Source organism: Triticum urartu, chromosome 3, assembly GCF_003073215.2.
Source record: "Triticum urartu cultivar G1812 chromosome 3, Tu2.1, whole genome shotgun sequence".
NCBI lineage: Eukaryota > Viridiplantae > Streptophyta > Magnoliopsida > Poales > Poaceae > Triticum > Triticum urartu.
In genome coordinates, this window is record NC_053024.1 from 630,694,646 (window position 1) to 630,766,734 (window position 72,089).

Sequence of the window (72,089 nt, forward strand, 5' to 3'; positions counted from 1 at the left end):
AAACTAAACCAGAGATTGTCGTAGAGATTGGCAGGATTGGGTATTATTCTGGGCGATGAAATGGATGGAATTTCTTGAAACATAACTCACTTCACTTATAATCGAATTTGGAAAAGGGAGACTAGCTGCTGCAATAAATCAAGAAGAAAGCAGGCGCAAAAGAGAAGCTCAATGAGAGAGATTCTAGACCGGTCATGGTCGGGGCTGATCGATCGCTCCTTAAAAGGGAGTTAACTGCTTCGAACCATACATGAAACTTATCTCATAGAGTGAGCTAGCCCCAGATAGCGAAGGATAGCTATTGACTTATTGGGAAACCCGCCTCCAATACATGCTTATCCCAGACCCCCTATTCCTTCATTTTAGGTTTTCATGGCCGATTCAATAAAATAGTTCACACACCTCTTTTCAATTCTCTAGAGATAGTTGTCATTTATCTCTTCTTCCGGGTCCCTCCTATTTGGTTGGAAGTTTCCTGCTCCAGTTGGGAAAGCAAGGGCCCTAGTTTCGTTATTGAGTCTCGTTATGGTCGAATATGAATGAATCCTGGAATGGAATAAAAACATGAGTAAAATGCATCGTAGTCCCTCAATCGAACAGTCAACTAGTTCATATCTAACCTTATGTATTCTTTTCCTGCACCTTAGCTTCAAATAATTGAATGAATGAGTGCTATTTCAGAGTTCAAGTTTAGGTATTAACTCGCTACAGTTTAGTCAGTAGTTCTGTCCCTTTGTTCGGTGAACTAGTTCTGGATATAAGCATTAGAATGAGAGTGGCTACGTATTCAGATTACTTGACTCGTTTTCCTGTTTCTGAATCCCTTCTTGCATACAATCCTAATTCACAATCCGATTCTTGCTCGATTCTATAATGAAAAACAGACCTTGTGCCATGGATTTGATGAAGCTTGAAAGGACTCCCCTTGTTCGAAGCCAAAGATAAGAAGCATAAGGGTGACAACCCCAATCCTTATATATCAATCCAATTACCGGAGGAACGAAGAACTAAGTTTGCCTGACGCCCGAAAACAACTTTGTTTGTTTTGGTGGAAGAGGAAGAAATAGAGAAAGATCGCCGCTTTTCATACGCTAATTCGTGATTCAAAGTAGAACGAGTGAGGGAGCTACACCCGGGACTCAATCAACATATGCCAAGTGTTCCGTAATCTATGGGCAGCACTCCGTAGGAATGTTATAGTCTAGGCATGTCGTAGTAGTCATTAGACAGAAAGAGGAGAAACTTAACATGTCTTATTCCGAATTCCTGTGGTTGTCATTATGTTCCAGCAAGGAAATAGTCATTCTTTCATTCCGAGCATTCGACTAACGGCACAGATTTCTAGTGCTATAACAGAAACTGCCCTTAACACGCAAATGAAAGCCCTCACAACACTCTTTACCTGCAACTGCTCCCGCTTATGGTAGTAGATAAACAGGTGGTGGACATGTATCTGTAGCCTCTGCTGCTGGTAGATTGACTGTTTTATATGGACTGAAAAAAACGGAGGGTAGTGCTTGAGAATGCTACTCTATTCCTGGAATTAGCCATCCCCTTCTTTGACTATTCGACCTACTCCTCGAAGCAAGGAAGGGAATGAAGATGGCATTGAATGCCCTTTCCGCAAGAAGGATAGGAGTTAGCTTACCGCATCTACCTTCTCATCGCGGGATAAGGGCTGGGGCGTTAACTTAAGTACTAAAGCTGCTGGAGCGGCTTCCTTCGTTGATTCCCCACGAAGGAATCGGAATATCGCTACTTCCCCTTACTGCCCTAAGCGGGGGAGATGGATTAAAAACCTTGTGTGAAGGAAAGGCTGTCAAAGTCGTTGACCATTAATCCGGTTGAAGGACAAATGGACAGTGAATCAACGGAATCGAGTTGTTCTAAGGATTCAGATTCGGCAGTCGAGACATCTATATCTATGGAATTTCAAAAGAGAGAAAAGGATCCGAATCCGACCCGAGGACGAGCTCAAACCTTAGGCTTTGAAAATAAGAAGTAAAGCTCTTGTTTACTTCAATCAAAAAAGGTAGGTCATAACATAGATTGAATTAGACCTTACTCAATCACTCATCGCTGGAAAAAGTAGAGCGATTTCCTCGCAAAAAAAGCACGAGCGAGATATTCTTCCTTAACAGGGATCTCAATTGCGGGAAGAAGTACGAAGGGAAAAGGCAGAAGTGGAAGGGTCAAACTCCTCTATCAGGGAAAGACAGGAAGGATCAAAGTGTAAAATCACTTGTTTGAAACATCTAAAAAATAGAAATGGCTATTAGAAGTTGTATTTTCGGTGGTCAAAGGGAAGGAATCATAAAAGAGGGAAGCGCTCTCAAGGTAGAATCAGTTCCAGGCAAGTATGTCCATTGAAAGGAAAGAGTCCCTAAACAGACAGGTTTTCAGCAAATAAGACGGGTCCTGGTCTTTGGCAACAAAAGAAGCCAAAGCGAGAGCTTGATCAAAGAACCTTTATAGATCCTCATCATCCTCAGGTTCTGGATACACAGCGAGAAGGGAATCTTCCTGTTCGAATGGAAGATTTTCGAAAGAGAGGGGAGCTAAAGAAAAGATAATCACTATTTAAGGTGACTACTGTACGACTCCTACTTACTACTAGTAGTACTACGGTATTGTTAACTTGTGCTCCCCGCCCCTCCATTCATTGAACAACCCCACGGGTAAATAAACATACAGTAAGTATTGTATTTATATAGAACGAACAAGCTCGAACTATTTTCGCGTACTTGAAGGTTGAGGGCGGGGCTTTTCCAGGGCAGTACGCGCGGCAGTTTTCGGGTAGGCGGTTTGACAGAGAGGCGAGGAGGGTGAGCGAGTGTGGCTGTGTGATTTGACGGCGCGTTACTGCTGGAAAGACTTGTGATATGACCACTCACTATAGTCATGAATTACTGGTGCTCCGACCGGGGTGATGCCCCCCTTCCGTTCCGCGCTCTAATCTGGTGCAGGACATGTCGACACGGATGCTGGTTGTCCCACATGTCAGAGTAGTAAGAAGGAGCAAAGAATGATGCAATATATACTAGTACTATACTACTCCCTCCATTCCTAAATATATGTCTTTGGAGAGATTTCACTATGGACCACATACGAAGAAAAATGAGTGAATCTACACATAAAATGCATCTATATACATCCGTATATGGTCCACAGTGAAATATCTACGAAGACTTATATTTAGGACCGAAGGGAGTACTACTCAGGTCGGAGGAGTGCGAACCACGGCAGCCCAGTGAACTAGCAGTGCGAACCACGGTAGCCCAGTGAACCAGCAGTAGAAAACAATGTGGTGATATGGCCATAAAAAACAATGTGCTACGGTCCACACTGTAGCATGTACAGTAACACTCCTCTTTGTTTGGATCCCTGAGTTAGAGCTAGTTTGGGTTGAAATAGCCTCAAATTATCGAAACAAGAGGGGTTAGTTTGAGCTAGTTTGCTCTAACCCAGCTAAAAAAATAGCCCGATGGAGAGGTTCTAATTGGGTTAGTTATCCTCGGGCCCACTAAAAGAGAACTAAAAAAATCTCCCCTGCCTGCACCAGATCGCTGCCCCCTCTCTCATGACTCCTCTCTGTTCCCCATAGGGCCGATTGCCCTCTCTCTCCTCCGGCCGGCCTCTCCTTTCGGCCTCCGCCGCCCTACTCCGGCCGCCCTCTCCCTCCGGCCTTCGAAGGTCGCCCCGCTCCCCCTTCACCAGTCATTTTTCTCCCTCTGTCCTGCGCGGCGGCGGTGCATCTACCAGGGAGGTCGCGAGAGGGGTGAGTTTGTTCGCTACTTCTCTGTCTCACGGCCATATCATTGATCTTGCTTTCTCTAGCGCTAATTCTGATTTGGAAAAGTAGATCCTGATCAAACTTGGTATAGATTTGTGGTGCACGCATGGAATTGTTTCATGCTGCTTGAGGAGGTAATAAATCTTTCTAGAGGCCCAAAGATTTAGGTCACCTTTCTAGGTATTTCAATTTCAGGCTTGCATTATTTCTAGAGGCCCAAAGATTTAGTTCACCTTTCTAGGTATTTCAATTTCAGGCTTGCATTATTTCTAGAGGCCCAAAGATTCAGTTCACCTTTCTAGGTATTCAGTTTTAGGCTTGCATTATTTCTAGAGGCCCAAAGATTCAGTTCACCTTTCTAGGTATTTCACTTTCAGGCTTGCATTATTTCTAGAGGCCCAAAGATTCAGTTCACCTTTCTAGATATTTTAGTTTCAGGCTTGCATTATTTCTAGAGGCCCAAAGATTCAGTTCACCTTTCTAGGTATTTTAGTTACAGGCTTGCATTATTTCTAGAGGCCCAAAGATTAAGTTCCTAGTCGGCAGCAAGTGGCCCTGCTACCCATGCCGGTGTCGACCTCAACTCGAAAGGGCCAACGTCGGAGGGGTTCCCGCGGCTTGGGCTCTACAGAGCCTTCCTCCAGAGCAACGATGGCGAGCTCCTCCCTCGGTGCATGAGGGGCTCCGGGATCCCTCCCTATCATGAATGACTTCCGTGATGAGTTAGCTCATTCTTTGTTTCATGAAGTGTTTTTTTATTTTGTGAAGCTTGATTGATGACTTGTATGTTTAAGTGGGATATATCATTTGTATGGACAAAGTAAAAATTATCATGTTTTGCATGCTTGATTTGTATAGATGGTCCGTTTATGTCAATTGTGAGCGGGAGGAGGCCATAGAAGAGCCGGCCACACCAAGAGGGTGCTTGGATCCAAGGGACTTATTTTAGTCTGACTAAAAATAGTCTCTTTAAGAGGATAAAGTTCCAAGCACCCCTGACTAAAGAGGGTCTAAAACTAGTCTTGAGACTAAAAATTTTTAGTGAGGGGTACCCCTACTAAAATGTGGATTGGATTGGAGGGTTTGGAGGATAATAAATGCTCATTAACTTAATTTTAGTCTCTTTAGTATTTGGATCCAAGCATGGGTGAGGCTACCAAGTTTTAGTCCCACTACTTTTAGTCATGGAACTAAAAGGTATCCAAGCACCCTCCAAATCCGACAGGAAATAGGGTCCAAAGTAGTCAAATGATTGAGATAGGGCATTTATTGTCAATCTAACCCTGCCATCCATACACCTCTTTGGTTTAGAGTTAGTTTAGGGTTAGAATCTAACTCTGACCTCTAACTGAGTTAGAGTTCTTTTCGTCTTGGTTCATCGCCATCATACTTTCCCCATTCCTGTGTTTTTAGTATCCTGCGAATCAAAGAGGCCCTTTTTTGCGGGAAAAATCAAAGAGGCCCTTAGACTGGTTTCGGTCCGGTCATTTTTTTATAAACGTGTTATGTCCAAAATTTAATGAACGTGCTCCGGTTTGCATGAAAATAATCCGGTTTCATGTAGTAATTCATTCATTTATTTATTCTTCTGCGGGGGGTTTGCATGTAATTCGTGAGGTCTGGAATGTAAAGTACCCCAGCATATGCTCCGAGTCGTGCTTGCACTACAACCCAGATGCTCTGTGTCCCGCATGTCAGCGAATGGGAGCACGTGGAAATAGCCTAGGAGTACATATAGGAGGATAAATGCATGAAATAATATGTACTGTGAAGCGTAGCCACGGTTTGAAAAGGAGACCTAAAGTGATGACAGCTATAGTTCGCACGCACCCAACTAGTGGTACTAGACATACGACTAATTTTTCCCTCAAAAAAAAGAGGCACGAGTGCTCAGTACTCCTATTCTATAAACACGAGTGCCATCTGACAATAGCGTCCGTGCTACAGCTAGCTCTCCTCCCTCGTTTCTCTCTTCTAATTCTAAACTCGGCCGACGCCCGGTGGGCGGGGTGGGTTTGCTCAACTTCGGCCCCACCTCACAGTGAAAACGTTACGACTGGAATAAAAATGCCATATACTCCCTCTGTTCATAAATATAAGACTTTTTAGATACTATTTCAAATGGAATACAACATACACATGTATGTAGACATAGTTTAGAGTGCAGATTCACTCATTTTGCTCCGTATGTAGTAGTCACTTGCTGGAATCTTTAGAAAGACTTATATTTGGGAACGGAGGGAGTACTATACTAATAGAACATTAAGGCCACGAGGCGATGCAGTGCTGGTTACAGGAGGCAAGAAGAAGAGATGCATCCATCGACGACGTCCACCTCCTCGACTTAGGGCACCGGCCCACCGAACGGCCCCTAAGTAGCAGCGGCTTTCGTGGCCAGGTCGACGTGCTTCTGAACAATGGCGTCCAAAGGTTCCAGCCGCCGGAAGAAGGCCAACATCTTTCTGTCCTCGCTTGCCTTGTAGTGGCCTGTGTACACGATTTCCTCGTAGACGTGGATGTGCAGGTCGACGGTTTCTTGCATGGCGAGGCGCTGCGCGGCGAGCGCGGCCCCGAGGTGCACATTCTTAGTCGCGACCTCCAGCACCTGCAGGGCCACCAGGGCTTGAAATAGTTCGTCACCATGGAGGCCGATGAGGGTGGCAGGCAATGAGGAGCCTGGGCGCGCGGGCTGGAGCAGTACGGCAAGGTCATCCGCGCGCTTCTTGATGGCGGTGAACTTGCGGATGGAGTTGACCATCATGTCGTCCATGCGAGAGGCGAAGCCTGCGTCAGTGAGGGCTACGATGCCTGCGATCGCCAGCACTGTCTGGAAACGCTGCGCGGTGCGGGGCCGCAGGCCGGCGCCTTGGATGATTTGGCACAGCCGACTGCCGCTCGCGTCCATCGCCTCCATAGGTGCTTGTGGCTTCTGGTCACTTGGTCTTGGATTGGAGTGAGCAGTGTTGTGCAGAGACTTGGGAGTATATGGATTGGAGTGGTGGGGCGCCTTTATTATATGAGAGTCCAAACTCTGTTGCCTTCACATCGTGCTGGCTCTATTCTGCTTCTCCAATTAATTCCCTCTGCATGTAACTGAGGATGCATCATTGACCGTTCAACGTCTCGGGAACCGCTACCCTCTCCCTCCTTGGCATTCAAGCCCCTATGGACCCGTCGACGACGAGGTGCTTATGGTGACTTCGTAAATTTCAAGATGAAAGTGTCGTGCGTGTGTGCATTCATAGGGGTGAGTGTATGCGCGTGTATATGAGCGCTTGCGTCTGTACTGTGTAAAAGAAAACGTAAATGCGTGTCAAAAAGAGACTAGTTAGTATACTCAATATTGTGCACCTTGGAGAGGAAAATGATAGAACTAGTATGTATTTATTTACGGCACAGATTCACTCATTTTGCTCCAGATGTACTCCGTCTCGGTGTATTCTAGTCACTTGTTGAAATCTCTAGAAGGGCAAATACTCCTTTCTGGTTTACAGGGCTATACTAGCAAGTAGTTGTACATACTAGTACAATAGTGGGCTCACATAGCAATTTTGTCTCATGCAAGAGCCTGGCTATATGCGTGCTCCAATGTTCGCAACTGCAACGTTCGGTTTGCGCTTGGCTCTTCGCCTCTTCGAGAAGACGAACAATGATGTTACTCCTACTGCTTCTACAGTGTCGAATCCACTGCTGCATGTCCGTCCACCGCGAGCGGGACGGATAGCTTGTTGTAGAAGTACTACTAAGCAAAACCATGTCCTCGTTTGCGAGCAACCGTGCGCATGGGTGAGGGAGAAGGCGTGTAGTAAAATCAAGCTTCTCCTCGTTGTACGAGTTGACGCGACACATCATAGCACTGGCCCCACATGCTTGCCTCTAAACATGGCTGAAAGACCCGCAGGGTACAATATATTTGCTGCAACCTCTAACATTTACCCACCACAAATTAAAATATATGTGGCCGTATATGCATCGTTCTGATGCAGAGGCTGGGGAGTCCCCCCTTTTCAAAAAAAAACAAATTAAAATATATATTCCTATCTTGACCAGATGAGCGTGCAAACTACAATCACCAGGGTGTCAGGTAGGGCCAGAAGACTATTTTAATTTTTTTAAACTTCAAGACGGCCACATAGCATGGAGCCGACCCCAACGATTTTAAGCTTACAGGCACGATACACGCTATCCTAGACTACTCTACACATGAAACTGCCACACGAGCGTCCGGGCTGCGCTTGGCTCTTTGCCTCTTCGGGAAGTCGAACAATGATGGAGTACTACTGCACTGGAGGAGTACTACAGTACGCTTCTGGCCATCTGACACCGATTGAACTGCTGCATGTCCACTGCGTGCGGGAGGGAGAGCGTGTAGCGAAAGCTTCTCCTAGTCTTGCCAGCCACCTCGCTCATAGGCGAGGGAGGGACGCTCCTGCCTTTGCGTGTATGACAGGTGGGCCCGACAGGTGTGTGGACAACCTGTCATATAGCCAAAGGCAGGTGTAGTTAAGTCCGCGAGGGAGAGGATAATCAAACTTCTTGTTGATGTACGAGTTGACGCGACACATCAAAGCACTACACTCGATATATTTCAATAATTTGCGTTTACCGATGCATTAATTACAACACATGCATGCATGCCGTGACTCTCCTTTTGATACTTGCATGTGTTGATTTAATGCACCTTGAAGTAGTATAAAATATGTGACAGTAAAGCTTTGTAATACCCCGGCCCAAGTCGAGAGATGGTTGTGCACGAGGAGGGCGAGATCATGCAGACCGAACAGGACCCGACGATGGAGCTCTCTAAGGTCTCGATGGACCTCACCGTGCTCCACTGCCCCTTGTTGTAAGTGCATCTAGTGCCACCCCTAGTTGGTTTTGGAGTATTGACGACAAACCTAGTTGAGGGACTAATGTGTTTGTGAGAATTGCAGGATAACACAGGTAGAAGTCCCTCATTGATTCGGTTTTCCTACCAGAGATGGCCCCTAAAAATGTATGAAGACATCGATGGCAAAGGTGGTATATGAAGATATTCACATTGAAGACTATGACAAGAGAAGACGTGACATGAAGCATATGGAGCTCGAAGACTTAGATCTTTTGTAGTTCTGTTTCTTCTTTATTGAGTCATAGGAACCATCGTACTGTTAAGTGGGGTCCAAGAGAACTAGTCAGAATGACTGAAGTGATGCTTAAACAAAACCTATGTCTTCGAGTGAAGACTATGAGAGCGAATCTTGTCCAGAGTCGGACAAGTCAGCTTTGCTTGTAGCCCAAGTAAAGTTGTCGTGTGAGTTTGAAATCTGACCGTTGGAACACGTGTCAGTTCCTTAGTGACCCAAGGTCATTTCGGACAAATCAGGTCGGGTTGCCTAGTGGCTATAAATAGCCCACCCCCTACAACCATAAACGGTTGGCTGCTCAGAGTTAGAGTACGGCTTTTGTCGTTTGAGAGCAACCAACCTCAAAGCCTTTGAGAGAGAATTCCTTGCGAGGATAATGCCCTAACCACCCAAAGCCAAAGAGAATTAGGCATCACTTAAGTCTTCTTATCTGTGTGATCTGAAGACTTATTACACTTGTGGACTGTGAATCCTCCAGCCGGTTAGGCGTCGCGTTCTGAGGGTCCAAGAGACATTTTGGATCGCCGGTGAACGAAGTCTGTGAAGGTTTGGGAGTCTACCTTGAAGACTTACCAGAGTGATTGGGCGAGGTCTGTGTGACCTTAGCTCAAGGGGAATACGGTGAGGATTGGGTGTCCTGAGCTGCGTGTTCAGGACTGGGTGTCCGGGACTGTGTGTCCTCAGGTTTAAATACCTAGCCGCCCTAACCAGACGTACAGTTGTCACAGCAACTGGAACTGGTCCAACAAATCATTGTCTTCAACGAGTCACTGGTTTCATCCCTCCCTTCCCTTTACTTAATGTTGTTCCTTGTGAAGTCATTGTATGATTGCACTATCTTTTGTCTTCACTGAGTGACTGTGTGTTCTGTTTGGCTTCTTAATATCTTCCTACCTGATCCTTACTACCTAGCTGCTATTAGTCATTGTGCTTTCACTTCATTGAATACATGACTGTGGTTTACCTAATGTAGTCTACCTTCCGCTGCATGGTTATAGGTTTATTTCTATCGTTTGTCTTCGAAACTTCCACGTTTTGAAGACTTCCATAAAAATTGCCTATTCACCCCCCCTCTAGTAGATATAACGCACTTTCAATTGGTATCAGAGCAAGGTACTCCCTTGTTCTGTGTGATTCGGTTTAACCACCTGGAGTTTTAGCTATGTCGACTGCAGGGATAATTAAAGTCTCCGCTGCGTGCCCCGTCTTCGATGGAACTGAATATCCCTACTAGAAGAATAAGATGCGCATGCATCTTGAAGCCATTGACGTTGACCTATGGTATGTCGTCAAGAACGGCATTCCCAAGGCTGGAGAAGGTGTCACTGCTGCTGATGTCAAGAAGTTCGTTCAACTGGACTCTACAGCCAAGAATATCACCTGTGGTCATCTGACCAAAGGACAGTATGGCCGTGTAAGTGCTTTGGAAACATCAAAGCTAGTCTGGGACTGGCTCTCCAAGGTCAACGAAGGCGTCTCAACCCAGAGAGATCAGAGAATCAGTGTCCTTCGCAACCTCTTCAACCGCTTCAAGCGAAATGACAATGAGAATGTCTAGCTCACGATTGATCGACTCACTGACATCACAAATGAGCTTCAAGCCCTCGGCGCTACTGAGATCACCAAGCATGAAGTCGTCAAGACACTACTGAGATCACTTGACAGCTTGTTTGACACCCTAGCCCTGATGATTCAAGAACATCCTGATTTCAAGACACTCGATCCATCTGACATACTTGAGAGGCTCAACACACATGAGTTTCAGCTTTCTGAGAAAAGAGATATCTACGGTCCAAACTATGGGCGAACTCGTGCCTTGAAGGCAAAAGCTGTCTCCTCAACTGAAGAAGAATCTGACAGCAGTTCTGATGACCCTGAAGACATTGGAAAGGAACTTGCTATGCTTGTGAAGAAGTTCCAAAAATTCACCAAGAAGAAAGGCTTCAGGAAGTCTTCACGATCAAGCTCAAGGAATGATGAAGCTTCTGCTCATGACTACAAGAAGAAAACATGCCATAAGTGCAAGAAAACTGGCCACTTCATCTCTGAGTGTCCGCAGTGGGACAATGAGAACAAAAAGAAGAAGAAGAGCAAGGAATATGACTCTGACGACAAGAAGAAGAAGAAATACTCAAAGTCTTCTTCCAAGTCTTCCTCAAAGTCTTCATCACACAAGAAGAGCTCATCTGGCAAGGCACGTGCGTTTGTTGGCAAGGAAATGGATTCAGAGGAGGAGTCTGCTTCTGAGGAGGCGGAGGTGGAGTCTGAGGAGGAGTCCGATTCTGGCGTTGCAAGTCTGGCTACAGCATACGTTTCCAAGTCCATCTTCAACACTGAAGACAATGACTTCATCACCGACACCAATGCAAATGACAAGGACTACTCCACTCCTACCTACTGCTTCATGGCACGCGGTGCCAAGGTAAACACACGCACTACTCACTATCAAACATCTAGTGAAGATGACTCTGATTGTGGTTCAAGACCCAGCTACAAAACACTTGCTAAAATTGCAACTGAACAACAGAAAGCTATGGAACATATTCAAAAACTGTTAGACAAAAGCGATGATCTGTTAAGCGCTGAAATGACTCGATCTGAGTCCTTAATTGAAGACATAAAAAATCTTCATGTTAAGTATGAGGAACTTGAAAGTTGCCATGAAACGCTCTCAACAACTCATGAAAAGCTTTCCTATGATTATCTTCAAAGGAAGCAAGATCTTGAGAAATTGAGAGCGGCTCATGAAGATCTTCAAAAGGAAAACGAGTCACTTCGCGCCGAACAGATCAGTTCCGCTCAGGAAGGATTTGAACTACCATGTCTTAAATGCATTGAGCACGATAATGCTACTTCTGTTGCTGGATGTTCTACTGCTGCTACTGTTGCAATATCTTCAACTATTGATGTGGTAACTAACCCCTCTGCTGAGGATACCACTTCTATTGCTGATGAGAATGCTAGGTTGAAGACATTGCTTGAAACAGGGATGTACAAAAGTCTTAAAGGGCATCAGACACTATGTGATGTCCTCAAAAGGCAGATTCTGAACCGAAACCCGAGGAAAGAGGGTGTTGGGTTCGTAAGGAAAATGAATGCTCATGGCTCTTACTGGAAACCTGAGCAGTACCCCAAAACCACCTAGGTTGCTGCAAAGGAACCTTCAACAGATCCATCCAATCTATCTGGCTTCACTTGTGCTAACCCCATTGTCATTGATGAATCCTTTGATGCAAACTATAAACTGTTTAAGAATCAGAATGGTGAAGTGTTTGCCAGGTATATTGGTACTATCTGCAGGAATGGGCCGCCTATGAAGAAGATATGGGTGCCGAAAAAGTGTTTGGAAAATCTTCCTGTGAATGTCATCATGACACCACAGGTGAAGAAGACAAACCCCAGACCACAGGCTTCATACGGTCCAAAGGCTTCATACAGACAAAGGACTCACCTGAGTCGCACTAACGCAAATGTTTTCCAGGGAAATCATACTCAGGCCTATGAATATGAGCGCGGTTCATCGAACCGCCATGTTCATAAGACCAAGAACTATTCTGCTTATTCTTATGAGTACTATTGTCCGCCTGCAAGACTTTTTGCCAGGGCTCCAAAGCCAAAGTTCTCAGACGCTGCACTTAGACTTATCGCTTCTAAGCCACCCTTGAAGATGTGGGTGGCTAAGAAAGCTTAACTCTCTTTTGCAGGGAAAGGTCTCCAGCAGAAAACCAAAATCGTCTGACGCTATTGCTGGGGACCTTAAACATCTTGTAGGGCGCAAGATCAAATGCCCGAATGGTCTTACTATGTACTTCGTTCCTGAATCGCTTGCTACTCTCCCTATCAGTCCTAATATGGATCTAAGCTTTCATAACCCGCTGGTTCGTCAAATGTTTTTGCTTCACAATTCTCTTCGTGAAGCCTATCCCCCTAACTACACTGTAGGGTACGACACCAGCGTCTTCAGAATGGATTATTGATAGTGGGTGTACCAACCACATGACTGGCAAAAGAAGCCTTCTTATGGACTCAACCTTACGTCCATCCGACAAGAGTCACATCACATTTGCTGACACTGGTAAAAGTAAGGTATTGGGTCTAGGTAGAGTTGCAATCTCAAAGGATCAACACATGGATAAAGTCATGCTTGTTGAATCCCTTGGCTTCAACTTAATGTCTGTCTCAATGCTTTGTGATTTGAACATGATCGTAATATTTGGAAAATATCGTTGCCTTGTTCTAATGGAATCTGACAAGTCTCTAGTGTTTGAAGGGTATCGGAAGGATGATTTGTACGTGGTAGATTTCTCAGCAGGACCACAGCTTGCCGTATGTCTTTTAGCAAAAGCTTCAGAATGCTGGCTCTGGCATCGGAGGCTTGGGCATGCTGGCATGAGGAACCTCCACACCCTTGCAAAGAAGAAGCATGCCATAGGCATCGAGGGTGTCAAGTTCAAGAAAGATCACTTATGCGGTGCCTATGAAGCTGGAAAGATGACGAGGGCCAAACATCCCTCGAAGACAATCATGACTACTACTCGACCCTTCGAACTGCTCCACATGGATCTTTTCGGTCCCACTCATTACTCAACTCTTACTACTACTGCTTGTCTCTATGGCTTTGTCATTGTTGATGATTATTCTAGATATACTTGGGTGCACATAATCCTCTACAAGACTGAAGTGCAGGATGTCTTCAGACGCTTCGCCAATCGAGCAATGAACAACTATGGCACCAGGATAAAGCACATCAGAAGTGGCAATGGCACTGAATTCAAGAACACTGTCCTTGATACATATCTTGATACCTTGGGCATCACACATGAATTCTCAGCCCCGCACATGCCATAGTAGAATGGCGTCGTCGAACGCAATAACAGAACACTCATTGAGATGGCCCGAACGATGCTTGATGAATACAAGACTCCAAGAAAATTCTGGCCTGAAGCCATTGATACTGCATGCCATACAATCAATCGTGTTTATCTTCACAAGCTTCTGAACAAGACATCTTATGAGCTCCTTACTGGCAAGAAGCCAAATGTCAGTTACTTCAAAGTATTTGGCGCCAGGTGCTGGATCAAGGATCCACATCACACTTCAAAATTTGCACCAAAAGCACATGAGGGTTTTATGCTTGGATATGGAAAGGATTCGCACTCCTACAGAGTCTTCAATCTCTTTCATTATAAAGTGGTTGAAACAGTGGATGTGCGGTTTGATGAGACTAACGGTTCACAAAGAGAGCACCTCCCAAATGTGCTAGATGAAGTTCCATCCAGCGAATCAATCAAGCTTATGGGAACCAGAGAAATCATACCCTCTGAAGCTCAACCTGAAGAGGAACTTATCATCTCCGCACCTGATCAACCTGAAGACAATGCTCAGCCTGAAGACAATCCCACTAACAATGACAATGATCAGCAAGAGCAAAATCTTCGCCCTGTACATCCTCGTGTTGCCAATGAAGTGCAGATTGAGAGAATAATTGATAGCATCAATGCACCCGGTCCGCTCACTCGATCAAGGGCAACTCAGCTAGCAAATTTCTGTGGGCAGTTCGCATTCGTGTCAATAACAGAACCCAAGAAAGTTGAAGAAGCCTTCATGGAACCTGAATGGATTCAAGATATGCAAGAAGAGCTTCAACAGTTTGAGCTGAATAATGTATGGGAACTGGTTAAGCGTCCTGATCCTCGGAAGCACAACATAATAGGCACCAAATGGATATACCGCAACAAGCAAGATGAGCACGGTCAAGTTGTCAGAAACAAAGCTCGTCTCGTTGCTCAAGGATATACTCAAGTGGAAGGCATTGACTTCGATGAAACATTTGCTCCTGTGGCTAGACTTGAAGCCATACGCATACTGCTGGCCTATGCAAATCATCATAACATACTTCTATATCAAATGGATGTGAAGAGCGCCTTTCTCAATGGCAAGATTGAATAAGAAGTGTATGTTGCACAACCGCCTGGCTTTGAAGATCCAAAACATCCTGACATGGTATACAAGCTCAACAAGGCACTGTATGGCCTCAAACAAGCCCCTCGGGCCTGGTATGACACACTCAAATACTTCCTGAAGAGCAAAGGCTTCATACCTGGTTCCCTCGACCCCACTCTCTTCACGAAGACATATGATGGTGAACTGTTTGGGTGCCAAATATATGTGGATGACATTATCTTCGGCTGTACCAATCAAAAGTACAGTGAAGAGTTTGGATATATGATGCAAGAGCAATATCAGATGTCCATGATGGGAGAGTTGAAGTTCTTCCTCGGTCTTCAAATACAACAGCAACGCAACGGCATCTTCATATCTTAAGAGAAGTATCTCAAAGATTGCCTGAAGAACTTCGGTATGCAGGACTGCAAAGGCTTCATGACGCCAATGCCAGCCAAGCATCTTCTGGGTCCTGACAACAATGGTAAAGAGTTCGATCAAAAGGTATCCCGCTCCATGATTGGTTCTTTGCTTTATCTATGTGCATCTAGGCCAGATATTATGCTTAGTGTTTGCATGTGTGCTCGATTTCAAGCGGCACCAAAGGAGTCGCATCACTTAGCTGTGAAGCGAATTCTTCGATATTTGGCTCACACCCCAACTTTAGGATTATGGTATCCAAAGGGCTCAGAGTTTGATCTGGCTGGATTCTCGGATGCTGATTATGCTGGTGACAAAGTGGATCGCAAGTCTACATCAGGAACATGTCATTTTCTGGGACGATCACTTGTATGTTGGTCTTCAAAGAAGTAGAACTATGTATCTCTCTCCACTGCTGAATCTGAATACATTGCTGCTGGATCTTGCTGCGCTCAGCTTCTGTGGATGAAGAAAACACTCAAGGACTATGGCATTCATCTGAAGCAAGTGCCACTCTACTACGACAACGAAAGCGTCATCAAGATTGCCAACAACCCAGTTCAGCACTCGAAGACAAAGCACATTGAAATTCGTCATCACTTTCTCAGAGACCATGTTGTGAAGGAAGATATTGATATCATACACGTCAACACTGAAGAGCAATTGGCAGATATCTTCACCAAGCCCTTGGATGAGAAGAGATTTTGCAAGTTATGGTGTGAGCTAAATATCTTGGAATCCTCAAATGTCCTGTGATCAGGCACACATCCTAACACTTATGCATAATGATGACTTAGATGTGCAACGCACGAAGTAAAGTATATCTTCAATCAATGAAGACATACATTCTAAGTGTGAATACATTAATGTGGAATTTGACTTCGGAGCGCCACGATAATTGTGCGCCATGTCTGGGTCTAATACTTCCTATACAGTGGGTAACGCCACCACCAAATTTTCTGTTTGAGGTGTTTCACTCATGGCGTTACATTTGCTATGTCTTCACATTTGGTTTGGCTTCAATCTCAACATGTCTTCATGATTATCTTCACTATGTTGATTATATTTATATATATACTAGTGTTCTGTCCTCTACAGCATTCACTTATAGCTATGTCTTCTTGTTGAATCTTTTGAACTAAGTGAATGTGATCGGACCCTAATCTCTCTATGCTTTCTATCTCAAACTCTATCTCTCCAAATCATATGCATTCTATTGAAACTGTCGAATGTCTTCTCTGCGTCCTTGTCAGCAGAAGATACAGAGACAAACATTAAGTCCGTTTTGAATGCTCATTCCTTCACCTGAAACCCGGAGAAGTGGGAACGACCACCCGACAATCCAGGCGTGCGTGGGACGTGGAACAACCCCCGATATGCTGCATGATGGCCACGTGTTCCTCAAATATGAATCGCCAGGGGCACCTGTGTAATAACACTGAGCCGCCCCTGTCCCTATAAATACTCGCCTCACCATAGTCATTATCTCTTCTTCCACTCTCGCATGAACCCTAGCGCCACCGCTAGCCCTCGACGACGCCGGTGATGAAGCGCTTCACTGCCGCAACCTCTCCGACGCCGTCTTCACGCCGACCGTGGACATCGTCCTCTCCGCCGTCACCGTAGGTGTCCTCCGTCGCCAAGTTAGGGCATGGACGATCGAACTACTCGGCCTCCTCTTCCACTCCGTCTAGCAGTTCTTCGTGTGGTAAATAAAACTTCCTTTTTACGGCCCCTTTGATCCTATAGCTTTATCACTTTCTACCACAAGCAGTTTCTATTCACACAAGTTGGATCTCTTTCATACTGCATCTCATAACATGCCTAGTATATTCACTTATGCTTCACAAATTAGTTAGATTCCTCACTGTACTGATCCATGGATTCGTACAAATCTAGAACCAACTCCTTATCTATGAGTGAATGTCTTCTCACGATGAGGTCAATGTCTTCTAAACTGATTTATCTTCAAAATCTTCTGAGAATGCACATGACCTCTTCCCCTTCCCTCGCACCTTAATGTTGTCAAAGGTACATGTCCGTGGGAGAATCCCTTGGTTCTCATAGTCTGCATTCATTTGCAGAATTCTTACAGTATCACATAAATTCTCCCGAAGCCAGGTCCTGTCTGTCCAGCAAGCGAAAGCCTTTGAAGCCTTTGAACATATTGAAGCCTTTCAGTTTAAAGTTCATGGCTTCAGAGAAATCAGCAAGGAAGCGTGGCAGAAAGTGTCGTGGAGAAACATCAAGAGATCTGCCCAATGACCTCTCAGAGCTGTACAAGACAGATCCTGAAGAGGATTACAATCAGCGCAAGACACGAATCCAATGGATTCGACGCTATTGGGCAGAACAGTGGTTCAAGCAAGGATTTGTGACAAAGGAATATGCTAAAAAGAATGCCATCAAGCGACCATGGGGAGACATCCTCTACAAAAATCTTCAACCCAGGACCAGAGATGAAGCCATTGAACAAGGCTTCTATCCCTGCATGGTCCGTGGGCCACAGCCTACAGATGCACACTCATCGTCACTACTATGGTGTCATGATGACATTCTGTTCAAGCGCAACTTCCAGTTTGCCCAGAACTCAGCAAAGTAGAACAAGAAGACATTGGGACTAGACTTCAACCCTGGTCCTTCTGCTCCAAGGGCTGAGGGCACATGAGATGCAGAACCCAATGTCGTCGGTCCTTTCTACAACCTTGAAGGTCTCATCACCCCTATCTTGGTTCAAGGGACAGCCGTGAATGAGCCTGCAGATGACGCTGAATCAGATGAAGCGCCTGCAGCGCTGAAGCCAAAGAAGCAGCCTAAAGCTTCAAAGCCTGCCTCTGCTCCAAAAATCTCACGGGCGAAGCCACTGGCAACTGCACCTCCTGAAGACAGTGTGCAGTCTGAAGATTTGTCACGCATCTCCAAGCCCCAGAAGGTCAAGATGCCTCTGCCACACACCTGCCAAGAACTGACAGCTGCTGCTATTCTGCGTAATGATGCCATTGATCTATCCAGTGATGAAGATCTTGCAGATGACGCTCTTGAGCAACTGATCAAGAGCACAGAAGAAGCAGAAATCTTCAATAATATGCCTCTCTTTGACATGGCAATCATCCACAACTTCATTGATGAATGGTTTGACACGCCCAACATCAGCTTCGACGATCTGCAACATCCCATTGGCCTCAGTGTCGCCTTCCATGGCGCCATTGCTTCAGAGTTAGCTATCGCCCAGCGCATTGTTGAACCGAAGCAGAAGATTCACTTTGAGAAATCTCAGTTCAAGAAGCATATGGCCAAGCTCAGCGTGCAAGAGGTGAAGAACTTCAAGATTATGCTGCACGAGCTCAAGGAAGCCTTTCTCAAGAAACGTGCAGAAGCTCAGGGTTCTTGTGAGCGCATGAAGGTCCTGGCTGACAGGTGTGTGCAGTTCCCATTGTCTTCCCAACTAGCATGACTGGCTCGAAGCCAAAAGCCAGGTCTACTGCTTTAGAACTGAAGAAGACAAGGACTGCTGAGGCTGAAGCAAGGAAGAGGAAACACCCTGAAGCCTCTGCTACTGCCCCCTCCAAGAAGAAGCGAAAGACCAAGAAGGAATGAGCTGCTCCCACAGAGACCTTGATTGTTGAACCCATCTCCATGGTTCACCCTGACACTGAACCTCAAGAGCGCCAACTAACTTTCCATGAGCCTGCTTTCACAGGGCTCATGAAGCTGAAGACATTCCAGCAGCTGATCCCATCGCTGCTGAAGACATTGGTCACCATGACCATGTTGAAGATGATGCAGTCCTTCCTCAGCTCGAGCACCAATAGGTATCATCGCCTGTGCTAACACACAGCGAACTCATCAGCATTGGTCGTCCTCTGATGCCAATTGCTCAGCATGCTTCATGGGCTGATCGCCCACAAGAGGAAGAAGACTTTGAGGCCCAGCCAACACCAACTCCACAGGCGTCGCCAGCGTTGTGCAGGCTTCGCAAAGGACCAAGGCCTCCAGTCTCTGCGTCTGAAGCTAAAGCTGCTAAAGACATTCCGGCTGCATCAGCCGATGAAGAAGAAGCCCCACAAGCTGCTACTCCCCTGTCCCACCAAGAAGCGGTTCTCGAGGAGAACATGACTGTGACCGACCCTCCAGCTCATCAAGTGGAGGTTGAAAATCTTGAGGCTGCCACCACCAACACCAATGAAGCCACTGACGTTGTCATGGCTGAAGCTAATGTGGATCCCTCACCAACCCAAGCACCAGAAGTCAGCGAAGCCACTGATCCCACTGCTTCTGTTCCTGCGCCTGCTGCCGGTCCTCAGTTCGACTATCATGTTGAGCACAGGCCTCAAGTCCAGAAGCCAATCCCAAGATTGCCCAGGTTTCCAGGTCCTGCATCAGCACCTGGATCCTTCAATATCAATGGCTTCAAAGCAGACAACACTTTCTTTAATAGCTCCAGGAACCCCTACTCAAGGGAAAGAATATCATCTGATCGGTTCTGGAGCTATCCACAGCGAAGCTATTATTCCTGCATTCTATACAATCAAGGTCGCATCTTCCCACATAAACGTCTTGACATTGAAGCAATAGCTGGTCTGCCCTGTCTGGAAGAAGCTCTGGATTGCTTCAAAGAGGTTGGATTGCTACCGTTCGTTACCGACCAAGAGCATTGGAATGAAGAGTTACTGCTCCAATTCTATGCCACACTTCACATCCGTGGGTACAACAGAGATCCGAAGACTTGGGTCCTGGAGTGGATGACAGGAAATGTTCAACACGAAGCCAAAGCCTTTGACATCATTGAGCTCACTGGTCTACCCACTCCTGGCGATCTCTACGAACATGGCTGTCAGCTTCACAGTGAAGCTGTGGAGAGCATCTTTCAGATGCCTGAACCTAACATGAGTCAGATGCTCAGTATGATGAAGCCATTGCCCCAAGATGCTGCATATCCCACGGAGTTCTTTGTTGAAGACCTTGAGTATCTGCCAAGGACTACCTATCACATCATAAGGCAAACTCTCTGGCCCATCAAAGGACATATTCCACATGCCAAGCTGGAAGGTACAATGAAGACTTTGGTCTTCTATATTCTTCATGGCAAATGCTTCAATGCACATGACTTCTTCATCCGCCAACTTGCTGCATCAGGCTCTGATCTTTTTGGCTTGAAGTTCTACACTCCATGGATAATGCGGCTGATCAAACTCCACTCCGCCATCTCATATCAGCCATGTGCTCGCAATCATCGGATCTTTCTGCCTGATGTGGATATGTCAGTTGAAGAAATTTATCCTGAGCCTGCCAAGGAACCTCTAAGTCTTCAGAATGCGGAGCATCAAAGTTTTTCTCAGAACATTGAAGGAGTTGAAGCAGTCACTCGTGTGTATCCTTTGGCTGGCACTACATGTGCACCGCATCCTGCTCTCACTGAAGCCACTGATAGCACAATTGCCCAACGACCCAAGAAGCGCACTCGTGTTCTCAACGACCGAGAGCTTCTTGTGGCTCTTCATCAGAAACAGGATAGGCATCATGACTGGTTGAAGCGTCAAATGCAAAGCCTCTTGGTGGATGTTAATCGCATTCGCAATCTTGCCACCAAGAATTCCTTTGTTGCACACGAAACCTCTCGATGCACCTGGAAGATATTCACATTGAAGACTATGACAAGAGAAGACGTGACATGAAACATATGGAGCTCGAAGACATAGATCTTTCGTAGTTCTGTTTCTTCTTTATTGAGTCATAGGAACCACCGTACTGTTAAGTGGGGTCCAAGAGAACCAGTCAGAATGATTGAAGTGATGCTTAAACAAAACCTATGTCTTCGAGTGAAGACTATGAGAGCGAATCTTGTCCAGAGTCGGACAAGTCAGATTTGCTTGTAGCCCAAGTAAAGTTGCCGTGTGATTTTGAAATATGACCGTTGGAACACGTGTCAGTTCCTTAGTTACCCAGGGTCATTTCGGACAAATCAGGTCAGGTTGCCTAGTGGCTATAAATAGCCCACCCCCTACAACCATAAACGGTTGGCTGCTCAGAGTTAGAGTACGGCTTTTGTCGTTTGAGAGCAACCCACCTCGAAGCCTTTGAGAGAGAATTCCTTGCGAGGATAAAGCCCTAACCACCCAGAGCCAAAGAGAATTAGGCATCACTTAAGTCTTCTTGTCTGTGTGATCTGAAGACTTATTACACTTGAGGACTGTGAATCCTCCAGCCGGTTAGGCATCGCGTTCTGAGCGTCCAAGAGACATTGTGGATCGCCGGTGAACGAAGTCTGTGAAGGTTTGGGAGTCTACCTTGAGGACTTACCAGAGTGATTGGGCGAGGTTTGTGTGACCTTAGCTCAAGGGGAATACGGTGAGGACTGGGTGTCCTGAGCTGCGTGTTCAGTACTGGGTGTCCAGGACTGTGTCGGGTGGTAGGTACAACATATGCCAACGGGTGGCTTATCATTGTGGGAGCCAGTAAGACATCGCCGGTGCCTGGAAACGGGATAAGGCGAAGACATGCATGCCGGCGGATCTTACCCAGCTTCGGGGCTCTCCGTGGAGATAACACCCCTACTGCTGCTCTGCGGGGTCTTCGCATGTTCACTAGATGAATCTAGTAGCTACACAACGCTCCTTGAGCTGTTTAGTGGGAGGAGGAAGAAGGGCATGGCTAGCCTGCTTCTTCTCCTTGGGTGGTATCTAGAACTAGTAGGGGGTCCAACCCTTTGCATGGGTGCTCCGGGGGGTTTATATAGGCCTACCCCCAGGGGTACAATGGTAATCCGACTGGGCACGGGGCCCAGCCGTCTGTGACTACGCTCGCCGGCTTCTGCGCCGGCTACTGGGGCCCGCCGACTGGTGGGTCCCGCCGGCTGCCGGCCCCTTGGTCGTCAGGCAGGTCCCACTGTCTAGGGCCTGGTCGGCGGCTGGTTACTGTGGCTTCATCTTGGTGACGTAGGCTTCGTCGTGGTAGGCGTGGCTACAGTGCCGTCGCTCACCTGGCGATCGCTGTAGCCTCACCGTGTCTTGTCTCCTTAATAGGGCGTCTCCTTCGAGGGAGGCGGCTAGCCGACTGCGGGGAGCCGGCTCCGTCTTGGGCCGACTGTTTGGAGGCGTGGCCGCCTTCGGGCGTCTCTCTGCTCAAAGGGGCCCACCGTCTGTGGGCCACGGTGGCGGCCCGTCGTGGGTGATGCCAGGGTCAACGTGGCAACAGTGCCACGCCGGACGGGTCATGCCTACCCCGTACGGCGCACTGTGCCAGGCGTGCTCCGGGATTCGAGGGGGGCAGGATTTACTGTAGCCACGCACCGTCGCACCGCCGTTAGGTGGGTGCAAACTTTGAGGGTATGGTCTCGACCGCTTTATGGGCGCCGGCTTCTTGGAGTCGGCCTTCTCATGGCCGGCTTCTTGGAGTCGGCCTTCTCATGAGGGCTAAAGTCGGACCGCCTTCCGAAAGCCGGCCTGGGTGGCAGCCAGCAAGGCGAAGGCTGTTGGGGAACGTAGCAATAATTCAAAATTTTCCTACGTGTCACCAAGATCAATCTATGGAGTCATCTAGCAACGAGGGAGGAGTGGATCTACATACCCTTGTAGATCGCGCGCGGAAGCGTTCAAGAGAACGGGGTTGATGGAGTTGTACTCGTCGTGATCCAAATCACCGATGATCCTAGCGCCGAACGGACGGCACCTCCGCATTCAACACACGTACGGAGCAGCGATGTCTCCTCCTTCTTGATCCAGCAAGGGGGGAGGAGAGGTTGATGGAGATCCAACAACACGACGGCGTGGTGGTGGAAGTAGCGGGATTCCAACAGGGCTTCGCCAAGCGCTGCGGGAGGAGGGAGATGTGTCATGGGAGGGAGAGGGAGGCGCCAGGGCTTAGGTATGTTTGCCCTCCCTTCCCCCCACTATATATAGGGCAGGGAGAGGGGGAGGGCGCAGCCTTGCCCCTTCCTCCAAGGAAGGGTGCGGCCAAGGGGGGGGGGAGGAGTCCATCCTCCCCCAGGCACCTCTAAGGTGCCTTCCCCCTTTAGGACTCTCCCCTCCTCTTGTCCCTTTGGCGCATGGGCCTCTAGGGGCTGGTGCCCTTGGCCCATGTAGGCCAAGGCACACCCCCTACAGCCCATGTGGCCCCAGGGGCAGGTGGCCCCACCCGGTGGACCCCCGGGACCCTTCCGGTGGTCCCGGTACAATACCGGTGACCCCGAAACTTGTCCCGATGGCCGAAATAGCACTTCCTATATATAATTCTTTACCTCCGGACCATTCCGGAACTCCTCGTGACGTCCGGGATCTCATCCGGGACTCCGAACAACTTTCGGGTTACCGCATGCTAATATCTCTATAACCCTAGCGTCACCGAACCTCAAGTGTGTAGACCCTACGGGTTCGGGAAGCATGCAGACATGACCGAGACGTTCTCCGGTCAATAACCAACAGCGAGATCTAGATACCCATGTTGGCTCCGACATGCTCCACGATGATCTCATCGGATGAACCACGATGTCAAGGACTTAATCAATCCCGTATACAATTCCCTTTGTCTAGCGGTACGATACTTGCCCGAGATTCGATCGTCGGTATCCCGATACCTTGTTCAATCTCGATCTCGTTACCGGCAAGTCTCTTTACTCGTTCCGTAACACATCATCCCGTGATCAACTCCTTGATCACATTGTGCACATTATGATGATGTCCTACCGAGTGGGCCCAGAGATACCTCTCCGTTTACACGGAGTGACAAATCCCAGTCTCGATTCGTGCCAACCCAACAGACACTTTCGGAGATACCCGTAGTGCACCTTTATAGTCACCCAGTTACGTTGTGACGTTTGGTACACGCAAAGCACTCCTACGGTATCCGGGAGTTGCACAATCTCATGGTCTAAGGAAATGATACTTGACATTAGAAAAGCTTTAGCATACGAACTACATGATCTTGTGCTAGGCTTAGGATTGGGTCTTGTCCATCACATCATTCTCCTAATGATGTGATATCCTGTTATCAATGACATCCAATGTCCATGGTCAGGAAACTGTAACCATCTATTGATCAACGAGCTAGCCAACTAGAGGCTTACTAGGGACATGGTGTTGTCTATGTATCCACACATGTATCTGAGTTTCCTATCAATACAATTATAGCATGGATAATAAACGATTATCATGAACAAGGAAATATAATAATAATCAATTTATTATTGCCTCTATGGCATATTTCCAACAGTCTCCCACTTGCACTAGAGTCAATAATCTAGTTCACATCGTCGTGTGATTAACACTCACAGGTCACATCGCCATGTGACCAACATCCAAAGAGTTTACTAGTGTCACTAAACTAGTTCACATCATCATGTGATTAAGACTCAATGAGTTATGGGTTTGAACATGTTATGCTTGTGAGAGATGTTATAGTCAACGGGTCTGAATCTTTGAGATCCGTATGTACTTCACAAATCTCTATGTCATCTTGTAGATGCAGCTACTACGCTATATTTGGAGTCATTTCAAATAACTGTTCTACTTGGAGCTATTCTAAATTGTTGCTCCATTATACGTATCCGGTATCTCTACTCAGAGCTATCTGGATAGGTGTTAAGCTTGCATCGACGTAACTCTTTACGTCGAACTCTTTATCACCTCCATAATCGAGAAAATTCCTTAGTCCACTAGTTACTAAGGATAACTTTGACCGCTGTCCTGTGATCCATTCTTGGATCACTCTTGTACCCCTTGACTGACTCAAGGCAAGGCACACTTCAGGTGCGGTACACAGCATAGCATACTGTAGAGCCTACGTCTAAAGCATAGGGGACGACCTTCATCCTTTCTCTCTATTCTGCCGTGGTCGAGCTCTAAGTCTTAACTGCATACCTTACAACTCAGGCAAGAACTCCTTCTTTGACTGATCCATCTTGAACACCTTCAAGATCATGTCAAGGTATGTGCTCATTTGAAAGTACCATTAAGCGTTTTGATCTATCCTTATAGATCTTGATGCTCAATGTTCAAGTAGCTTAATCCAGGCTTTCCATTGAAAAACACTTTTCAAATAGCTCTGCATGCTTTCTAGAAATTCTACATCATTTCCGATCAACAACATGTTAACAACACATACTCATCGGAAATTTTATAGTGCTCCCACTCACTTCTTTGGAAATACAAGTTTCTCATAAACTTTGTATACACCCAAAATCTTTGATCATCTCATCAAAGCATACATTCCAACTCCGAGATGCTTACTCCAGTCCTTAGAAGGATTGCTGGAGCTTTGCATACTTATTAGCATCTTTCAGGACTGACAAAATCCTTCCGGTTGTATCACATAAAACCTTTCCTCAAGAAAATCGTCGAGGAAACAATGTTTGACATCCTATCTGCAAGATTTCATAAATAATGCAGTAATCGATAATATAATTCCAACAGACTCTTAGCATCGCTACGAGTGAGAAAGTCTCATCGTAGTCAACTCCTTGAACTTGTCGGAAAACATCTTAACGACAAGTCGAGCTTTCTTAATGGTGACATTTACCATCATTGTCCGTCTTCCTTTTAAAATCCATCTGCACTCAACAGCCTTACGACCATCGAGTTGTTCTGCCAAAGTCTACACTTTGTTTTGATACATGGATCCTTTCTCGGATTTTATGGCCTCGAGCCATTTATCGGAATCCGGGCCCACCATCGCTTCTCCATAGCTTGTAGGTTCATTGTTGTCTAGCAACATGACTTCCAAGACAGGATTACGTCCCACTCTGAAGTAGTACGCATCCTTGTCATCCCATGAGGTTTGGTAGTGACTTGATCTGAAGTTTCATGATCACTATCATAAGCTTCCACTTCAATTGGTGTAGGTGCCACAGGAACAACTTCCTGTGCCCTGCCACACACTAGTTGAAGAGACGGTTTAATAACCTCATCAAGTCTCCACCATCCTCCCACTCAATTCTTTCGAGAGAAACTTTTCCTCGAGAAAGGACCGATTCTAGAAACAATCCCTTATTGCTTTTGGATCTGAGATAGGAGGTATACCCAACTGTTTTGGGTGTCCTATGAAGATGCATTTCTCCGCTTTGGGTTCGAGCTTATCAGTCTGAAACTTTTTCACATAAGCGTCGCAGCCCCAAACTTTTAAGAAATGGCATCTTAGGTTTCTCTAAACCATAGTTCATACGGTGTCATCTCATCGGAATTACGTGGTGCCCCTTTTAAAGTGAATGTGGTTGTCTCTAATGCCTAACCCATAAACTATTGTGGTAATTCGATAAGAGACATCATGGTATGCATCATATCCAATAGGGTGCAGTTATGATGTTCGGACACACCATCACACTATGGTGTTCCAGGCTGTATTAGTTGTGAAACAATTTCCACAATGTCTAAATTCTGTGCCAAACTCGTAATTCAGATATTCATCTCTATGATCATATCATAGATATTTTATCCTCTTGTCACGACGATCTTTCAACTTCACCCTGAAATTACTTGAACCTTTCAATAATTCAGACTCGTGATTCATCAAGTAAATATACTCAACATCTACTCAAATCATCTGTGAAGTAAGAACATAACGATATCCACTACATGCCTCAGCACTCATTGGATTGCACACATCAAAATGTATTACTTCCAACAAGTTGCTTTCTAGTTCCATTTTACTGAAAACGAGGCTTTCAGTCATCTTGCCCATGTGGTATGATTTTCATGTCTCAAGTGATTCAAAATCAAGTGAGTCCAAAACGATCCATTTGTATAGAGTTTCTTCATGCATATCTACCAACAAACATGGTTCGCATGTCTCAATCCTTTCAAAAATGAGTGAGTCCAAAGATCCATCAACATGGAGCTTCTTCATGCGTTTTACACCGATATGACTTACGTGGCAGTGCCACAAGTAGGTGGTACTATCATTACTATCCTATATCTTTTGGCATGAACATGTGTATCACTACGATCGAGCTTCAATAAACCATTCATTTCAGGTGTAAGACCGTTGAAGGTATTATTCAAATAAACAGATTAACCATTATTCTCCTTAAATAAATAACCATATCACGATAGACATAATCCAATCATGTCTATGCTCAACGCAAACACCAAATAACAATTATTTAGGTTTTAATACCAATCTCGATGGTAGAGGGAGCATGCGATGCTTGATCATATCAACCTTGGAAACACTTCCAACACATATCGTCAGCTCACCTTTAGCTAGTCTCCGTTTATTCCGTAGCTTTTATTTCGAGTTACTAACACTTAGCAACCGAACCGGTATCTAATACCCTGGTGCTACTAGGAGTACTAGTAAAGTACACATCAACACAATGTATATCCATTATACTTCTATCGACCTTGCCAGCCTTCTCATCTACCAAGTATCTAGGGTAATTCTGCTCCAGTGGCTGTTCCCCTTATTACAGAAGCACTTAGTCTCGGGTTTGGGTTCAACTTTGGGTTTCTTCACTAGAGCAGCAGCTGATTTGCCGTTTCATGAAGTATCCCTTCTTGCCCTTGCCCTTCTTGAAACTAGTGGTTTCACCAACCATCAACAATTGATGCTCCTTCTTGATTTCTACTTTTGTGGTGTCAAACATCGCGAATATCTCAAGGATCATCATATATGTCCCCGATACATTATAGTTCATCACGAAGCTCTAGCAGCTTGGTGGTAATGACTTCGGAGAAACATCACTTTCTCATCTGGAAGATCAACTCCCACTCGATTCAAATGATTGTTGTACTCAGACAATCTGAGCACAATCTCAACAATTGAGCTTTTCTCCCTTAGTTTGCAGGCTAAGAAAATCATCGGAGGTCTTATACCTCTTGACGTGGGCACGAGCCTGAAATCCCAATTTCAGCCCTCGAAACATCTTATATGTTTCGCGACGTTTCAAAAACCGTCTTCGGTGCCTCAATTCTAAACCGTTTAACTGAACTATCACGTAGTTATCAAAATGTGTATGTCAGATGTTCGCAACATCCACAGACGACGTTCGAGGTTCAACACACCGAGCGGTGCATTAAGGACATAAGCCTTCTATGAAGCAATGAGGACAATCCTCAGTTTACGGACCTAGTCCGCATAATTGCTACTATCAACTTTCAACTAAATTTTCTCTAGGAACATAACTAAATAGTAGAACTGAAGCGCGAGCTACGACATAATTTGCGAAGACCTTTTGACTATGTTCAGGATAATTAAGTTCATCTTATGAACTCCCACTCAGATAGACATCCCTCTAGTCATCTAAGTGATTACATGATCCAAGTCAACTAGGCCGTGTCCGATCATCACGTGAGACGGACTAGTCAACATCGATGAACATCTTCATGTTGATCGTATCTTCTATACGACTCATGCTCGACCTTTCGGTCTCTTGTGTTCCGAGGCCATGTCTGTACACATGCTAGGCTCATCAACTCAACCTAAGTGTTTCACGTGTGTAAATCTGTCTTACACCCGTTGTATGTGAACGTTAGAATCTATCACACCTGATCATCACGTGGTGCTTCGAAACAACGAACTGTCGCAACGGTGCACAGTTAGGGGGAACACTTTCTTGAAATTTTAATGAGGGATCATCTTATTTACTACCGTCGTTCTAAGCAAATAAGATGTATAAACATGATAAACATCACATGCAATCAAATAGTGACATGATATGGCCAATATAATATTGCTCCTTTTGATCTCCATCTTCGGGGCTCCATGATCATCATCGTCACCGGCATGACACCATGATCTCCATCATCGTGTCTTCATGAAGTTGTCTCGCCAACTATTACTTCTACTACTACAGCTAACGGTTAGCAATGAAGTAAAGTAATTACATGGCGTTGTTTAATGACACGCAGGTCATATAATAAATAAAGACAACTCCTATGGCTCCTGCCGGTTGTCATACTCATCGACATGCAAGTCGTGATTCCTATTACAAGAACATGATCATCTCATACATCACATATATCATTTATCACATCCTTTGGCCATATCACATCACATAGCATACCCTACAAAAACAAGTTAGACGTCCTTTAATTGTTGTTTGCATGTTTTACGTGGCTGCTATGGGTTTCTAGCAAGAACGTTTCTTACCTACGCAAAACCCACAACATGATATGCCAATTGCTATTTAACCTTCATAAGGACCCTTTTCATCGAATCCGATCCGACTAAAGTGGGAGAGACAGACACCCGCCAGCCACCTAATGCAACTAGTGCATGTCAGTCGGTGGAACCGGTCTCACGTAAGCGTACGTGTAAGGTTGGTCCGGGCCGCTTCATCCCACGATGCCGCCGAATCAAGATAAGACTAGTAACGGCAAGCATATTGAACAAAATCAATGCCCACAACTACTTTGTGTTCTACTCATGCATAGAAACTACGCATAGACCTAGCTCATGATGCCACTGTTGGGGAACGTAGCAATAATTCAAAATTTTCCTACGTGTCACCAAGATCAATCTATGGAGTCATCTAGCAATGAGGGAGGATTGGATCTACATACCCTTGTAGATCGCGCGCGGAAGCGTTCAAGAGAACGGGGTTGATGGAGTCGTACTCGTCGTGATCCAAATCACCGATGATCCTAGCGCCGAACGGACGGCACCTCCGCGTTCAACACACGTACGGAGCAGCGACGTCTCCTCCTTCTTGATCCAGCAAGGGGGGAGGAGAGGTTGATGGATATCCAACAACACGACGGCGTGGTGGTGGAAGTAGCGGGATTCCAACAGGGCTTCGCCAAGCGCTGCGGGAGGAGGGAGATGTGTCATGGGAGGGAGAGGGAGGCGCCAGGGCTTAGGTATGTTTGCCCTCCCTTCCCCCCACTATATATAGGGCCAAGGGAGAGGGGGAGGGCGCAGCCTTGCCCCTTCCTCCAAGGAAGGGTGCGGCCAAGGGGGGAGGAGTCCATCCTCCCCAAGGCACCTCGGAGGTGCCTTCCCCCTTTAGGACTCTCCCCTCCTCTTGTCCCTTTGGCGCATGGGCCTCTAGGGGCTGGTTCCCTTGGCCCATGTAGGCCAAGGCGCACCCCCTACAGCCCATGTGACCCCCGGGGCAGGTGGCCCCACCCGGTGGACCCCCGGGACCCTTCCGGTGGTCCCGGTACAATACCGGTGACCCTGAAACTTGTCCCGATGGCCGAAATAGCACTTCCTATATATAATTCTTTACCTCCGGACCATTCCAGAACTCCTCGTGACGTCCGGGATCTCGTCCGGGACTCCAAACAACTTTCAGGATACCACATACTAATATCTCTATAACCCTAGCGTCACCGAACCTCAAGTGTGTAGACCCTACGGGTTCGGGAAGCATGCAGACATGACCGAGACGTCCTCCGGTCAATAACCAACAGCGGGATCTGGATACCCATGTTGGCTCCCACATGCTCCACGATGATCTCATCGGATGAACCACGATGTCAAGGACTTAATCAATCCCGTATACAATTCCCTTTGTCTAGCGGTACGATACTTGCCCGAGATTCGATCGTCGGTATCCCGATACCTTGTTCAATCTCGTTACCGGCAAGTCTCTTTTACTCGTTCCGTAACACATCATCCCATGATCAACTCCTTGATCACATTGTGCACATTATGATGATATCCTACCGAGTGGGCCCAGAGATACCTCTCCGTTTACACGGAGTGAGAAATCCCAGTCTCGATTCGTGCCAACCCAACAGACACTTTCGGAGATACCCGTAGTGCACCTTTATAGTCACCCAGTTACGTTGTGACGTTTGGTACACCCAAAGCACTCCTACGGTATCCGGGAGTTGCACAATCTCATGGTCTAAGGAAATGATACTTGACATTAGAAAAGCTTTAGCATACGAACTACATGATCTTGTGCTAGGCTTAGGATTGGGTCTTGTCCATCACATCATTCTCCTAATGATGTGATCCCGTTATCAATGACATCCAATGTCCATGGTCAGGAAACCGTAACCATCTATTGATCAACGAGCTAGCCAACTAGAGGCTTACTAGGGACATGGTGTTGTCTATGTATCCACACATGTATCTGAGTTTCCTATCAATACAATTATATCATGGATAATAAACGATTATCATGAACAAGGAAATATAATAATAATCAATTTATTATTGCCTCTAGGGCATATTTCCAACAAAGGCGGCCCCATGTCTTGGATTCTTGAGAGCCGGGCGGGCTCGTGATTTTTTCAGAAGGGCCAGGGGAAGCCGGCTAGGCTATCCATGGCTATTTACTCCGACAGTAGTCCCCGAAGCTGATCGAGCCTCGAGGCGGACAGAGGGACGAGAAGCTTGGTCAGCTTCCTATCCTGAAGAGCCGACCTTGCTTGCGCACGCCGACTTTAGAGAGTTTCGGTTCTCGCAGGCGGGGACGCGGACCACGTGGCAAGGAAATCCTGCCAACACACGCGCGCGACAGGACGTCGCCGCAAGCCCGGGCCCGCCACTCGCGAGCCTTGGTCCGGGCGCGGATCTTCCGTGGCCCACAAAGGCCACTCGCCTTCCCGAGGTAGTTTTGTTCCGCCGTTAAGGCTCAATGATCGCGGGACGTGGGGAGTGGGCACGATCGATCCCCACGCTTCCCCAAGCCGCGCCTCCTCGGCTCCGCCACGCAAGCCTATAAGTAGGGGGAGGAGGGAGAGCGACAGAGGTTCGCACGCTCTCTCTCGCTCCGCCCCCCCAATCCTCGTTTCTTCCTCTTGTTGCCGCCGCAGCCTCCCGCCTCAGCGCCGCCGCGTCTCCACACCGCCTCGCTCCCATGGCATTGTAAAGCTCGTGGGATGGCTCCAATGTCCATGAAGACCATGTGGAGTTCCTCTGCCATACTCGGCGCCTGCCCGGCGCCAACCTCATGCAGGTCCGCCTGGTGCCGGAGACGGAGATCTCGCCGGCGCCGGAGGAGGGCGAGCGGGTCGTCTTCCGCTCGCACTGCCTGCACGGCTTCGGCCTTCCGGCGAGCGGATTTCTGCGCTCCTTCTTGGAGTTCTACAACCTCCAGCCGCATCACCTTACGCCCAATGCGGTGATGCTGCTGTCGGCCTTCGTCTCCCTCTGCGAAGGCTTCTTGGGGCTGCTCACCACGCTGGAGCTCTGGGGCAAGTTCTTCCAGAGCAAACTCGGCACCGTCGTCGCCGGCGTGCCCGTACCCTACGGGGCCTTCATCGCCATGAGGAGGGCGAGCGAGAACAATCCGTTCCCGTCCATCCCCCTAATCCAGTCGGTGAAGGTCTGGCAGAGATCATATTTCTACGTGAAGAACGTCGCCGAGCAAGGAGACTACATCAACCTGCCGGCTTATGTAGCCGGCTCGCAGGCTGGGAGGCAGCCCTCTTGGAGTTTCCGGTCCCGGTCACTGTCTTCGGCCGGGAACGCCGCCATCTCTCGACTTCGGGTGATGATCCAGTCGGAAGGCCTGCGCGGGGCCGACTTGGTGGCCGCCTTCGTGGAGCGCCGGATTCTTCCTCTCCAAAGCCGGCCCCATATGATGTGTCAGATGAGCGGCCGCTTCGACCCAAGCCGGCTGAGCACATGGGAAATGCCCCACGCAGAGGTGGCGCTCATGGTTAATTACATCGCCAACTGCAAGCTCGCCGGGGACTGGCAATACGGCAAGGCACCGTATTCTCGCGCCAATCCTCCGCCCGTGGTAAGCTTCTCTCTCAATCTTCTTTTTGTCGTCAGCCGGCTTCATGACGGCCGGCCTCTGACCAGTCGGTTCTTTTGAGCAGAACCCTCTTCTTGCGCCACCGGCCGGGGCGGCAGGGATTGAACGTCAGTATGCCCCCGACCGCACGGTGGACGACGTTGACGACCCGGACTTGGGGGCGGCCGCCATGGAAGACGCCGTCGTGGGGGACAACGCCGAGCCCGGAGGCTCGAGGTTCACCGCGAGCTTCGAGGACTGGCCGGACGATTTCGAAGCCGAAGTCGCCCCGCGTCGCCAGCCGGCGGCCGATCATCAGGGCGCGGGCTCGTCCATCGCACCGGCTGCCGGCGGCGCGCAAAAGCGTCGGGCCGCTTCAGGCCTCTTCGGCAGCCGGCCGAAGAAGTCCAAGCCCTCCACCGCGGCGACAAAACGAGACGAGGCGGCCGCGAAGGCGGCCCGCTTCCGCAAGGCGGTGAAGCAGCCTCAGGCGGTTTCAGCGTAAGTCGCCGGTTGCCTGGTCGCATGTCCTTCATCATTCTCTTTCTCTTCGAGTATTCTTCTTAAATTTTTCTCGCTTGCTGGACAGGGTGCCGCTTTCCCTTGAGCGGGGTCCGGGCGGCTCCGTCGTGGGGCCGGCTGGAGGGTCTTCGAGCTCCCGCCGCGTGGACCCCCGCGCCGATCTCAGGGAGGCCACAGAGCGGAACACCCGCGAAGCGCGGGAGGAGCGCGAGGTGGCGGAGAAAGCGGCCGCCCAGGCGGCGAGGGAGCAGGCCGACGCGGCAGCCAAGGCACAGACGGAGGCGGCTACCGCGGAGACGGAGGCGGAAAGCTCGCGCAACCAGCCTCCGCTGCTCGCCATTCGTCTCCGAGCCGTAGCCCCCGACACCCCATTGCCCTTGGCGGAGGAGATCGTCCAAGACCCGCCGCTGATGGAGAGGGGGGAGGACCCCATGGCCCTCGCGAGGAGAGCGCCGCCAGCAGCGCCAACCGGAGCGGGCCAAGGCAGCCAATCGTCAGCGGCGCCAGAGGGGCCGACCGGAGGTGAGCCGGAGAACAGAGCCGTCCTTGAGGTGCAGCCGGCGACGAGCCGGCGCGCAGGGGGAGGCGCCGCTCCGCCGGAGTTGCGCCGAGTCGCGGGCGCAGGCCAGTCGGCGGAAGATCTGGAGGCGGCCAGCACTGCCACGTCCGAGTGGACTCCCACCGGGGGGACTGGCGAGCTGAATGTGGCGGCTCAAGGGGTCCGGAGCCGACTGCAAGCTCAGGCCGCCCTGCCGCAACAGTTCACCCAGGAGTTCTTTCAACGCGAGCCACCATCCGGGTGAGTCCTTCGTTTTTGGCTGCTTTGCTTTCTTAATTTCTTCCATGGGGGCGCGTCAGCGCACCCACTGGGTGTAGTCCCCGAGATTCGGGCCGACTGCTGCGCAGTCGGGCCGGATCTTTCTCGACGGCTACCTTACTTTGCTTTTTTCTGAACTTTCAGGAATATCACAAACTTCGTGCTGCCGCCTTCAACTCCCAGGCTCGGGAGTTGAGCCGGAGGACCGAGGACCTGTCCGACAGCCGAAGTAAGTACTTGATCTTGTTTGTCTCCTGTGGGGGCGCGTCAGCGCACCCACTGGGTGTAGTCCCCGAGATTCGGGCCGACTGCTGCTCAGTCGGGTCGGATCTTTCTTGACGACTCTTTCCTTATTGATTTTTCTTTTTCTTTGTCTTCAGGGGCCAATGCCGACTTGAGGAAGGAGCTCGGCGAAGCGAAGGCCGCCCTTCATACCAAGGAGGCCGAGTACGCCGCCTTGGTCCAGGAACGGGATCGCCTAGCCAAGAAGCTGGCCGACCAAGAGGAGAGCCACAAGGCGGCCCTGCAGGCGGTGCAGGATAGCGAAGCCGCCTTGAAGGCGGAGTATGAGACCGAGGCGGCGAGCTGGTCTGAGACCCGGCGAGCCCTAGATGAAGGCTTCGGCCGGATTGAGGATTTGATCGACGGTAAGCCGCCTTCTTCGCCCTTCTCCTGCCCCTTGCCGCCTGGGTTTTTTGGCTTATCTTGAGCTGCTGCTTGTTGTTTTTGCAGACTACTTCCCGGGCTACTCTGCCTTCACCGCCCAAAGCATTGAGGCCCATCGCGAGGCGCGTCGTCAGGCGGGGGCCAACATCGCGCCGGATGCGAACCGGACGCTTGAGGAGCAGCTCTTGGCTGTCCAGGCGCGGTTACAGCCAGCTCATCGGATGCTTCGCCGACTCCAACGTGCCGGGGCGCAAGTGTTGGCCGCCCTCTGGCCCGGCGAGACGATCCCCGCACCCCAAGCCGGACTGCCGACTGGTTGGAAGTCGCCGTCGGTCGCTTTGAGGCTTGGAAGGCGTCGGCGGCCCGCCTCGGAGACGGGCGGGCGTTGGAGTTCGTTCGGGCTTGGTACCCCGGGCTGAGCCTGGACCAGCTGCGCACTTGGCGGCTGGAGGCCGACGCGGAGCTAGAGGAGGTGCGGCCAGCTATCGCCTAGCGAGCTTCGACGATCGCCGAGTGCACCGACATCACCGTTTTCGCACCCGAAATCGACGATGACAGTGTTGCTCAGCCGGAGGAGTGGTTCGGGCTGAACCCGGCGGTGGGAGAGGACTCGGCGGAGGAGATTGCCTCCAGCGACGAGGGCGAGGAAGACGAAGAGGAGGACGGCGAAGACGTCGAGCCGGCTGGTGGAATAACCGGCCGTCCTCAGGCCGACCGTGCCTCCAGCAACGAGGCGCGTGGAAGCGCGCCCTCTGCTGAAGCTGAAGTTCGCCAGCCGGCCGCTCCTTCAGCCGGCATGACCGTCTCCGCCAACCAGCCCGGCTCGTCGGTCGCTCCGCCAGCTTGACCTGCCGTCTTTATCTTTCCTGCTTGTTGTCTTTTGAACAATCTTTGTTAAGTTTTCGCAGTTCCACCCACTGGAGGTGTATCCAAACTATGTTAAGTTTTCGCAGTTTTTATGTAAATATTATTATGTGCATGTTTGGTTTCCATTCGCGTATGCTTTTTCATCCTTAGGCCTTTTCCTTTGCCGCCTTCCCTTTTTGGGGAGGCAAGTACTTGAGTTTTCTTGGATTGAAGTGAAGTGAATGGAAACCGGCCGGCCGGCTACTCTGGTAGCCAGTCGGCGGTGTGAGAATAACCGGCTTTTGTTATATTAGTCCGTTAGTCACTAGCCGTTTTTTCGTGTGGGCGCCCGTTCCTGCTTTTAACTCTTGCCAGTCGGACAGCCGGTTCTTCGAACTGCGACTTTTGGCAAGAGAAAGCTTGGGAGCCGGCACACTACTTATCTGACTGCGGGTAGGACTTCTAATATAACTCCAGTCGGCTAGTCCCCGAGCCGACTAGTCGAACCCGGTGCCGGACGGAAAATGAAATGACAAGGTCATAAGCATGATACTTTTCATTCATAGATAAGGGATGGCAGTCCCCGAGCCCTCCTTGGGGAGCCTATTGTCTTGTACTTAATACAAAAGTTAGCGTGGTACATACTGCATTTCAACTGTAAAACCTTCGAAGGAGGTTGGCGTTCCATGGTCGTTCCGACTCCTTGACGGAGTCGTTTCTCTTGCGTGCCTTCGGCTTCTGTGCATCGATCAGGTAGTAGGAGTCGTTGCCTAGAGCTCTACTGATGACAAAGGGGCCTTCCCAAGGGGCTGAGAGCTTGTGCTGGCCGGCTGTTCGCTGGATCAGCCGGAGCACAAGATCACCCTCTTGGAAAGATCTTGGCCTAACCTTCCGGCTGTGGTAGCGGCGCAAACCCTGCTGGTAGATGGCAGACCGGCTGAGGGCTAACAGCCGGCTTTCTTCAAGCAGGTCGACGCCGTCTTCTCGTGCTTCCTTGGCCTCCGCTTCCGTGTACATGGTTACTCGAGGCGAGTCGAACTCGATGTCAGTTGGGATGACCGCCTCGGCACCATACACAAGGAAGAAAGGGGTGAAGCCGGTTGACTTGTTTGGTGTAGTGCACAGACTCCAGAGGACAGCCGGCAGCTCATCGAGCCAGCAGCCGGCTGAGCGCTCCAGAGGTACGACCAGCTAGGGCTTGATGCCGGAGAGGATGAGGCCGTTGGCTCGCTCGACCTGGCCGTTTGACTGCGGGTGGGCGACGAATGCTAAGTCCAGCCGGATACCTTGGGCTGCGCAGAAACGTGCCAAGGCTCCTTTGGCAAAATTCGTGCCATTGTCGGTGATGATGCTGTGTGGCACGCCGTACCGTGCTATTATGTCTGCGATGAATGTCACAGCAGTCGGCCCATTCAGCTTCTTGATCGGCTTTGCCTCAATCCACTTGGTGAATTTGTCCATGGCGATGAGCAAATGCGTCATGCCGCCGTGCGCCGTCTTGAATGGGCCCACCATGTCCAGTCCCCAAACGGCAAAGGGCCAAGTGAGGGGAATGGTCTTGAGTGCCGAGGCCGGCATGTGTTGCTTGGAGCTGAAGAGTTGGCACCCCTTGCAATGTTTAACTAGTTCTTTGGCATCATCCAAAGCAGTCGGCCAGAAGAAACCATGGCGGAAGGCTTTGGCGACAATTGATCTTGAGGCCGCATGGTGGCCGCATTCTCCTTGGTGAAATTCTCTGAGGATTGCAATGCCTTTCTCTTGCTCGACGCACCGTTGGAGGACTCCAGTGACACTGCGCTTGACGAGCTCTCTGTTGACGATTGTGTATGCTCCGGCTCGACGTTGGACTTGTCTTGCTTCTGTTTCATTAGCCGGCAGGTCTTGGTTTACTAGGAAGTTGAGGATGGACTGAGCCCATGATGGAGCCGCGACTTCTTCTACTGCCAATGTGGCTACTGCCACCAGGGTGGGCGGGCTGGGCGGTGAGGTGCTGGAGTCGGCCGCCGGCTGTTGTGCTGGTGCAGTCCCCGGGCCGGCTACCGCAATCCCCGAGCCGGGTGCGGCAGTCCCCGAGCCGGCTGCCGAAGTCCCCGAGCCGGCTGCCGAAGTCGCCGGGCCGGCTACGGGAGTCTTGGGGTCGCCTACTTGGTTCTTCGAGCCGGACCCAGCCGCATCGGGGTCAGGCGCCACGAAGATGGAATCGGACTCTGGAGACGGCTTGATAGATGGCTTGAGGAGGCGTTGTAGAGCGACACCGGTTGGAATTGCTTGCCGAGTGGAGCCTATTCGAGCCAAGGCATCGACTGGCTCGTTGTCGGCTCGCGGTACGTGGAGGAACTCGCATCCTTCAAAGTATTCGCTGAGTTGTTGGACCAAGAAGCGGTAGGTCGCCATATTCGCGTCCTTGGCATCCCAATCGCCGGATGATTGCTGGACCACCAGGTCCGAGTCGCCATAACATAGGATCCGGCGAATGCCAAGCTCTTTGGCAAGCCGGAGCCCGTGTATGAGCGCCTCGTACTCGGCCACGTTGTTGGAGGCGGCAAAGTGGATCTGTAGCGTGTATCTGAGCTTGTCGCCTTTCGGAGAGGTAAGGACGACGCCGGCTCCCAAGCCGGTGCGCATCTTGGACCCGTCGAACTGCATGCGCCAATGGGTGGAGTCGGGAGCCGGCGGCAGGTACTGGGTCTCGGCCCAGTCGACGAGGAAGTCGGCCAGTGCTTGGGACTTGATGGCAGTGCGGGGCTGGTAGAAGATCGTGTACGGGGCCAGTTCAATGGCCCATTTCGCCACCCAGCCGGATGCGTCCCGGCTGCCTATGATCTCGGCTAGCGGGGCGGTGCATACGACCGTGATGGGATGTTCTTGAAAGTAGGGCTTCAGCTTCTTGGCGGTGAAGTACACGCCGTAACACATCTTCTGGTAGTGCGGGTAGTTCTGCTTTGAGGCGGACAGCACCTCGCTCAAATAATACACCGGCCTCTGGACCGGCTGAGCTCGGCCTTCTTTTGGGCGCTGGACTACGATGACGGTGCTGACCACCCGGCTGGTTGCGGCGATGTAGAGGAGCATGGGCTCTTTCTCAGTCGGCGCTGCCAGAATGGGCGGCGTGGCCAGCATCTTCTTCAGCTCGTGAAAAGCTTGGTCGGCCTGGTCGGCCAGGGGGAGAGCTTTCTCTCCGAGCTGGCTGATGAAGCGGTTCAAGGAGGCCAAGCACCCGGTGAACTTCTGAATGTCTCGAAGCTTGGTGGGGATCGCCATTCTCTCGATGGCCTTGATCTTCACCGGGTTGCATTCGATGCCGCGTTCGGAGACCAGGAAGCCTAGGAGCTGGCCGGCTGGCACTCCGAACATGCATTTCTCAGGGTTAAGCTTGATTTGGAACCGGCGTAGGTTCTCAAACGTTTCCTTGAGGTCTCCCAGCAAGGTGCCGCGCTTCTCCGTCTTCACCACGATGTTGTCCACGTAAACGTGAGCGTTCCTGCCGAGCTGCTTGAGGAGGCACTTCTGCATGCAACGCTGAAAAGTGGCACCGGCATTTCTCAAGCCGAATGTCATAGTCAGGTAGCAGAAGGCTCCAAATGGCGTGATGAAGGCGGTCTTCAGGCGGTCGTCCGGATCCATCTTTATCTGGTGATATCCCGAGTAAGCATCCAAGAAACTCAACAGCCCGCATCTGGCTGTGGAGTCTATCACTTGGTCAATCCTTGGCAGAGCAAAGGGATCTTTGGGGCAGGCCTTGTTGAGGCTCGTGTAGTCTATACACATGCGCCACTTGTTATTATTCTTCAGTACGAGGACCGGGTTGGCGAGCCACTCTGGAAAGAAAACTTCCATGATGAAGCCGGCCGCCAAGAGCCGGGCTATCTCCTCCCCTACAATTCTGCGTTTCTCCTCCGACAGTCGGCGAAGCGGTTGTTTGACTGGCTTTGCGTCTTCTCGAACGTGTAGTTTGTGCTCGGCGAATTTCCTCAGAACACCCGGCATGTCCTTGGGGGACCATGTGAAGATGTCCCGATTCTCACGGAGGAAATCGGCGAGCTCGCCTTCCTATTTGCTGTTCAGGTTTGCCCCGATGACGGCAAACCTCTCTGGATGCTCGGGGTCAAGAGGCACTTTCTTCTTCTCCTTGGCCGACTGGAAAGATCCTTGAGCATCATGCTCCTTGGGGTCGGGGGACACGGCCGACTGCTTGCCGGCTATGGCCACGACTCGGTCCAACATCTTCTTTTCCTCGGCAATCACAAGGGACTCGGCCAGCCGGCTGCTGGCCACCGCGCACTCAGAGGACTTCTTGTAATCGCCGGCTACGGTGATGACGCCTTTGGTGCTTGGTATTTTCATCTTGAGGTATGCATAGTGGGGAACTGCCATGAATTTGGCCAAGGCGGGTCGGCCAAGCAACGCATGGTAAGGGCTTTCTAGGTCCACCACTTCAAACCAGATCGCTTCCCGGCGGAAATGCTCCTTGTCCCCAAAAAGTACATCAATCTTGATCTTGCCAATGGGAGCGCAGGACAGGCTGGGTACGATGCCATGGAACACTGTCCGAGTAGGCATGAGCTGCTTCGTCTTGACATTTAGCTTCTCCAGGGTGTCACGGTACAGGATGTTGATGCTGCTCCCAATGTCTATCAACACATGGGAGAAGCGGGCGGCGCCTCTGTCCGTTGCAAGGGTGGCTTCCAGGACCAAAGCATAAGAGCCGGGAGACGGCATCACCTCCGGATGGTCGGCCCGGCTCCAGCTGATGGGCTTTTCTGACCAATGCATGTGTCCGGCGGGGTTGGCAGCGACCATGCTAACTTCCTGGCGCTCTTGGCGTTTGTTGCGCCAGTCTTCAGGCTGGCTTGTAAAGACGATGTAGGTTGCTTGCTCGTCAGGGAACTCGTCATGCATGGCTCCGACTGGGGGCCGAGCGGCCGGAGGCGGCGGAGGCGGAGGCGGCGGGCCGGCAGGCGGAGGCGGCGCGAGCCCTTCGCCTTTAGAGATTCGGGTGAGCCAATGGCACTTCCGGGTCGTGTGGAACTTGCAAGGGGCGTCGAGAGTTTGCTCGTAGGAGAAGGCGGGCTGCCAAGCCGGCCTACCGCCCTTGGGCTTCTTGGGCGCCGGTCGCTCTTCAGGCGGCGCGTCTTCGACTGTGGCCACCTGCCGACTGGCGGGAGGCGGCGCGGGGCCCTTGCGCTTGTGGTCGTTTGAGTGGGGGAGTCGGCCGGAATCCCCTGTCGGCGTCTTGGGCGCCGGGTTGAGTACCTTTCCGGACGCGTCTACCCGAAGCTCGGTCTTCACCGAGGAGTCGGCGGTGGCGTACTTGTCCGCTATGTCCAGAAGCTCGTCGAGGGTAGCCGGCTCGTCGCAGCGGAGCTTGTGCTTGAGGAGGGTGCCTTCTCGGCATCCGGCTGTGATGTATTCTATGGCTTGCACCTCGTCCACCCCTTCACAGGAGTTGTGGAGCTCGGCCCAACGCGTGAGGTAATCGCGAGTGGACTCAGCGGGGCCTTGTACACACAAGGAGAGCTGTCTGGGCTTGGGAGCCCGCTTGTAGGTGCTGGTGAAGTTGCGGATGAAGGCTTCTGTGAAATCTAGCCAGCTGTTGATGCTACGCGGCTTGAGGCTGTTGAGCCAGGTCCGCGCCGTGCCTTGTAGCTTGAGGGGCACGTACTTCACGGCAACGCGCCGGTTGCCGTTGGCTATGCTAACCGCCGTGGAGTAGTCGATCAACCAATCTTCTGGCTTCACGGAGCCGTTGTACTTGGGCGTGTCTCTTGGGAGCGAGAACCCTTTGGGAAAGGGCTCGTCGTGGATGCGGGGGCCGAAACAAGGCGGGCCGACATCATCTTCTTCTTCCAACGCCAGGGATCGCGCCAGGCGGTCGAGCCGATGGCAGGTGTTGTTCTCGTCGATTCCTTCGCGGCGGCCTAGCTGGCCGCTGAGAGTCGGGTGCGCCACTGGCGGCGGGGCGGGATATCTCTCTCCACGGGGCGGAGGCGGAGGCGGGTCGCCCCGCCATTCCATGGCTCGGGGATGACCGTCTGCGTCTCGCTCGATGGAGATCCGGGTCCGGCTGCGGCTGGCAGCCGGCTCCTTCTCGCGTCGCGCGTGGGTGTTGCTCGTAGTCGGCGTCCGGGACGTCACGCCGCATTCTCGGCGCGGGGGAGGGCTTTCCGCGCGGGCGTCGGTTTTGTGTCGCTGCGCGGCTGCGTCAATCAATTGCTGGGTGCGTCGGGTCATGTGGGGGAGGTCTTCGGCCTCCAGGCCGTCCAGCTCGTCTACGGCCGCCTGGGCGGCACGCAAGTTGTCGAGCGGAGTGGCATAGACCGAGCGGTCGACTCCCAGCGTGTCAGCGATGACGGCACCACATTGCTTGACAAGGCCGGCCCGGCTTGGTCCGCCCGGGGCCGGCGTGCCGAAGGCGGCGCGGTCAGCTTCGCGCTGATAGGCCTCAGTGAGGCGTCTTACGGAAGCCAGCCTCCGGCCCTCTGCGAGGAGGGCGAGGCGGCGTGCCTCCAGTGCTTCGTTGTCGGCATTGGCCGGGAGGGGGGTGAACAAGTCGTGGGCCGCCGCGTGCAGGGCGTCGTGGGCGCTCTCGTCGGCCGGGCCGCCGTGGCCGACAACCATCACTTCGGTGGTGGCTGCGTCGCAGCCATCAGCTCGAGGAAGCGGGTCGTTGTAGATCGTGACGTTGGTGGGGAAGGTGTCGTAGGAGGCCGTGTCGGAGCCGATGGGCATCGGGTCGGTGGAGCCAACCGACTCCAGATCCACAGCAGGTTTGCTGGAGACATGGAGCTGGCCGAGAAGGTTGGCGAGGTGGTCGGTGCCCGCATCAGAGGCGAGCTCGTCGGAGATGAGGGTTTCGTCGAGGAGATCGGCGAGGCTGCTCGCCGCGCAGATGCTGGTGACGCCTTGCAGCGCGTCGTGGCAAGCGCCATCGGGCGTGCCGGGCTGGCTACGCTCGCGGGGGAGGAATAAGGTTCCCGTCCAGAACAGGTCTCCGGACGACGGTGCACCTGGCCCCACGGTGGGCGCCAAATGTCGGGTGGTAGGTACGACATATGCCAACGGGTGGCTTATCATTATGGGAGCCAGTAAGACATCGCCGGTGCCTGGAAACGGGATAAGGCGAAGACATGCACGCCGGCGGATCTTACCCAGCTTCGGGGCTCTCCGTGGCGATAACACCCCTACTGCTACTCTGCGGGGTCTCCGCATGTTCACTAGATGAATCTAGTAGCTACACAACGCTCCTTGAGCTGTTTAGTGGGAGGAAGAAGAAGGGCACGGCTAGCCTGCTTCTTCTCCTTGGGTGGTGTCTAGAACTAGCAGGGGGTCCAACCCTTTGCATGTGTGCTCTGGGGGGTTTATATAGGCCTACCCCCCGGTGGTACAATGGTAATCTGACTGGGCGCGGGGCCCAGCCGTCTGTGACTGCGCTCGCCAGCTTCTGCGCCGGCTGCTGGGGCCCGCCGACTGGTGGGTCCCGCCGGCTGCCGGCCCCTTGGTCGTCAGGCAGGTCCCACTGTCCAGGGCCTGGTCGGCGGCTGGTTACTGTGGCTTCATCTTGGTGACGTAGGCTTCGTCGTGGTAGGCGTGGCTACAGTGCCGCCGCTCGCCTGGCGATCGCTGTAGCCTCACCGTGTCTTGTCTCCTTAATAGGGCATCTCCTTCGAGGGAGGCGGCTAGCCGACTGCGAGGAGCCGGCTCCGTCTTGGGCCGACTGGTTGGAGGCGTGGCCGCCTTCGGGCGTCTCTCTGCTCAAATGGGCCCACCGTATGTGGGCCACGCTGGCGGCCCGTCGTGGGTGATGCCAGGGTCAACGTGGCAACAGTGCCACGCCGGACGGGTCATGCCTACCTCGTACGGCGCACTGTGCCAGGCGTGCTCCGGGATTCGAGGGTGGCAGGATTTACTGTAGCCACGCCCCGTCGCACCGCCGTTAGGTGGGTGCAAACTTTGAGGGTACGGTCTCGACCGCTTTATGGGCGCCGGCTTCTTGGAGTCGGCCTTCTCATGGCCGGCTTCTTGGAGTCGGCCTTCTCATGGCCGGCTTCTTGGAGTCGGCCTTCTCATGAGGGCTAAAGTCGGACCGCCCTCCGAAAGCCGGCCTGGGTGGCAGCCAGCAAGGGGAAGGCGGCCCCATGTCTTGGATTCTTGAGAGCCGGGCGGGCTCATGATTTTTTTCGGAAGGGCCAGGGGAAGCCGGCTAGGCTATCCATGGCTATTTACTCTGACAGACTGTGTGTCCTCAGGTTTAAATACCTAGCCGCCCTAACCAGACGTACAGTTGTCACAGCAACTGGAACTGGTCCAACAAATCATTGTCTTCAACGAGTCACTGGTTTCATCCCTCCCTTCCCTTTACTTACTGTTGTTCCTTGTGAAGTCATTGTATGATTGCACTATCTTTTGTCTTCACTGAGTGACTGCGTGTTCTGTTTGGCTTCTTAATATCTTCCTACCTGATCCTTACTACCTAGCTGCTATTAGTCATTGTGCTTTCACTTCATTGAATACATGACTGTGGTTTACCTAGTGTAGTCTACCTTCCGCTGCATGGTTATAGGTTTATTTCTATCGTTTGTCTTCGAAACTTCCACGTTTTGAAGACTTTCATAAAAATCGCCTATTCACCCCCCTTCTAGTCGATATAACGCACTTTCAATTGTGCATCCGCCCCTTGACGCCTCCAGTGTATGAGGTTCGAATACACCTCGTCCGTTCGGCTGATTGAGCAAGGTGCAGGTTTCTTGATTGATGTGTTGTTCGATTGATTTCTGCAGTGCAAGGGAGGGCACCTGGCCTGCGCGGACTGCCGCGTCGAGCGCCCCGGGAACCAGCGGCAGTGCCAGAAGTGCGAGCGCGGCGGTGGCTTCGACGTGCGAAACACGGTGGTGGACTCCGTCCTTTTGTCGGTGAGGGTGGAGTGCCCGCACGAAGGCTGTGGGCTCTACATCACTTACCACAAGCTCGCCGATCACCAGAGCGTGTGTCTGCTCGCACCGTGCAAATGCCCCGTGCCCGTCTGCGGCTACGAAGGCCCGCCGCCGGCGCTCTACCACCACATCAGCACCGCGCATCCCATGCCCGTGCACAGGATCCAGCATGGCAAGGTGCTCTAGCTGCAAGTGCCACTATCATGGGCACAGCTCTTGCTGTTCGCGGAGGAGGACCGCCGCGTGTTTTTCTTGGTCGGCGGCATGCTCGAAATCGGCGCGCCTATCGCCGTGTCGGTCGTCTGCATCAGAGCGGGGGCGTTTCCACTGCCGTACTACGTGGCCAAGTTGTGGGCGAACGGCCCGCCGGGGGAGCCCAAAGACATGACCGACGCCGTCAAGGTGGAAATGGAGGTGATAAGCAGCCAGGATCCCGGCGATGTCTACGTGCAGGAGCTGACCTTCTTAACAATTCCGCCCAAGCTGCTGGCCGGGGCAAAGCTTGTGTCCCTCCACATTCAGATTGACAAGCTCACGTCCTAAATGTTTCTAAAGTGCCTTCTGTTTATCTTAGTAATATGCTAATATAGGGATTACCTTGGTCTACTTTAGCTTAAGAAATGGTGGGTTTTGGTGAAGATGCAGCAATTACTTCGACATCAGATCAGTAGTTTAATGCGTCTGAAAAAAAGACTAGCCTAGAGCTTGCCACGCGGCTATTCCTGTCGAACACCCCATTAACCGTAAGATATGTGTACGATGGTGCCAGTTATTGCACGTACACAGCAGTACTCCCTCCTTTCCGGTTTATAGGGCTTAATTCAAAAATCTCACCAACCAAGATGGTGAGTGGTGGAATATTTTTTGTAGTTTGCAAAAGCACCTAATTAATGCTCTTGTTTTTCTCAAAAAATTATGTTTATCAATGCATTAATTGCAATGCATGCATGCATAAAGTACATGCATTGGTCAATTTTCTCTTAATACATGCATGCAATGATTAAATGCACCTTGGAATCTAAACATGTGTTGGGGAACAACCAAATTGACCCTTATAAAATGGAAAAACTAAAATTTTGAGATAAGCCCTATAAAACCGGAAAGGAGGGAGTAGAAAAAGAAGTACTCCATCCAAAAATAGTGCCGCACTTCGAAACTAGAACCGTCAATAAATTTTGAGCTTGCGTCTCGTCACATTCCAAATTACTCCACACTATATTGAATTGCAAACCTGTTCACACCGATCACAACCTAAACGGTTTCCCACTTAGGAGCGTATTAGTACCACGCTATGTTGAATTGCAAACCTGTTCACACCGATCACAACCTAAACGGTTTCCCACTTAGGAGCGTATTAGTACTCAGTTATAAATACTAGTATGCCAAGATGACTGCACATTCCTCCTCAACTCCTCATGCACAAAAACAAACAAGTCATTCAGCATCCTTCCCTTGCGTCTGCCATGGCCAGCGTGAGTTCTGGGTCGAGAGATTGCCACCAGGGAGAGGCAAGCATGGAAGCGGAAGCACGAGAGATGTCCCGCCTCGCTGCGAGAGCAGCTGACATGTCCCGCCGCGCGGAAGTAGCAGCACAGAGGTCCCGCCGCGCCGTCGATGCAGCAGACTGGTCCGGCCGCACCGCGGAAGCAGTAGAGATGTCCTGCCGCGCCATGAATGCAGCAGAGATGTCCCGCCGTGCCGCGGTGGCCTAGGAAAATTTCTCGCGGGCAGGCGACGACTGTTATAGGCGCATGCATGCGATCGTCCATAGCCAGATGGATCAGATCTCCGGCTGGGCGAGGTTGCAGGACGACATGAAAGCCTCGTTTGAACAGGCTACCGGCGTCATCCGGCAACTAAGGGGGGCAATGAGAGGCTCCGGGCTGAGCGCGACCTGCTGAGGGAGAAGATCGTCCGAAGTGCAGACCAGCAGGAGGAGACCAGTGCCTTGTTGAAGAGGACCGGCATCATCGTGAAGAAACTTATGGACGAGAATGACATGCTCCGCAACGAGTACCAAAGGCTGGTGGAGGAATCCATGGATGTTCTCAAGCAGCGTCTTGAGGACATGAAAGAGCTCATCGCCGCTCGCCGCGGAGACTAGATCCTGCGGCATGCAGCAACGCACCAAGAAAGTAGAGATCAGCAAGCCAGATCCTTGTCATCCTTCTTCTTTTTCCCTTGTGTATTTTGGCCGTAGCCGCATGTGGCTTTTTTAATTATCTTTCTAATTATGTAAGAAAATTAATCGTCCTTATCTTTCTGTGGAAGATCAATGTTGCGAGGCTGGAATGAAGAAAACTCTTGCTGTGGCGACCCTGGCGTTGCTGTTCTTCTAGTTGCTGTTGGGCTTCCTTCGGTTTCCTGGTTTCTTTTGATGTAATAATCGGTTTAGGATGTGGATTGTGTCATCGGTTGTGAAATGTTGGGTTCTAGCACGGATGTTTGGCCTTTTTTGGCCTCTTGGGATGTTGCGATTTCAATCTGGTAGCTTTTACTCCTTCGTGTTAGCTGGAGTTGTGCTGAACTTCTTGTGAATTGTGGTGGTTTTCAGTAATGAAAATCGGAAGGGGCAAGCCCTTCTTTGATAAAAAAATTAATCATCCTTATATATTCATCAGTCTTGCTACAAGTCGCAGTAGATGCTATATAGGTCCGTCGGATCTTACATCAAGATCTGTGCTTTCAGATTTTCTTTTCTCTCTCTTAAATCTCAGCCGAGTGAGACATAGCCACGCCATTAAACCGAGGCTCGGGCGCCATTAATGGAGACCTTGGGATAGAGGTGGACGGCAGATGGAGGTCAAAGGGCTCTCCTCCCGATAAGCACGCGCAGGGGTCTGATCGCACGCCTCTCGTACTCAAATAGCTACCCTGCACGGCGCCTCCTAGCTAATAAAAAATGGGGACGCGTGGCGGCACGTAAATAGTACTAGTAAGTAGAACGCCCACAGTTTCAATAATACTTGTGTTTCCGATTGTAACGTGACAGCACTTGTTCCAAACTGACTTTGTTGATTGTTAATGTTTGCGCCTTCGCAAATCGGACTGCAAATTTACCACAGCATGTTGGTGCCATGTCATGGCACCAAGCCAAGTTTCATTATTTTCATGCGTGTTTTGGATTTACAGGAATTAAAAAACTAAGTTTCTCAATGTTTCCAACCCAGCCACGATGCCCAGAATTTTGAATTTCTTTCCAATTACTTGCATGGAACCTAGAAATTTACCTGAGGACACACATGTGATTTTTCAACCAACTTTGGTGCACTGGAACATGTGCTTGTATTTCAAATTTGAATTATGCACACAAAGGTGACATGTTCCCTCCTAGAACCACGAGCCTTCTTGAGAGAAGCTCCGATGTGCAAGAATCTTATACCAAAATTTGTTCCTATTCGGCCAATTTTTTTTACCATGGCATGGTACTACCATGACATGACACCATGCCAAGTTTCATGATTTTAAAACCAAGTTTCTCAATGTTCTCGACCGAGCCGTGATGCCTAGATGTTTGAATTTTATTCTCATTTTTTGCATGGGACCTACTCCCTCCTTCCATCTATATAGGGCCTAATATGTTTTTCAAGACAGCCTTTGACTATTGACAAGATTAATAGCACATGATATGTATACTATGAAAATTATATTATTGGAAGCTCCTTTGACATACAAATTTGAAGGTATGCTTTGTGTAAGTTGCATGTCATATATCATTGCTCTAACGTTTGGTTAAAGTTAGCCTCGAAAAACGCATTAGGACCTATATAGATGGAAGGAGGGAGTAGAAATTCACCCGAGGACACAAATGTGATTTTTCAACCAACTTTGGTGCACGGGAGCATGTGCTTGTAGTTCAAATTTGAATTATGCACATTAAATGACCAAAAACTCAATCAATGTGTAAATAAGGCCAAACGAAGCCGGAATAATTCCAAAATTTAACAGTGCACTCATGTAGTTCTATGTTGCCTTTGTAAATAAACTCAAGGGGGACAACGTATATCGTTTCGCACTCAAAGGTGGCATGTTCCCTCTCAGAACCACAAGCCTTCTTGAGAGAAGCTTCGGTTTGCAAGAATCTTATACCAAAATCTGTTCCTATTCGGCCAATTTTTTACCACAACATGGTAGTACCATGACATGACATCCATGCCAAGTTTCATGATTTCTAGACGTGTTTTGGATTTACAAGAATTTTAAAACCAAGTTTCTCAATTTTTCGACCGAGCCACGATGCCCAGATGTTTTAATTTTATTCTCATTTCTTGCATGGGACCTAGAAATTCACCCGAGGACACAAATGAGATTTTTCAACCAACTTTGGTGCACGAGAGCATGTGCTTGTAGTTCAAATTTGACTTATGCACATTAAATGACCAGAAACTCAATTAATGTATAAAAACGACAAACGAACCCGGAATAATTCCACAATTTAATAGGGCACTAATGTAGTTCTATGTTGCCTTTGTTAAGAAACTCAAGGGGGGCAGCGTATATCGTTTCACACTCAAAGGTGGCACGTTCCCTCTTAGAACCACGAGCTTCCAAATGGGCCCAATTTTTTACCACAACATGTTAGTGCCATGACAAGACACCATGCCAAGTTTCATGATTTCCAGGCGAGTTTTGGATTTACATGAATTTAAAATCAAAGTTTCTCGATGTTCTCGGCCGAGTCATGATGCCCAGATGTTTGAATTTCATTCTCATTTCTTCCATGGGACCTAGAAATTCAGCCAAGGACACACATGTGATTTTTCAACCCACTTTGGTGCACCGGAGCATGTGCATGCAATTCATATTTAGACTATGCACATTAAAAGTACAAAAACTCAATTAATGTATAAAAAGGCCAAATGAACCCGAAATAATTCCAAAATTTAACAAGGCACTCATATAGTTCTATGTTGCCTCTGTAAATAAAATCAGGGGGAGGCAACGTATATCGTTTCGCACACAAAGGTGACACGTTCCCTCTTGGAACCACGAGGCTTGTTGAGAGAATCTCCGGTTTTGCAAGAGGCTTATACCAAAACTAGTCCCAATTCAGCCAAAAATCATACGTATGAAAATAGGGTTTAGATTATCCCAAACATCTCGCTACCTAGACCAATAATGCACTATGATTTGAATTCAACATAAAATGGATAAAAATATTTGAATTGGAGAGCGTATGGTACATGTAGTTCATAGTGAAATGTGATTACTGCTATATGTATGTTTTTTTATTATCAAGATAATATTTAAATTATTGTATACCTTGACAACAATCGTATTCCAATAAGGAAAATTGATTCAAATTTAGTCCATATGGTAGACGACAATATATATGTTCACATGGTGGAGTAAAATGTTCATATATGATGGAAGATCAAAATGTACGACTGCATCAATTATAAACCGCAAGGTCACCTAACGATATATTCAAATTCAACATAACATGGATTCAAAAATTGAAATTCGAGATCATGGCATTTGTAATCATATAAAAAGGGACATTACTCTTTCTTTAGTGGGAATTGATTTGGTTTTTGTTGTTGTTGAGGGAAGTGCGAATCGATTTGCTACTGTGCAGGGTAATCTTGTTATCCCGATTTTTTTTACATTTTTCTTGTAGTTTTTTCAATGGCATCTATAACAATATAGTAAAAGGGGACATGACTCTCTTGTGTCTTGTATGAATTGTTTTTTACACGTTAAGTTTGTCCTGCCGAACAAGGAATCCGCACCTTGTTATCCCGAAATTTTCAAGCTCGAGTATCTTTTGTCTCACCTGCTGTGAAACTCCCGCTTCTTCAACCCATGCCGCGCCTTGTTATCCCAAAATTTGGACGCGCGCGAGAACTCCCTCCTCATCCGAAATCGCTCCTGCAGCCCAGACACGCGAAATCCCCCTTCTACCCCTCAGCCGGAAATGAAGCTCCACATCGCGGTGTCATAACCGGTGGGGGTACGCTGGTAACTTACCCTACATTTCCGACAAGCACGTCCCTAAGCTTGGCTCCCCCCTCCCCCTTCGCCCCCCCATTCATACACCGAGGCCGCCAAAACCCGCGGAACCCCACGCTCCTCCATCGGCCTCCCGACCGCCGCCCAGCCAGAGACTCTTCCCCGACTACGTCGTCCACCGCAACAGCTCGCCGTCCCTCATCCACCGCACCGGATGAGGATCCGTTGTCGATCTCGTCGTCTCGCCGGATCAGCCGCCCCGTCCAAATGCCCCGACGTTCGCCTCGTCTATCGCGCCACCTCAATCCCCACAGCGCCGTCTTGACCTGCCCCACCGGAACCGCAGCACCCTCACCAATTCCTCCGATGAAGCCGAGGCCAACTCGGCGCCACCAAGGAGGTTCTGCACTCACCGCTGCATTTTATCTTTTATTCGATCTCACGGGGCTGCCGGTGCTCGATACCGAGCAGACATGGTGTCTCTCCGCATGTCGTTGCTTCCTCGGCGGCGACTTCCACAACGGCACTAGCTGGAGCTACTCCAGCTCTCGCTCGCGTTGCGGCTCTGTTCTTGCTATCGGTCGCACTACTGCACTGCTCCTGCTTTCGTTCGTGCTGCTGCTCTGCTCTTGCTCTCGCTTGCGCTGCTGCTGCTGCTGCACGACCTTCGGCAGCTACAGGAGTTGCTGCTTTAGCACTCGCTCGCGGTGGTACTGCACGACTTGCTCTTTGCTAGTGCGTTCCCTGCTCGAGCGTTTGCTGATTTAGATCACTGCTTCTCTGCTACTAGTGCTCGAACGCCCTAAACATCTATTGCAATGCTCTGTTAGTATTTCAATCAGTTTTGATAGTAAAATTCAGTTTCGACTGTGAAGTTCATTTTCTTCAGCTAAGTTCAGAGTGAACAGTACTTACAGCATCTCTCGGAGCGGCCGTGGCGCGGCTGACGCGTTTTACATCTAGCACTTTTTGGTGATGTATTTTACATCATCTATTGCAAATAATATTAGGGTCCCAATTCAGATTAACGTTGCCTATCTTGTCATGCTTCAGCCTCGTCGCCGTACACCTTAGCGGAGCTACTCCAACGACAGAACCGTCCATCACAGCGGAGCAGTACCCTCTATGCATTTCCATAGGCCTCGGATCTTCTTCCCCGCCTCTGACAGTCACACCAGCATCATCACCATCCTCCACGTCCAACCCAGTGATGCTGAGGTCCACAAGGCTATGCCAAAGAGGTTGTACACTCGTTGCATCACTTTGTTTCTCCATTCCTCTGTTCTTCCAATTCATGTGAGCCAAACACCCAGGTTGACTGAAATCCTATGTTTCCAATTGCTCTGTTTTGCACGTGCATTCCTATCCTATTCCTGTGTTTTTCCTGTCCCTGCGTTTATAGAATCCTCCAATTCTAAGGAGCCCTTACAGATTTACTTCATTTTCAGATAGGCGTCAAAGAAAACTCTGTGTGTTATGCCCTGCTCCTATCGTGCCGTCATCCACCCCACCAGAGGTGCACCATCGACAAAAGCATTCACTGCAGCAGAGATCCCCCCTGCAGACTTCCTTTCGCAGCCTTAGATCATCTTCCCCATTGCCGGTAGCCACGCCAACTGCATTACCATCATCGACTGAGCAGATGAACCTGAGGACTACATAGTTCCGGAAGAGGGGTCGCAGTCTTTCGTGTTTGCTTATGTTATACATCGGTTATTATTACCTGCTACTTTATCGTTCAATCTTGAGTTTTGAATTTCCCATGGGTCTCATATCGAGCCAGCAACGAATAGTATCTGTTTACTATCTGGTTCATCTGGGGTCTTCTATGTCGTTCATGTTGGGTGGGCAACAAACAATAGATGATCCATTGTCTATCTTTTTAAACTAAAGCTATAATCTACCTGCTATCATTAGTTTTGGATCCATCCACTCGTTTGCTACCATCAGTCCTGATTTTTGCATCCACCCCTTAGGCCTTACAAAATCTAACTATTTTTTATTATGCATGTCAGATATTGTACACAATCGTACAGAACATGTAGAGAAAAAGAGAAGACAGTTGCGTGCGAATATAATGTCATGTAGACGCCGCTCCATGGTGGGCGAAGTGCCCCCCTCCTACATTTCTAGATTGTATTCCAGAGGAAGATAACTGTTCAGATGGAAATTCAGAAGGAGCCGACCATGCTTGTTTACCACCTGAGGTGTTTTCTCTAACCTGGCATGCTGATGTTGGTCATATCATGCATATGGAGCCTTGCATTGCTTACATTATACATCTTATATGTCATCAGCTTAGTTTAGATTTGCTTTGTGTGAATGCCACCTGTTTGGTTTCTATATCATACTCCCACCATTCCTAAATATTTGTCTTTTTAGAGATTTCAACAAGTGACTACATACGGAACAAAATGAGTGAATCTACACTCTAAAATATGTCTATATACATCCGTATGTGGCAGTCCATTTGAAATCTCTAAAAAGACAAATATTTAGGAACGGAGGGAGTATATGGGAATTATGCAATGCCATCTTCTTTAGCCAGGCATCATATACGTGAATCATGCAATGCCATCCTGTTTAGCCAGTCATCGTATATGTGAATTGTATCGTGCCATATTTTTTTCCAAATGTATACCATTTGTCAACAATGTATATACAGTCATCTACTCTTCATGTGCATCAGCCATTTGAGTCGGTCATGGGAAAATCTGGAGTGAAAACAAGGTCTTTTGAGCAGTCAGTGCTACCTGTCGATGCAGATTTCTTGCTGGTTACAGATAGCTCCTCAGAGGAGGATTCAGAGAGAGATGACCAGTCGTATTCCCCCCCCCCCGAGGTGCATGCTCTAACTTGGCTGGGTTATATTACTTATATCATGCATATGGTGTCTTGCGTTGCCATGCCATCTGCTTAGATTAGACATGCTTTGTGTGAATGCCACCTGTTTGCTTTCTATATCAGATATGTGAATTATGCAATGCCATGTTCTTCAGCCAGTTATCATATATGTGAATTATGCACCGCCATGGAGCCAGGCATCATATATGTGAATTATCTCATGCCATCTTTTTTTCATTACGTATTCCATTTGTCGACAATCTGTGTATATTGAACTACTCTTCATGTGTATCAGCCATTTGAGCCGGTTATGGAAAAATCTGGAGTGAAAACAAGGTCTTCAGAGTAGGCAATGGTACCTATTGAAGCATATATCTCGATGGTTACAGGGAGCTCCTCAGAGGAGGATTCAGAGACAGATGACCAGTCCTATATCCCACCTGAGGTGTATGCTCTAAGTTGCAATGTTTATATTTCTCATATGATGCATATGGTGTCTTGCATTGCTTAGTTTAGACATCATATGCACAATATTGAATTATATCTGCTTAGTTTAGAGATCATACATGCGAGTGCTAGCTGCTTAGTATATGAATCAATTATGTCAATTATATCATGCCATCCTGTATACTTAGACAACATGTATGTGAATTATTTCATCCCAACCTATTTTAGAAAGACATCATATAGTTTTGTCATGTCATCCTGTTTAGGTACTCATCATATGTTGAATTATGCCATTATATCCTATTAAGTTATCCATCATATATCTGAAACAGTGTCATGCTATCCTGTTTAGTTAGGCATCATATATGTGAAATTGTGTCATGCTGTCCTGTTTGGTTAGACAACATATATGTGAATTACCACATCTGTCTATCATACGATGTCTGTACGTTCAATTTCTTTTCTTGTTTATCAGTCATTTGAATTGGAGGGGGTGATGGCAGTATCTAAGGGAGCAAAAACTCGTTCTTCACAAAAGACAGTGCTACCCGTCGATGCAGATAGAACCATGGTTGTACTGGCCCACAAACTAGCCCCACCACACATAATCGAGACTCTTCCAGATTGCACACTTACAATGTTGGGTAGAGAACCAGCTACAACCCATCTAACCGCCACCCCAGCGGATAGTAACCCACTTATAGTTGACAAAGCACCATGTCCACCACAGAGTACCCCCACACGAGCAGTTTGTAAAGCTACTGTAGTGCCCAAAGCACGAAGATCACCACAGCTAACCCAAACTCCACGTTTAAAGCAGAAGAGCAACTGTTCTCAGGTCAGATTTCGTAGCTATGGTCCATACTCCTTTGCTGTTGCATCACTGTATTTACTCATACCAACTACTTTCGAATTTGAAGGATCCAATTGAAACTCCAATGGCGCAACATGTATGTTTTCAACCTATTTCTTTAACTGGATTGCTATTCTAACTTCTTGCTCTATGTTGATTTCAGCTTAAGTTGTATAAACAGTTATGTTCTCATGTGATGCACATTACAAGTGCTACCAATGTTGTGTAGTTTCTCACACTTATATTCTATCTATGCTGCTGTGTCTTAAAAATATATGAGTTGAACCGTGTCTCTATCTTGATTAGGGAACATAAACTAGAATGATATGGACAATACAGTGACCATAGTACATACATATATGTTTGTTTCATGCTGTTATCCTGTCCACCTTACTACTGAATCGGTTTACCAAAATGAGTTTCATATACTACAAGCTAAACCTGTGATGTGTCTGCTTGTTTCTCTTGTAGTATGCAAGCAGAATATTAGAGAAGAGCACCCCACTATGCAATGGTAGAGAAAGTAATGCAGATAAGGTTCAAGATAGTGAGACAACCCTGTTGGTCTCCAAGAAAGGTGATAAAAATGATCTTTTAGACAGTGAGAAAACCCCACGGTCCTGCCTTGATGTAGTGTTCGAGTTACTGGCTAGTACCGCTGGCACAAGCTCTTCGAACTCGCTGCCTGAATCACTTCGGCTTCTTCAATTTCAGCTACAAGCTGAAAGGCATCAGTCAGCTGTGCTGTGGCAAGAAGCCGAAGGACTGACGAATTCCTGCAGAATTCAGATGCGTACTTTGTTGTGCAACAGCAAGCGCTGGAGGATTTAAGCGCCAAACAAGAGAAAGTTAATAAGCTTGCTAAGCATCTTGCCAGCATTATGGGTACCCAGGATATTGTTTCTTGAACTCTTCTGAAGTGGTTTCAGTTCTGGACTTGTTTTGCTGCAGAGTTTATATGCTGCTTTGTTCCCTATATTTGCACTGGTGGCAAACTTTGATGCCCAGTGGATGTCATATGTGTAATAGCCGTGATAGCCTAGCATAAGTTGCTTACTTATTTATTTCCTTGTTGTCTTGTTTATTTGTTTGCTTGTAGTCAGTGCAGTTCTTTTTCCGCGGTTTGCTAGTGGCTGCAATAACCTATTTTTTTAAACTAGGCCACAATAACCATGGGCTAATATTTACTGTAGTGACACTTGGCCTCCTACGGGCCGTAGAAACAGTGGGCCTTCTACGGGCCGCAGAAACAGTAGGCCTTCTACGGGCCGTAGAATCAATGGGCCTTCTACGGGCCGTAGAAACAATGGGCCTTCTACGGGCCGTAGAAACAATGGGCCTTCTACGGGCCGTATCATCAATGGGCCTTATATGGGCCGTATGATCGATTGGCCAAACATGGGCCAATAACAGGCCGCATTATGGCCATAAACGAGATAGAGTTGGAATCGTCCATTCATGGGCCAACCATAACGGGCCATCATTAATAGGCCGTATTTGATGACGCTATGAAAACGGCCCAACGTATTAACGGACCACAAACAGGCCGACTATAACCACGGGCTGAATTTGGTCCACAAGCAGAAAATGACAGTAACAGGCCGTAAGTAAACGAATGTTGGAAATGAGCCCAAGAATAAATGGGCTCTGAGAAGGCCGAAAGATAACATGGGCTGGAAACGGCCCAACGGAATAACGGGCCGTTAATGGGTATAAAGTGATACACTGTTCATTACTGGCCAGTTTCACCACGGGCCGTTAATGGGTGTAAAGTGATACACTGTTCATTACGGGCCAGTTTCACCACGGGCCGTTAATAGGCCAAGAGTTACATAGGGCCTCATATGGGCCGAAGGACGTCATGGCCATACATGGGCCAGAAGTGAAAACGGGCTGGAATCATATTGGATGGCCCAGATGACGCTACTTGGCCTAATTCGGATAGAGCGTAACGGGCCTTGGGTTAGCGGGCTGTAAATGGGCTATATGCAAACATGTCGTTAACAGGCTTTCCATGGGCCGGCCCGCCACCTTTTGACCAAGTCAAACGGGCCGGCCTTTTCACAGGAATGGGCCTCTGTTGGGCCGTGCCACGTGTCGACGTATCATAGGCGCCTTCTGTCCTATGAGTGGATGACATCTGTCCCAACGATGAGCCGACACGTGTTTCCTCCAGCCAATGATGATTTTACACGTGGAAAATCCCCATTGGTCGGGGCTATTAACGGGTTATCGGATCCAAAACCCGACCCGATAGCTTAACGGCGTTCCTTACGTTGGATGCCACGTGTCGGTCACACTTGACGAAAGCACTTCTGTGACGCGCCATTTATCGCCATGGAAGTGCACACTTCCGTGATGATAATTTTGGTAATGTCATGGAACACTTCTACGATAGCACAGGTATGACTATCTTGATTCTGTCATAAAATCGTCATGGATGTACATGCATTACAAAAAACGCGACCTACTGTGACAAACACGTATCATCACGGAAGTGTATTTTTTTGTAGTGACATCATGTCATCTTGCTTAAAGCGTTACTCCGTTCTTTTGAACTTAATACTCTAGATGCATGCTGGATAGCGCTCGATGTGTGGAGTAATAGTAGTAGATGCAGGCAGGAGTCGGTCTACTTGTCTCGGACGTGATGCCTATATACATGATCATACCTAGATATTCTCATAACTATGCTCAATTCTGTCAATTGCTCAACAGTAATTTGTTCACCCACTGTAATACTTATGCTCTTGAGAGAAGCCACTAGTGAAACCTATGGCCAGGTATGGCCCCTGGATCTATTTTCCATCATATTTAATCTCCCGACAACAAGCTATTGCTGACGCCGTTTTTATTTTGCTTTCTTTACTTTGCATCTTTATCATAAAAATACCAAAAAAATTATCTTATCATATCTATCAGATCTCACTCTCGTAAGTGACCGTGAAGGGATTGACAACCCCTTTATTGCATTGGTTGCGAGGATTTATTTGTTTGTGTAGGTGCGAGGGACTCGTGCGTGGCCTCCTACTAGATTGATACCTTGGTTCTCAAAAACTGAGGGAAATACTTACTCTACTTTGCTGCATCACCCTTTCCTCTTCTAGGGAAAACCAACGTAGTGCTCAAGAGGTAGCAGCCTTCCTCTAGGCCCAAACAATGGTGAAGTGTCATGTAGTCGACGTTCACATAACACCACTAGAGGAAAGACAACATACATCTCATCAAAATATCGAATGAATACCAAATTCATATCACTACTTATACAAGACCGCTCCCATGTCCTCAGGAACAAACGTAACTACTCACAAATCATATTCATGTTCATAATCAGAGATGTATTAATATGCATAAAGGATCTGAACATATGATCTTCCACCAAATAAACCAACTAGCATCAACTACAAGGAGTAATCAACACTACTAGTAACCCACAGGTACCAATCTGAGGTTTTGAGACAAATATCAGATACAAGAGATGAACTAGGGTTTGAGAGGAGATGGTGCTCGTGAAGATGTTGATGGAGATTGACCCCTTCCCGATGAGAAGATCAATGGTGATGACGATGATGATTATTTCCCCCTCCCGGAGGGATGTTTCCCCGGAAGAACAGTTCCGCCGGAGGCCTAGATTGGTTTCGCGAGGTTCCGCCTCGTGGCGGTGGCGCTTCGTCCCGAAAGCTTGCTTTTGATTTTTTCCAAGGCGAAAGACTTCATACAGCCAAAGATGGGCACTGGAGACCTGCCAGGGGGCCCACGAGGCGGGGGGGGGGCGCCCAGGGGGGTAGGGCGTGCCCCCCACCCGCGTGGATGGTGGGTGGCCCCCCTCTGGTGCTTTCTTTGCCCAATATTTTTTATATATTCCAAAACTGACTTTCGTGGAGTTTCAGGACTTTTGGAGTTGTGCAGAATAGGTCTATAATATTTGCTCCTTTTCTAGCCTAGAATTCCAGCTGCCGGCATTCTCCCTCTTCATGTAAACCTTGTAAAATAAGAGAGAATAGGCATAAGTATTCTGACATAATGTGTAATAACAGCCCATAATGCAATAAATATCGATATAAAAGCATGGTGCAAAATGGACGTATCAGCGCACCCCCCCTTGCCCCAATCCAAATTGGACAAGGGGAGGGGGCGGTGCCCCCCTCCTTCCTTCTCTCCTCCTCCTCCTTCCCCCTTCTCCTACTTGGACTAGGAAAGGGAAACCTGCTCCTACTAGGAGTAGGATTCCTCCCCCTTGGCGCGCCCCTTGTGGCCGGCCGGCCGGCCTCCTCCTCCCCTCCTTTTTATACGAGGGAGGGGGCATCCCATAAACACACAAGTTGATCTTTAGCCGTGTGCGGTGCCCCCCTCCACAGTTTTCCACCTCAGTCATATTGTCGTAGTGCTTAGGCGAACCCATGCGTCGGTAACTTCATCATCACCGTCACCACGCCGTCGTGCTGACAAAACTCTCCCTCGGCCTCAGCTGGATCAAGAGTACGAGGGACGTCACCGAGCTGAACGTGTGCAGATCGCGGAGGTGCCGTGCATTCGGTACTTGATCGGTTGGATCGCGAAGACGTTCGACTACATCAACCGCATTACTAAATGCTTCCGCTTTCGGTCTACGAGGGTACATGGACACACTCTCCCCTCTCGTTGCTATGCTTATCCTAGATAGATCTTGCGTGATCGTAGGATTTTTTTTTGAAATACTACATTCCCCAACAGTGGAATCCGAGCCAGGTCTATGCGTAGATGTTATATGCATGAGTAGAACACAAATAGTTGTGGGCGATAATAGTCATACTGCTTACCAGCATGTCATACTTTGATTCGGCGGTATTGTTGGATGAACCGGACCAGACCGACATTACATGACCGCGTTCATGAGGCTGGTTCTACCGCCGTGCTTTGCACACAGGTGGTTAGTGGGTGTCTGTTTCTCCAACTTTAGTTGATCAAGTGTGACTACGCCCGGTCCTTGTTGAAGGTTAAAGCATCACACTTGACGATAAATCATTGTGGTTTTGATGTGTAGGTAAGAACGGTTCTTGCTAAGCCCGTAGCAGCCACGTAAAACTTGCAATAACAAAGTAGAGGACGTCTAACTTGTTTTTGCAGGGCTTGCTGTGATGTGATATGGTCAAGATGTGATGATATATAAATTGTTGTATGAGATGATCATGTTTTGTAATAGTTATCGGGAACTGGCAGGAGCCATATGGTTGTTGCTTTATTGAATGAAATGCAATCTCCATGTAATTGCTTTACTTTATCACTAAGAGGTAGTGATAGTCGTAGAAGAAATAGTTGGCGAGACGACAGCAATGTTTCGATGGAGATCAAGGTGTCAAGCCGATGACGATGGTGATCATGACGGTGCTTTGGAGATGGAGATCAAAGGCACAAGATGAGGATGGCTATATCATATCACTTATATTGATTGCATGTGATGTTTATCCTTTATGCATCTTATTTTGCTTAGAACGGCGGTAGCATTATAAGATGATCTCTCACTAAATTTGAAGGTATAAGTGTTCTCCCTGAGTATGCACCGTTGCCACAGTTCGTCATGCCGAGACACCACGTGATGGTCGGGTGTGATAAGCTCTACGTTCACATACAACGGGTGCAAGCCAGTTTTGCACACACAAAATACTTGGGTTAAACTTGATGAGCCTAGCATATGCAGATATGGCCTCGGAACACTGAGACCAAAAGGTCGAGCGTGAATCATATAGTAGATATGATCAACATTGTGATGTTCACCATTGAAAGCTACTCCATCTCACGTGATGATCGAACATTGTTTAGTTGATATGGATCACGTGATCATTTAGATGACTCAAGGGATGTCTATCTAAGTGGGAGTTCTTATGTAATATGATTAATTGAACTTTGATTTATCATGAACTTAGTCCTGATAGTATTTGCATATCTATGTTGTAGATCAACAGCTTGCGATTTATTTTTGATATGTTCCTAGAGAAAATAAGTTGAAAGATGATAGTAGCAATGATGCAGACTAGGTCCGTTGATCTGAGGATTATCCTCATTGCTACACAGAAGAATTATGTCCTTGATGCACTGCTAGGTGATAGAACTATTCAGGAGTAAATGCAGACGTTATGAACGTTTGACAAAGCTCACTATGATGACTACTTGATAGTTTAGTGCACCATGCTTTACGGCTTAGAACCGAGACTTCAAAAATGTACTAGTGCTCTGGCCGCTAGGATTGTTACTCCCGTGGAGGTTATCTGCATGAGGATAACAATTTTTGGGAGGATAACATTTTTTGCAAAGTTATCTACGGATGCCACGTACTGATCGTCCATCATCCAGACGAATCAGGAAAATTACTCATTATAAGAGTGGCTATCATGCCACAGATACGGAGAGCACATTGTTGGCGTCTGTCTATACCGACGATCGATCGCGCCGGTTTACAATGCCCGCGGCCAACTCTCCATCCGTGCCGGTTTACAATGCCCGTGGCCGACTCAACCGTCCACACCGGTTTACAATGCCCGTGGCCGACTCAACCGTCCATGCTGGTTTACGACGCCCGTGGCCGACTCAACCGTCCATGCCGGTTAACAACACCGGTACCGATTTTCCCCGTCTGCACCGGCTTGCAATGCCGTGACATGCGGCTGACTCATCTGTCCGAGCTGCCTCTGATACTGTGGTCGTCTTTGCTGTCCGTCTCTCGCGGCCTGGTCTACATCAACATACCGGGCCGCACATGTCTGCACGAGCTGTTTATTGAGTATGAGCAAGTCACAGCTTAGGTAGCCCGGTTTTCTTTCAAACAAAATGGAGGCAAATTATCATATACTATCAACCACCGTTTGCACCGGGTGGCTCAATGGGCAACCGCACAAGTCGCTGCCACTACAATTTGGTTAACTTCAAACAGCCAGTTGGAAGGAACCATTGGCCGAGTTGCTGACACGGCTCATACGGGATCATTTATAACCCGCCGCAGTCACCTCAATCTTCTGTGGATTTACATTGCGTTATCAACATCAATGATATACACCTTCTGCTATGGTCAAACATGGATAATCTCAAGCCAACTCCTCAAGTCACCTGGGGACTCGGGGGCTAGAATGATATGATTTAGCTATATGCCGGTTTTTTAGTGAAGTCAAGAACCCTAGGACGTTGGATAGAAAGATAACTCGGTCCCAGAGGCTACTGTTATATTGATGAAAATTTAAAGGCCGTCAGAAATATTCTGGCTCACAATGATGCTTCCGGTTTATAGTCCGGTTTAAGGGGAATCCCGCCTCCCACATAACGCCTAAGCCCTTAGTATCTGGTTGAAATCCAGTTTAAGAGGAAACTATCTCTTGCAAATCTCTGAAGCTCTCAAATCCAGTTTAAAAATGTCCGGTTCAAAAAGGAATTAACTTCTCGCAAGTTCGAGTTTAAGGGCCTTCAGAAAATTTCCGGCTGAAAATGAAGATTCCGGTTTAAAATCCGGTTCAAGGGAAAGATGTCTCCCACAAAGCTTTGAAGCTCCCAATATCCGGTTCAAAATCCCGGTTCAAGAAAGATTTTATCTCTTGCAAAAAGTTAAAGGGTGCCAAAGAGGACCTGCTGCCATGATGCACGGTTTAAACATGGGTATCATGCCTTATTGGCTTATCATAATATTGATCACTTGGGGGCTTGGTCATGTCTGAACCATAGTCACACCTCTTGATCGGCTCAATGCCACAACATCACTTGGGGGCTTTGGTCATGTCCGAACCAATGCAACACCTTTTTGATAGGCGAAAGCCACCAGATCACTTGGGGACTTGGTCATGTCCGAACCAGTCACGCCTCTTGATCGGCCTAAGGCCACAGAATCACTTGGGGGCTTGGTCGAACCCGAACCATTGCCACGCCTCTTGATCGGCATAATGCCACTGTTTCATTTGGGGACCTGGTTGACTTGAACCATAGCTACGCCTATCGAGGGCTTGGTCGTGTCCGACCATGGTAACGCCGTTTGATCGGCTCAATAAGCCTCTTTTTGCAAATGGTTTTATCATTGCCTTTGCTTGAAATTTTCTTTGATAGATATTTCTTTTATTTTTGTTGCGTTTTTAAACCAAAATTGTTAATCCGGTTCAACAGTCAATTACAAATTGTCGAAACACGGTCAAATCTTAATCCGTAGACTATCTGCCCGGTTTGGTTTTAAGTTACCATCCTATTATGGAGTAAACCGGTGTTTATGAACCCGGCTCGGCTTTCAACTACAAGTTTTCAGTACACGATCAAATTATAACCCGGAGACTATCAGCTCGGTCTGGTTTGACTATGAGTCGCCAGTATTATATATGGTTAAACCGGTGTTTATCACAACCCGGTACGGTTTTATCATAAACCGGCACAATATGGAAGGAGTTATCAGTACTCAAGATTCGGGTTATCACCCTTACTACAAAAAGTTGATAAATCAATGATGTGATTCAATGTCATAGGTATGATATATTTCATATTTGATTATTCTTAAGTGCAGCCTTGGTTATAAACCCAGGTTATATGTTGGGCATTATGACCCGTCCGGCGGTAAACTGCCAGGACATTTTAAACTTGTTGTATGCAGAAACAGGTTGAATAAATCATGATTATAAGTCACCGTTGTTTATTAAACCAGCCTAGATTTCGACTATATGTCGCCAGTATGATGATAAATCATCTGTTGTTTCTTAAACCGACCTGGCTTTAAGACGATAAATCGCCAGTCTATGATGAAAAATTGTCTGGTGTTTATTAAACCGGCCTGGCTTTGGACTATAAGTCGCCAGTATATATTTGGATTGCGCCATTGGAATCATGCGCTTATTGGGTTATATTATTCAAATAGCCAAACTTGGCTGAATTTTCATTATGATATTGAATGAATAAGGTTTTCATACCGGATTATATTATCTTGAATAGCCAACATGGCTGGATTCTAGTATGATCATTAATAACCGGTATTATTGAGGTTTTCAAAGTCACTTTAGCGCAATGGCTATTATTTTATCAAAGGATATGATTTATTCTACAATGGAAGGAATAGTCTCGAGTCGCTGCAGGCTTACGACCCGGCACTTGGGGGCTACATTATTCAAATTGAGATTACATGCAAGTCTCATGTCGCTGCAAGCATGCACCATGACACTTGGGGGCTAATGCAAAGTCATTTTTTGCTCGTCTTATTGAAGACCCGACTCATCACATCATAATGACCCGGCCCTTGGGGGCTACACATTGCTGTTCAAATCTATATGATCATATCTACAAAGTTCCTGCTCATTATTGCATAATGACCTGGCCCTTGGGGCTACATTGGTTGAAGTTTTTATATGCATAAAGCAATTGCAAGTCCCAGGTTGCTGCAAGCATAACAACCCGGCACTTGGGGGCTACATATGTGGAATATTCAGTTGTGACTAGTAACTGAGATGAACAGTCTGGATTTCTTCAAGCATGCAACATTTATATTGACACAAGTCTTAAGCTATCATTATGTTCTCCTCTTAAGACTTGGGGGCTACAGGTAATATGCATATAAAGGAGGAACATCTTCAAATTCTCAGTTTTTGGCAAATCAGGAAGATTAATTGTGTGATCCGGCGTTGGCAACAATCATAACCCGGCGTCTATCAACGGTCATAATCCAGGATCATCAGTTTTTATAACCCGGCCATTTTGGTAATGTTAAACTGGCAAGTTTTGCATCTTCAAACCGGCTGAATATCAGATAAGTATTTCAAGACCCATATTTCTTAAACCGGCGCTTTGGGAGCTGAGTCAAAGGAGTTATTCTTCACAATATTTCTCGGTGATAAACCAATATCGACAAATTGATTATGAAACTGGTCTGTTGACCCGGACTTCCCAGAAGGAGGAAATAACAAGGACTTAAGGGTGATCAGGTACCGGTTTACAAGAATTCTTAACCCGGAGCATAACCTGTCAAATTTGTTCTTGTGTTTATTTTGCAGCATAAGTTTACCATGGATAAATCCAAGCTAAACTTGGGGGCTAATGTCGGGGATATACCCCGCGGCGTAAACCGGCCGGAGGTATAACCCGGCCGGACTAGGCGTTTCATTGGTAAACCGCCAGAGGATTGGCAATTCACTATTATGACGATTCACGAGCCGGAAGACTCATTGGTGACCCGGCGCGTATTCCAGATGGATGACAAGGCCCAAGGCCCAGCAGGCCGGTTTAGGTTAATGGTGGGCCGGTTTAGGAGGAAAGGCATGAGGAATATTTATCTTACAAGGAGTTAAGACCTGAACTTGTATCCGGTTTGTATTAAGATAGACTAGTCCTAATCCTAATAGGACTCCACATGTAACCCGCCCCTTCAACATATATAAGGGGGGCAGGGCATCCCAAGGAGAGGGGAGAGGGACAAGTTCCACGAGTTGGACAAGTTAGGCTTAGACAATAAGCTCTCGAGATAGAGCACTCTTGTAACCATGGTCATCGTCATCAATATGAATAAATCAGGATGTAGGCTCTTACCTCCACCGTGAGGGGCCTAACCTGGGTAAAACATTGCGTCTCTCGTCCCACTCAACCCCTCTCAAGCTACCACATAGATGCGTTGGCCTCGCGACTAAGTCCTGACACTAAGGACATCTACCGTGACAATTCCACGACACCATGGAGCATATGAGATGTTCCAAGAGTCAAAATTAGTATTTCAGACTCATGCCCGAGTCGAGAGGTATGAGACCTTTGAGAAGTATTTTGCCTACAAGATGGAGGAGAATAGCTCAACCAGTGAGCATGTGCTCAGAATATCTGAGTACTACAATCGCTTGAATCAAGTGGGAGTTAATCTTACAGATAAGATAGCGATTGACAGAGTTCTTTAGTCACTATCACAAAGTTACTAGAACTTCGTGATGAACTATAATATTCAAGGGATGACGAAAACGATTCTCGGGCTCTTCGCGATGTTGAAATCAGCGAAGATCGAAATCAAGAAAAGCATCAAATGTTGATGATTGATAAGACCACTAGTTTCAAGTAAAAGGGCAATGGAAAGAAAGGGAACTTCAAGAAGAATGACAAGAAATTTGCCACTCCCATGAAGAAGCCCAAAGCTAGACCCAAGCCTGGAACGGAGTGCTTGTACTGCAAAGGAAATGGGCACTAGAAGTGGAACTACCCTAGATACTTGGCGGATAAGAAGGATGGCAGAGTGAACAAAAGTATATTTGATATACATGTTATTGATGTGTACTTTACTAGTGTTTATAGCAACCCCTCAGTATTTGATACTGGTTTAGTTGCTAAGAATAGTAACTAAAAACAGGAGTTGCAGAATAAACATAGACTAGTTATGGGCGAAGTGACAATGTGTGTTGGAAATGATTCCAAGGTTGATAAGATCACCATCGCACACTCCCTCTGCCTTCGAGATTAGTGTTGGACCAAAATAAATGTTATTTGGTGTTTGCGTTGAGCATGAATATGATTGGATCATGTTTATTGCATTATGGTTACTCAATTAAGTCAAAGAATAATTGTTGTTCTGTTTACATGAATAAAACCTTCGATAGTCATACACTTAATATAAATGGTTTATTGAATCTCAATCGTAATGATACACATATTCATAATATTGATGCCAAAAGATGCAAAGTTGATAATGATAGTGCAACATATTTGTGGCACTGTCGTTTAGGTCATATTGGTGTAAAGCGCATGAAGAAACTCCATCCTGATGGACTTTTGGAATCACTTGATGCTTGCGAACCATGCCTCATGGGAAAGATGACTAATACTCCATTCTCTGAAACAATGGAGCGAGCAACAGACTTGTTGGAAATAATACATACTGATGTATGCGATCCGATGAGTGTTGAGGCTCGCGGCGGGTATCGTTATTTTCTAACCTTCACAGATGATTTGAGCAGATATGGGTGTATCTACTTGATGAAACATAAAGTCTAAAACATTTGAAAAGTTCAAAGAATTTCAGAGTGAAGTGGAAATTCATCATAACAAGAAAATAAAGTTTCTATGATCTGATCCTGGAGGTGAATATTTGAGTTACGAGTTTGGTCTTCATTTGAAACAATGTGAAATAGTTTCGCAACTCACACCACCTGGAACACCACAGCGTAATGGTGTATCCGAAAGCTGTAACCGTACTTTATTAGATATGGTGCGACCTATGATGTCTCTTACCGAGTTACCACTATTGTTTTGGGGTTATGCATTGGAGACAGCTGCATTCACGTTAAATAGGGCACCATCAAAATCCGTTGAGACGACGCCTTATGAACTGTGGTTTGGCAAGAAACCAAAGTTGTCGTTTCTTAAAGTTTGGGGCTGCGATGCTTATGTGAAAAAGCTTCAACCTGATAAGATCGAACCCAAACCGGAGAAGTTTGTGTTAATAGGATACCCAAAAGAAACTATCGGGTACACCTTCTATAACAGATCCAAAGGCAAGATCTTTGTTGCTAAGAATGGATCCTTCCTAGAGAAGGAGTTTCTCTTGAAAGAAGTGAGTGGGATGAAAGTAGAACTTGATGAGGTAGTTGTACCTTCTCCCTTATTGGAAATTAGTTTATCACAGAACTCAGTTCCAGTGATTCCTACACCAATTAGTGAGGAAGCTAATGATGATGATCATGAAACTTCTGATCAAGTTACTACCGAACCTCGTAGATCAACCAGAGTAAGATCCGCACCAGAGTGGTACGGTAATCCTATTCTGGAAGTCATGTTACTTGACCATGACGAACCTACGAACTATGAGGAAGTGATTCCGCAAAATGGCTTGAGGTCATGGAATCTGAGATGGGATCCATGTATGAGAACAAAGTATGGACTTTGGTTGACTTGCTCGATGATCAGCAAGCCATTGAGAATAAATGGATCTCCAAGAGGAAGACGAACGCTGATAGTAGCGTTACTATCTACAAAGCTCGAATTGTCGCAAAAAGGGTTTCGAAAAGTTCAAGGTGTTGACTACGATAAGATTTTCTCACTCGTATCGATGCTTAAGTCTGTCCGAATCATGTTGGCAATTGCAAAGTTTTATGAAATCTGGCAAATGGAAGTCAAAAACTGCATTCCTTAATGGATTTCTTAAAGAAGAGTTGTATATGATGCAACCAGAAGGTTTTGTCAATCCTAAAGGTGCTAACAAAGTGTGTAAGCTCCAGTGATCCATTTATGGACTGGTGCAAGCATCTCAGAGTTGGAATATATGCTTTGATAGTGTGATCAAAGCATATGGTTTTATACAGACTTTTGGAGAAGCCTGTATTTAGAAGAAAGTGAGTGGGAGCACTACAGTCTTTCTGATAAGTATACGTGAGTGACATATTGTTGATCGGAAACGATGTAGAATTTTCTGGAAAGCATAAAGGAGTGTTTGATAGGAGTTTTTTCAACGTAAGACCTCCGTGAAGCTGCTTACATATTGAGCATCAAGATCTATAGAGATAGATCAAGACGCTCAATAAGTTTTTTCAATGAGTACATACCTTGACAAGATTTTGAAGTAGTTCAAAATGGAATAGTCAAAGAAAGAGTTCTTGCCTGTATTGCAAGGTGTGAAGTTGAGTAAAGACTCAAAACCCGACCATGGCAGAAGATAGCAAGAGAATGAAAAGTCATTCCCTATGCCTCAGTCATAGGTTCTATAAAGTATGCTATGTTGTGTACCATACCTACTCTGTAACTTGCCATGAGTTTGGAAAGGGGGTACGATAGATCCAGGAGTGGATCACTTGACAGCGGTCAAAATTATCCCTAGAAGACTAAGGAGATATTTCTCGGTTATGGAGGTGATAAAGAGTTCATCATAAAGAGTTTCGCCAATGCAAGATTTTACACCGATCCGGATGACTCTGAGTCTCAATCTGGATACATGTTGAAAGTGGGAGCAAGTAGCTAGAGTAGCTCCATGCAGAGCATTGTAGACATAGAAAATTTGCAAAATACATACGGCTCTGATTGTGACAGACCCGTTGACTAATCTTCTCTCACAAGCAAAACATGATCACACCTTAGTACTCTTTGGGTGTTAATCACATAGCGATGTGAACTAGATTATTGACTCTAGTAAACCATTTGGGTGTTAGTCACATGGCAATGTGAACTAATCACATGGTGATGTGAACTATTGGTGTTAAATCACATGGCGATGTGAACTAGATTATTGACTCTAGTGCAAGTGGGAGGCTGGAGGAAATATGCCCTAGAGGAAATAATAAAGTTGTTATTTAAATTTCCTTATATCATGATAAATGTTTATTATTCATGCTAGAATTGTATTAACCGAAAACTTAGTACATGTGCGAATACATAGACAAATAGAGTGTCCCTAGTATGCCTCTACTAGACTAGATCATTAATCAAAGATGGTTAAGTTTCCTAGCCATAGACATGTGTTGTCATTTGATGAACGGGATCACATCATTAGAGAATGATGTGATGGACAAGACCCATCCATTAGCTTAGCACTATGATCGTTTAGTTTATTGTTGTTGCTTTCTTCATGACTTATACATGTTCCTATGACTATGAGACTATGCAACTCCTGAATACCGGAGGAACAGTTACTGTGCTATCAAATGTCACAATGTAACTGGGTGATTATAAAGATTCTCTACAGGTGTCTCTGATGGTGATTGTTGAGTTGGCATAGATCGAGATTAGGATTTGTCACTCCGTGTATCGGAGAGGTATCTCTGGGCCCTCTCGGTAATGCTCGTCACTATAAGCCTTGCAAGCAATGTGACTAATTAGTTAGTTTCGGGATGATGCATTATAGAACGACTAAAGAGACTTGCCGGTAACGATATTGAACTAGGTATGATGATACCGACGATCGAATCTCGGGCAAGTAACATACTGATGACAAAGGGAACAACGTATGTTGTTGTGCGGTTTGACTGATAAAGATCTTCAAAGAATATGTAGGAGCCAATATGAGCATCCAGGTTCCGCTCTTGGTTATCGACCAGAGATGTGTCTCGGTCATGTCTACATAGTTCTTGAAGCCGTAGGGTCCGCACACTTAACGTTCGATGACGATTGGTATTATGAGTTTATGTGATTTGATGTACCAAAGGTTGTTCAGAGTCCCGGATGAGTTCACGGACATGACAAGGAGTCTCGAAATGGTCGATACATAAAGATACATATATTGGAAGGTCATATTCGGACACCGGAATGGTTCGGGTCGTATCGAATAAGTTACCGAGTACTGGGGGTTACCGGAACCCCCCGGGAAGCTATTGGGCCTTATGGGCATTAGTGGAGAAGAGAGAGGGCTGGCCAGGAGGTGGCGCGCGCCCAGCTACCTCTTGAGCATGCGTTGGTTTTCCCTTGAAGAGGAAAGGGTGATGCAGCAAAGTAGCATAAGTATTTCCCTCAGTTTTTTAGAACCAAGGTATCAATCTAGTAGGAGACTACACGCGAGACACCTAGCTGCACAAACAATCAAGAACCTTGCAACCAACGCGATAAAGGGGTTGTCAATCCCTTCACGGCCACTTGCAAAAGTGAGATCTGATAAACATAATAAGATAAATATTTTTGGTATTTTTGTTGTATATATTGGAAAATAAAGATTCCAAAACAAATAGTAAACTAGAATTATGGTTCGGAAACTTATATAATGTAAAGTAGACCCGGGAGCCATAGGTTTCAGTAGTGGCTTCTCTCATGATAGCATATATTACGGTGGGTGAACAAATTACTGCCGAGTAATTGATAGAAAAGCGCATAGTTATGATGATATCTAGGGAAATGATCATGAATATATGCATCATGCCCGTGTCAAGTAGACCGAAACGATTCTGCATCTACTACTGTTACTCCACACATCGACCGCTATACAGCATGCATCTAGAGTATTAAGTTCATCAGAATAGAGTAACGCATTAGGCAAGATGACATGATGTAGAGGGAAAAACTCAAGCAATATGATATAAACCACATCTTTTTATCCTCGATGGCAACAATACAATACGTGTCGGTTCCCTTTCTGTCACTGGGATCGAGCACCGCAAGATTGAACCCAAAGCTAAGCACTTCTCCCATTGCAAGAAAGATCAATCTAGTAGGCCAAACTAAACCGATAATTCTAAGAGACTTGCAAAGATATCAAATCATGCATATAAGAATTCAGAGAAGAACCAAATAATATTCATAGATAATCAAGTTCATAAACCCACAATTCATCAGATCTCGGCAAACAAACCGCAAAAGAGTATTACATAGAATAGATCTCCAAGAATATCGAGGAGAACTTTGTATTGAGAACCAAAGAGAGAGAAGAAGACATCTAGCTAATAATTATGGACCCGAAGGTCTGTGGTAAACTACTCACACATCATCAGAGAGGTTATGGTGTTGATGTCGAAGCCCTCCATGATCGAATCCCCCTCCGACAGATCGCAGGAAAAGGCCCCAAGATGGGCTCTCACGGGTACAGAAGGTTCCGGCGGCGGAAAAGTGGTTCGTGGCTCTCATGGATGTTTTCAGGGTATAAGAGTATATATAGGCGAAAGAAGTAGGTCGGTGGACCTATGAGGGGCCCACGAGGGTGGGGGCGTGCCTACCCCCCCGGGCGCGCCCTCCTGCCTCGTGGCTGCCTCGTTGCATCTGTGACTTCCACTCCAAGTCTCCTGGATTGCGTTTGTTCCAAGAAAGAACCTCGCGAAGGTTTCGTTCCGTTTGATATTCCTTTTCTGCGAAACACTGAAATAGGCAAAAAAACAACAACTGGCACTGGGCCTCCGGTTAATAGGTTAGTCCCAAAAATAATATAAAAGAGAATATGAAAGCCCATTAAACATCCAAAACAGATAATATAATAGCATGGAACAATAAACAATTATAGATACGTTGGAGACGTATTAGTATCCTCAAGCTTAATTCCTGCTCGTCCTCGAGTAGGTAAATGATTAAAACAGAATTTTTGATGTGGAATGCTACCTAACATAATTTTCAATGTAATTCTCTTTATTGTGGCATGAATGTTCACATCCGAAAGATTCTAGAAAAAAGTTTAATATTGACATAAAAATAATAATACTTCAAGCATACTAACCAAGCAATTATGTCTTCTCAAAATAACATAGCCAAAGAAAGCTCATCCCTACAAAATCATATAGTTTGGTCATGCTTCATTTTCATCACACAAAATGCTCTCATCATGAACAACCCCGATGACAAGCCAAGAAATTGTTCCCTACTTTAGTATTCTCAAACTTTTTCAACTTTCACGCAATACATGAGCGAGAGCCATGGTCATAGCACTATGGGTGAAATAGA